This window comes from Cyprinodon variegatus, unplaced genomic scaffold (genome assembly GCF_000732505.1).
Source record: "Cyprinodon variegatus isolate N-32 unplaced genomic scaffold, C_variegatus-1.0 Scaffold229, whole genome shotgun sequence".
Lineage (NCBI taxonomy): Eukaryota > Metazoa > Chordata > Actinopteri > Cyprinodontiformes > Cyprinodontidae > Cyprinodon > Cyprinodon variegatus.
The window spans coordinates 591,661-662,782 of NW_015150682.1; the positions used below are offsets into that span (position 1 = coordinate 591,661).

The following is a 71,122-nucleotide window of genomic DNA, read 5'->3' on the forward strand; positions in this document are numbered from 1 at the left end:
TCTGGAAAAAAAGGCAGTAATATGGAAATATTTGCCAAGTCTCAATATATTAACTTTCTATTCGACTACGGAAAAAATTGTAGATATAGGCCTAATGCATTTCTATAACAAAGAGACGTTGTAAGTTCATGCCACGAACGGCACTGGGCATTTTTAAGCTTTGTTTGCATTTCCTATATTTTCTCCATAATGTTCCATTTATTTCATGGGTATTTAAGGGCATAGAACTACAAACTAATGCATAATTATGATGGAAATGAAAATTATTCATACCAAGGTCTTTTTAGGACAGAAGTATAACACATATTTGTATTCAGTCCCCATTACGTTAATAAACCTAGTTACTACTTTTCTCCGAATACATTTAATGATAACAACTCCTATCTGAAGGCCCCAGTGGACTGATTAGAGAAGCACCCAAGACGTTCATGGTCTCTCTGGAGGAGCTGCAAAGATCCCCAGTTTTAGTGTGAAAATGTATTAGTTACAAAAAAGGACCAAGAATGTTTTTATGGATGAGGGGCAAAAAGAAAAGATTTCTAAATCAAACTTTTTAGTAGAGCATTTTGCAGTTTGCTACAGAGAAAGCAACATACATTTTGAAGATACTGCTTTGGTAAGATGAAAACATGATTTCACTTTTTACTTTTTATGGAAAGGAAGAAAGTAAGACACACTGAAAGCATCATTCTCATAATGAAATACTTTGATGGAAGCATCATGGTGATACTTTTCTACAGGAGGCAGGTCAGATTTGACAAGAAGATAGATAGAGTGAAACACAGGACCAGTCCTGTAAGAACACTTATTTGAAGCTTTAAAAAATTTATTTTTAAGTAACTCGATTAAGTACATCAGTATGTATGTCACCTGGGGATCAACTAATCTTTGGCTGTATAATGTACTGATGAAGGTTCTCACTCATCCAGGTCATAGTCATTCCGTAAAAATTCAAAAAAATATCCACTGGACTTGGTTTCCAAGATTTGAAGATGTTTCGCCACCTCTCCAGGAAGCTTTCTCAAAAGCTGTATAATGTAGTGCTAATACCACTCATAATGCAGTGATAATCTGCATTATGGGTAGACGACTTTTTGATAAGAAGTACTGTTTCATAAATAGAATACAGTCCTCAGGGCACTGGTTTTTATCTCAATATCTGCAGCTCATGCTGCAATTGGTAAATTCACTTCAACAATTTGAGGAGAAGTAACTGCAATGATTTTGTGTTTGTTTGTTTTTCTGTAAATATATGCATTGTTCACACTGAGCATGATAAATGTCTGATATGTGAATAGAAGTTGCATGGATTAGCGGGTTTTAAATAAAACAGATGAAGAGAAATGTGTTTGGCTGTGAGCCATGTGATCCTGAGAGACAGATAGCCAATATGCGGCCTGGTTTCTGACCTTCACCGATCAATATGAGGTATTGATGTCTCCTTTGGGGCCTCACTGCTCTATGTTTTACATATGTGTATGCTTGTTGATTGAACTCTTCCTTCATCAGGCTGTTTACAGCAATCAAATACTTCAAACAGTTTGTAAATATGCATTAAGTCAAACTGTTTTGCTGAATAAAAAAGAGGAAACATGTCTATGTTTAATCATCTGATCTTTTTTTTAGATCAGTCCAGCTATTGAAAAACAATGATTTCTATGCCAAAAAAATATATAATCTGTCTCTATAACATCTTTATATGATCAGATTATCTTTAGTGAAACAGGACACCGGTTGCTATTGGAGAGATAGGAGAATGACAGGATAGAAATATAATCTGTGAAAGGGAATTGGGTTATCAAGGTATTAGATTAATCTAAGAATAACTGAAAGTAAAAAGTCAGAAAAATTCACCAGGACAAAAGCAACACAGAGAAACCAAAGAGAAAACAAGTAAAAACCCAAATAAACACTGAGGTTATAATATTATTTTCTTTAAAAAGTGAATTTCATGTGTTGATTGCCTTTTTCAAAGAATGCAGTCGCTCTCAAATGTTCAGGCTGCCATGTTTGAAGGTTTTTGAGACATAAAAAAAACTTTCCAATGTTGAATTCCTCTAAAATAAATAATACATTATTTTAGAGTGCTAGATGTGGGAGTATTAGAAGTGGTGCATATAACTGGTTACACATGTCCATGTCATGCTTTTCTGTTGATAATTTGTATTTACCGTTTTTATCTACTTTCCAGTTAGCTGTTTGCCATTTGCATCCACATTTGTCCAATCTACCTGTAAAAGTTCTGAAAACCAATAAAAAATGTGTAGATATCTGTAGTCCCAAGCAATCATCAGGAGTCTAACTTTTAGTTTTTAACTGGTCAGCCATTTTAAAACTTCCAATTTGTAACAGCCCATGAACTGATATCTATGTAAAATAACATTATATTGATGTGTTATGGCTTTCACCAAAAGGATTGAAATGTAAATTAGGAAACATTAGGAAAGTCCAACACAGATAGCTGAGCTTAAGATTTATTAGATCCTCTGGGTTAAATTAAAGTTATAGTGGAGGATGTTCTTTTTCTGGGTGGATCATCAAAATAAGTGGTCCTACTAATTGTCAATCATTGGAGACAGTGTAAAAAATGCAAATCTTCTTTTGGAAAGCAAGCTTGTATGTGCAATGCAAACAGCAACTTTTAAACAGCGTGCACAAGGAGAAATTGACTCGTGCACACTGTCGTATGCATTTAATAGGCATACCCTCTCGGGGGCGGGTACATGGTTTTGCTTTTTTTTAAGTGGAGAGGGCGGGTCTTTTCAAAAATTCCCAAAAATCCTCCATTATACCTTTAAGTTTAAAAACAGTAATGATGATCAATTAGGATTTTACCTACTCTGAATCCCAGAATTCAGAAAAGCGACTATTGATTAATGACTGATAAGCGCTCCGACTGTATGTATCACATTCATTGAATCAGCTCTTCCTTAATTCTCTTTCAAGAGAACATTAGCATAAAGTTATTTCAATGTTGATACCAATTTCTTATGTATTGAGATAAAGCAATTAAAACATCCTTGGCCACACTTAAAATGCAAAATGCCCTTTGTGCAGTTATATATTGAATAAAAGTTTGCCAAAGGGAAAAACTAGATAAACATATAATTCTTAAGCTGTAGTTTTATAACCTCGAGTTTCAGCATGCTGGCCTACAGTTCTAAGACTAACTTTAAAAACAAGAACAGATGAATATTTGGTTTTACATTTGGAGTTGAGTTCAGATGAGCAATAATAAGAAGGATGCAATTGAGAGGAAGAGTTTTGGAGTTGGATTTTAAAGTCTTAGAACCAGTTTTTTAACCATCAGCTTTCAGGACCAGAATGTAAAGGATAGAGAAGAGTTGTAACTGTGGGTGAAACAAGGTAGCCTACTAGTGTTTCTGCCCTGCTGTTCTGACACCTCTCTGTTCAGATCCTCCTTGGCTTCCAGCTTTCTTTGGATAAGTGCTGTTATGTTTACACCATAGAATGGGAATTAAAATGTGCAACGAGTGGTAGTCTGTCCAAGCACTAATCACCAAGAATTCTGATCTGGATGATACACCTAAACACAGGAGGAGGTGACGCTGAGCAGTCAAGTAGTGGGAAAAAATTGGAAAAAAGGAGAACATATCAAATAACACTGACACATATTTTAACTCCATGAGCCCACGCTTTAGGAAAACACATCAGGATTACAAACTCTTCTCTACTTTTGAAGATTCAGTCATCTGCAAAAGATGAAACATTGTCTATCATAACCAATTCAAAAGATCCATCAACGGCATTTTTAAAGAGACTTTCAAAGAAAACAGTTCTTGCATGCAAGAAGTAAGCAGTAGCAAGTAAGCAAATAACCATTTTCTTTGATTCAAATGTTTAATTGTTAAGATCAGGGGTGCACAAGTCCAGTCCTTGAGAGCTTAACCAGATAGATGACCTAGGTTTTTACAAAATCAGGTTTCATAAAATATTGTGATTGCATAAGTGAACAAGGTATAACTAATTTTAAACTATTTTTCATTACTGAAACTACTTAAAATTAAATACTTCAATGATTTAGAGCAAAAAATGCTTCTATACAGGGATTAATACATTTTCAGCCTTCTGTGTCTCAGTTTCTGATATTTGGGCTATATTTCTTTTAAAATGTAGCTCTGAATGTAGATACGCATAATTTCTTTTTTTTTATTACTTTGCTTTCACTCTTTCCTGGTTTATACTGTAAAGGTCAATTATAATGGTTGCTTAATTGTATTTTCTCTCATCTTCCTGTTTTTGCAGAGAGGCAAAGAGAAAAAAAAAAACTCTGTCCTATCCTTTTGTTTGATAAACCAGGAAAATAAAAATGCTTTGATTACATGTATCCCAATGCAATAGTCAGGGAAATCAACTGAGATTGATATACTTATATAAACAACAACAAGACTTTATGAATTGACTTGAACAGAATTACCTCAAGTGTGAATTAATGTAAAGAGAGGTGAAAATTTATCTCGTAGAATACTTCAGTCCTAAACACACAAACTTCTTCTGGTCATTCATAAATCAGATTTGGAGACTGTATTGTCTTCAGGCTTTCACAAATAATGCTTGCAGAGTGGGACAACAGGTCATTATCTCAAGTTGGAACAATGTTACCCTTCACTGAAAATGCCAATGTCATTCCTTAGGTGGCATAGTTCAATACGGTAATTATTATTTTAAAATGTACTTCTTTTTACAAAACTGATCAGCTAAAAACAAGCATTTATATAATTGAATATGTATAGATCAATAGTGTTGTTCCTTCTTCTATATCATCATAATAGTTAGACAAATGTAACATTAAATATGGTAAATGGAAAATACATTAATTGTCAACCTCTATATTAAAGCTAAGACTTGTTTTTTTTAAGGATCTTTAACCATTATTGATCCAACTCTCTCTTCTTTTCTCTCTATTTCTTTTTCTGTATCTCTCTCTCTCTATACAGCTCATTTTGGATGAACAGATCTACTTCACTTAAACAATTTTCCAACGTACCCTTCCATGGCTGTTCTTGTATCAAGGTTAGTTTGACATCTTTAACTACCTTGACACAATAGGGTGTTGAAACAGAACAAACTCATTGCGCCAATGTTGCACACAAAGGCATGATCGTCCCTCATCACCTCCTACAGCTACTTCTGATAGTTGTAAAGTGTCAGATTGCAGAACTGAGAGATTGTTGATTAGGCAGTTTCCTAGAGGTAAGGGTATTTTACACACCAAGGTCATGACAGTCTTTTTATACATTTACATTTTGTTTTTTTTTATCAAACCTGCCACAACATTGTACTTCTGTTGTGTAAAAGTTGATATTTGAAATATTTGGCAGTTCCTTTATTGTTTTAATTTGAAGACGGATTCACATTTTTCTAAACCATATGTAACTCTTTGTAAAATAACTGTTTAATGTCTTACTTTATAAAGCATTTTTGCTTTTATTTTAAAAAATATGTATTTTTAAAATTCCATTAATATGAATAAATAATGAAAAGGTGTAAATTAATTAGGACACTATTAAACATGAATTTTTTTTATATATACGGTATTGTATTCTGCAAGTTGGTTGATCACTGTAGTTAAAAAAAATCATAGAATCATTTTTCTTCTTATGTTTCTAATTCCTGTGTTTATTTTCCATATTTCTGTTTCTCATTTGTGACACACCAATAATACATGATTCTGTGCTTCTTCATGCCAAAGCTAGTGCAGGTCAATATTTACCATACTTAATGCATTCTTATGTTTTATTTAAGTATATGAGGAGTAGCAACCCTGTTATGAGCATTAGAGAAGTTAGGAGTGCAACTTTAATTCACCACACATCACCATACACACATCAACATCATTCATTTGCCCCATAATCAATCAAAAGAGATTGATAATCTGAAACTCAATTTCAGTCTTTTGCCAATAAATCATTTGACCATGTCTGTCAAACATTCATCATGTTCAAAATCCCTGTTTTCTTCTTCATAAACTGCCTCCCTCCACAGAGTGCCAGGGCAGATTTAGCTGCTATGATGAGAAAAAGTAGAGAGAACATAAAGTTAGGTGAACAAACTTGTAGTAGGATGAAGCAGAGAGATGAAAAATGGCCCCTATGTCCTCCAGCAGCTTAACCCTATAAGAGCAAAACTATGAAGATTGAAATGTTATTTTATGAAATCTAAAAACAAACAGATGAAACTTTTTAGATTTTTGTTCGTAAAACATCTGGAGGCTACATATCCCTGTCTGCTTTGTGTTGGTCTCTGACCAGAAATCCCATGAAAATGTATTAATACAAATAAACAGAGAGTTTTTGACCTTTCTTTTTTTTCTTTACAGTCTTTGAGTCCATCTGAGAAATTCTGATTCATCAGGTTAGGATTTTCTATTGAATAAAAAAAAAAAAACCCAAGGACCAAATGTGAAAAAAAACAGTGATGGACTACTGGTAAGTTTCGTCCATGTGATTAATATTATTATGCATTTTATTATGTCAAAAATCTAAAGAACTTATTGAAAACAACCTATGTTAACAGAATAAATGTCTGAGGGAACTTTGCTTTCTGTTTAGCAAATTTTGTTTCAACATTTTTTTTCTGGCAAAGATCATTTTAACTGATCTTTTCTCACATTTTTACTCAATTATTTGTTTGTCTAAATTTATTTTCAAGATTGGCAGCATGTTAGGAGCGCCAGACCTACACCAGAAGAGTGCATAGATTCTGGCATCTGATTAAAAGGAATGAGACAAACAGCAGACTGTCCAGTGATTCTTCCTTCCTTCGTCTTCAAGAAAACTCTTTGCATTCACTGATCATGTATAAAAAAGCAAGGTTAACACGCAAGCCAAGATGAACCCTTATATAATTTCTCACTTCAGGAAGAATCCATTCCCCTAGTTTTTATTTTCTATTAAAGTGTTTATTCCTTATTTGCACAATGATCTTTACCTGCTACCCTGTTGTTTTTTGTTTGTTTTTGCATTTGTGAAATTTGGTTATTTTTTCTGAGGAATTCTATCCAATGCTTTTAATTTTATATCAGCTGGTTAAGCAAGCTAATCCAACATCTTGGTGTTTTTGCACCACAGCTTCAGTTGTATACAAATATATAAATATTTGTATAAATTTATTATTGCTTTATGCTCAAGTATTTATTCAAGCGATCTTGCAATTTCTCTGTCTTTTCCTACAAACTGTATTACCAAAAACTATTAGTTTATCTATTGATAGATTTCAGTAATAATATTTCCCTGTTTATTTCTTCCCTCTTATCTTTTGTCAGGGTGTAAGAGATGTCACGGCCATAATGCAGTTTTGTAATGAGGTACATCTGCTCTACGGTGTCGTCGCCTATAGGTGTTCTTTAAAAGCAAAAACCTGAAAGTTAATACTTGCAATACAACAGCCAGTACCTTAAAGAACTTCAGAATGTCTACCAAACAGATCAGGAGCCTATTGGAAGGTAAATGTGTAATAGTTAAAGCATTTACATGATCCGTTGAGGAGTAATAAAAAAAAAAAAAAAAACGTTTGAGTTAGCAAAAACGTCTAGCTTTCATGACTTTTTTAACAATGACACATTTTACTGTAAAACAAAACTTTTATTTTATTATATCTTTTCTTGCCTCATGCTGATTCAATGTGAATGTGAATCTGGAAAGGTCATTTATTGTAAGATTTTGCATGTTTTTTACTTCTCCTTTTCTACATGTCGGTATCTCCTTAGTAGTTTGCAACAAACGTCAGTTAGACATTGCTTTGCACTTACTTGCCTTTCTCTGAAATGTATGCCATTAAGAGCTGGATAATCTTACGATGCTTCTATGTGCATTATCCAACTACAGTTCAGTTTCGGTTTATATTCCTCATCAAATGATGCCTGCTCAAGACCTCAAGACGTTGTTTTGTTTAATTGAACTAAGCATAACCGTCCTGCATGCTCTTGTGTTGCATGCTCAACTCAGTTCTGCCCCAAAAAATCCCTGAATGAGCTTTTGCATGTGGCGTAGTTGTGAAATATGAACTCTTTGTATTGCTTATGTCAACCACCACTTCAAATTACCTAACTTTAGAATGTGGGATTTCCGATGAAATATCTGATATCACAAAACAGACATTTTTTTTTTTTTATAACTAAGCAAATAAATACTCAGTTGGTCATGGATGACAAAACAAGAGCCTATTGTGGCTATTAGTCTTTGTTTGGACCTACAGTGAACTGATTTTATAAAAAAAGACTGAAGGACTTTGTTGGTAAAACCGTGAAGAGATTTGTTGACTGCATCAGTCCACTACAACAAAGATATTTTACACCTGGGGATGGGAGCAGCACGTATTAAACATCGCTTCAGTGCTGTGGTGGATGGGCCAGTGGAGGAGGAGGAGGTCATGAGGCTAGCACAAAGTGCAAGGGCAGGAGAGAGTCCAACAGGGTCCAGAGGCCTAAACAGCTCCTCTCCAATCCATGCCCTAAATGGCAAAGCTCTTCCTCTTCAGAGCAACACTAACAATGCATGGAACCAGAGCGCTATTGATGAGCCAGCTGGGAGAGATGCTGGAGGAGAAGTTAGAGTGAGAGCAGGAGGAATATGCTCAGGTCCAAGGAATACCAAAGGAGGTAGGGAAGGGGGGAGAGGGGAAGGATGTTCTTCATCAGACCAGGATTCCCTGTCTTCCCCCTCCACTACCAGCCGGCAACGCAGCAGGCGCTCAAACCGCCGGCCCCGACAACGCTTTGTGGGCAAGGACGGACGCTGCAACGTCACCTTCGTCAACATGAGTGAAAGGGGCCAGCGGTACCTCAGCGACCTTTTCACCACCTGTGTAGACATACGCTGGCGCTGGATGCTGGTCATCTTCACGCTCTCCTTTATTCTTTCCTGGCTTCTCTTTGGTTTTGCCTTCTGGCTCATTGCCTCTGTGCATGGAGACCTCTCCATTCAACTTACCCCCAGTTCTGGTTTTTCTCCTGGATCAGGAGAATCTGGGTCTGGAGGAGAGTCTGATAGAGACACTGGGGGAGAAGAGCCATGCTTCCTCCAAGTAAATAGCTTCATGGCAGCCTTCCTGTTCTCCTTGGAGACGCAGACATCCATCGGTTACGGATTCAGAAGCGTGACCGAAGAATGTCCCCTGGCGGTGCTGGCGGTCGTTTTGCAGTGCATCGTGGGCTGCATTATTGACGCCTTCATCATCGGGGCAGTCATGGCCAAGATTGCCAAGCCCAAGAAACGCAACGAGACTCTGGTGTTCTCTGACACTGCTGTGGTGGCCCTAAGAGATGGAAAACTCTGCATGATGTGGAGGGTGGGAAATCTACGGAAGAGCCACTTGGTTGAGGCGCATGTGAGAGCACAACTACTGAAGGTAAGCAGTGTTAAAATAAACACAACAAAAAACCTGAAAATTGAACATCAGGTTGACAAAGTGTTCCAAATTAAAAAGGTAGAGCTAATAAAACTTTGGTTAAATAAATTAAGGATGCAACTGAGAGTGAGGAGGAATGAGAGAGAGAGACTCAGACCATCTGGCTAGTATTCTGCCAGTCCCACTTAATGAGAGTTTTTTTTTTTTACTCTGGGGTTTGGAAGATTAATCATGGATTAACTTGCCTGCAATTCTTTCCCTGAGAACCATTGTCCTTCATCAGTCCATTTCCCCACTGTATCCCATGAATGCATGCTATGAACAACTGGGTTGGATATTGGTTTTGTATCTACAAATACAAAATTACCTTGTATTAAGGGTCAAAGTTAAAACTACTTTTCCTTTTTTTCAATCATAAATGCTTTTAGTGGTTGCATGTATGTCCACTCTATATATTCAAAATCTGTGGAGCACAGTCAGTATTTGATCTCCTTAGATAAAAGGCCCATATCAAGGTCCAAGCAGGGCAGAAAGGATCAGGGCTGCACGATAAAAAGAACAAAAAAAAACACCTCTCTCTATTAATAGAGTTTTCTATGACAAGAGGTAAATTCAGGTTAGCTTAATCGGACTCCAGGAGTTCTTGCAGCATAGAGAAGATTTACTGTCTGCTCCAGTTTTGATCAGCCTTGGCATGGGTATCAGTCTCATTTCTCCAAACAACTGGGTCACCAAAATACTCAGTCTCTCTATTCTCTACTTTTCCTGAAGTTTTAACTCCACTAAATACATTTAGTTGTCAAAAGGTTATTCCTTGAACATGCAGCTTATTCCTTTAAAAACAGTTTCTAGTGCAAATACAAGTTTTTTTTTCTAAAACATCAATGCAAACTAATGCAACACATGTGCTAGATTAAAGGATAAAATACTTTGACAAGCTCTGCAGTCAAATGTCTGTTTCATTTTGCTTATTTGACTCAAATGTTGAGAAAAACGGAAGAAGGAATGAAGAGGAAATATATGATTGATGCACAAAACAAATGTGTCTGACCAGTACATATTTTGACTTTACCTGTAGTTAGGCAGTTCCCCATATTTCCATCCATCTTATCCAACTTTTTCCCTCATTGTGACAGTGGGGCCCATGCTTATCTCCGGCAGTCTATGGGCGAGAGGCAGGGTACATCCTGGACAGGTCGCCACTCTGTCACAGGGCAACATGGAGACATACAACCATGCACATACACTCACACCAAAGGACAATTTAAAGAAGCCAATTAACCTAACAGTAATGTTATTGGTCTGTGGGAGGAAGCCAGAGTATCTGGAGAAAACCCAATCATACACAGGAAGAACATGCAAACTCCATGGGTGTCAATCCCGTACTTTCTTGATGCAAGGCAACAGTGCAAACAGTCCCACCGTGTATCTCTTCTCATATTTTCTTTCAAGTTTTTCACTGCAGTAAAGGAGCTAATTACCTCCTTTTCTATATGGGTATTTGACATATTCTAATACAGCTTTGATTTGTCTGAAAAATCCCGTTATTGGCTTTGAAAATTAAAGAAAAGGCTGTCCATGGCTTTTTACACACAAAATTTTTTTCTCATTCTAGCAAATGACAAAATTTGCGTCATATTAAAGAATTGTAAAGATCTTGTGGGTTAAAGGTATGTACTTTATGTGTACATTGTGTACATTACTGTATGTACTATTTTTCTCTATCTGCTTCCAGCCAAGGATGACACAAGAAGGGGAGTACCTGCCCCTTGACAACGCAGACATCAACGTGGGTTTTGATACTGGCACCGATCGCATCTTTTTGGTGTCTCCTGTGACAATAGTGCACGAAATCAATGAAGAATCACCTTTTTATGAGATAGACAAAAAAACCTTGAAGAGTGACTCTGAATTGGAGGTGGTGGTCATACTGGAGGGAATGGTGGAGGCCACATCGATGACAACACAGTGCCGCAGCTCCTATCTGGCTTCGGAAATACTCTGGGGACACCGTTTTGAACCGGTGCTATTTGAGAGGAAAAACGGCTACCAGGTAAGAAAGAGCAAACAAAGAGAGATTCATTGTTGCTCCTCACAATTTTCTGCATCCCTGGTAGAAAAATGTGCAAGGTTATTTCTATCTTATTTACAAGGTATTGAGAAGTTTTCTGAGGTATAACATCATAGTTTTTTTTTTTTAAACAGGAGAAGAATACTTAAAAAAAGACACAAATTGATTCAAAAATAAAATAATCATCTCCTGTTGTTCTAAGACTAAGAGAGAAATATATGAGCAACTATTTATGTCATCCAAGCAGTTTCGCAACAAGGTATTCTTATAGATACACGTCTCAGTACACTCCAACCTTTTACAGTTGTTTAGCAAAGGACAGGCCTTTATGACAAAAAAAATTGTTTTACAAGGTATGTAAAGCCATAGTACCAATGACTTTGGCACTAGCGGTTAGTAAAAATCTTTTGTGATATTTTATCTGAATATAATACATTTACTCCAATTATAGGTTTTAGTGCCAAACATTGTTAAAAGATAGAGTAGAATGGAATAAAATAGAATTATCCATTATTGCACACACATTGCCAGTGACAAAGCAACTTGACAATAAGCCAAAGAGGTAGACACAAGACTATTAAACATGAAAAATTACAAACCTTTAAAAAGGTAAGAATATACTACACAGCAAAGGGAAAACAAATATAAACAAGAACACTATAGCTACTTAAAACTGAATAGTTAGATTCAATTAAAACATTTTCAAGATAAAAGGAAAAACAATAAAACCGTTTAGACATCATGTTTAAAAAAAACTGCACATCACAGTGAGGATGTAAAAAAAACATTTATAGAGCAGGTAAATATGGGTAAATGGAAGGTAAAACAGCAAAAAAGGCATTTGTGTGCTACTGAGCAGATTAAACACGGCAGCTAAAAGCTTGGTTGTAAATGTGGCACCCTTACATAGAACATAGAACACACATCCCTCGTTATTAATTGGCAACCTTTATTAACAAAAAGGCTTCTATTTCAGAGACACATTCTTTTCCATTTCCAAACACCATTGTTCTTCTCTGTTTCCTCTCCTTCATCATCTACCTTCACCGATCTTCGGCATCTAACTTTATAAGTTGAAACATTACAGAAATAAACTAATCATAAAAAATAATGTATTTTAAATTAATAAAAACTTTATGAGATAATCAGAACACACTATTATATTACATATTGTGCCTGTGTGAAGATTATAAAGCCTTACAGCAGCTGAGAGGAGAATATGCAGTAGGGCTACTTTAAGCATCTAGGGTGTAGCTGATTATACTATAGCAGTAATATTGCTTTTCACACATCTCATCTACAATGGAACCGATTATTGTAAGGGGTGTTTTATTATTGAAAGGGGCGTATTGCCTCACCTGCATTATCTTGTGTTTTGCTTTAAAATATTCTTTTTTGGAATTTTATGCTGAATTCAACTAAAGACAATCTTATTTTTAGGTTGACTATTCGTTTTTCCATCGGACCTATGAAATCCCAAACACGCCATCATGCAGTGCTAGAGAGCTGGCCGAGCAGAGGTACACTGGAAGCTCAAGCTTGTCTTTTTGTTATGAGAATGAAGTTGCCCTGGAGCTCACCTCCCTGGATGAGGAACCAGATCGAGAGCAGGAGCCTTTCTCCACACCGACCCGAAGACCATCCTTTGAAGCGTAGGAGTATAAAGTTGTAAGAAAGACCGAAAGCTTCAATGGACAGCAAGAAAACATAAAGGATTTATTTGGGTAGATCAAGAGTGAAGTACAAGTCAAATATCTATGAATTTTCAAGGAAAGCCCGGGGTGATTGAACACTTGAAAGAGGAAAAGGTCAGATAGTTGTTCGGGGAGTTTGGTCCCAACCCTGACCGAGTTGTTTGATTGGCCCTGGCAGTCTTTCAGAATCATTGAAACTTGTTCACTAAGTCTCACATCTGGCCCATCACTACCACAGCATCTTCATCTCACTCCAACCCCCACAGAAGGATGTGCAGCAGCTCCACCTGCTGCACACATAGAGAAATGTTGGACTTCTCTTCAAGTTACTGTTGTGCATTATGATGGTGGTTACTCAGGAAGGTGTTTTTAAAACAATGCTGACTTATCACTTCAGTATTGTAATCTCTAACGGTAAGTATTGGTTATGCCCATTCAATACTGTTGGCAAATGGTTGCTTGAGAATTTGAAAATGATCTCCTCTTTGCAAAATAATGATAAGAAGAAACTGTTGGAAACTAGCAGCAGTTTTCAGCAGATTCTTCTTTCTGAATTCAGCGCATGCTTTCCTCTTTTTTGACTTATGTTTTTTTTTTCTCATAATGTGACTTTTTTTTGGTTATTTAATACATTTTGTGTTTAAAATACTTCTTTGTTTAAGGAGAATCTATTCTAAGGTTTGGATATGCAGCCATAGAGATGACATTGACTATTTCAGCTGTCCATTGCACTGTTCTTGCACTTATATCTTCAGTATCCTATTTAATGTTGTGTCATGAAAAGCATCTTTTTATGTAGTTGTATTTTATATTAGGAAAATGTGTGAAATGCGTGAAGGCATTATAATTTTGGAGTGTTTTAGCACCTGCTGGCAAGTCTGAATTTGACACTGTAAATGCATCACAGACCTAAGACTCAGAAAACTGGGATTAAGCTAACCTGGACTGATTCTATAATGATGCAAGGCTTTGGTGGTCTTCTGTTTCTGCATCTGTAAAAACAAACAAAAAATGTCTTCTATTTGCACAAGTACAGTAAAACACCATTGTAGAATATTAATCTAATTTAATGAATAATGATATAATTAATAAACTTAAATCTAATGTAATCTAACTTAAAAGCTTATTAAATTGCGAAATTACTTTGTTTTAAACACAGTAAAGATGGTTTCTCTGTTAAAACACGGTGCCTTGAGAACAGAGCAGAATTAATGACATGCCCTTAATTAACTGATTTTTAATTCCTGCATTATGCTTAAAAGAATAAACTTGTTGTGCACATTTTCTTTAAAATGGTTTACCATAGTTTCAGGTGGGAGCTGTTTCACACTTGCAATGTGATCTAAATGCAGAAAATGATATGCCCTCGTTTAATTATACAATTTCCAAGGCAAGACAAAAGCCATTTTCTGCAAAGTCCCATGACGATAGATCGGTAAATTAGTAATCCATAAATTTCTCAGCAATCCATAAAATCTTATTCTAACATGGCTACTAAGCATGCACGTTGAAGTTAAATAAATGCAGAAACAATCGGTTTGCGTTTCTAAAAGTTTTCTTACTTATTAAATTTGTCCCTCAAATAGTTCTGTATAAAATAGTTTTTTGGAATCATGATGCTTTTGTGCTGCATGTTCAAAGAATCGTAAGCAATACCACATTGCAGCATGCTTGCATCTTGTTGGGCCTCTCGTTGCACACTTGTGCCTCTTCCACAGTCCAAAAATAGGCATGTTGTGTTACTTGGTTACACTGTCTTGCCCCTAGGATTGATTGTGAGCTGTTTTCTTTGTGTCTCTGTTGCCCCTTGCACAGACTGGTGACCAGTTAATGGCCACATTATGACTCCAGTAAGGCCAGAAAACGGAATATAGCACTTTAATGGAAGGATGTTCCTTTATTGTTGAAATGTAGAAAAGGCTGATGTTTTATGAAACATTTTATGAAATGTTACTGACACACTATTCAGCTTCGGCTCATTGCACATTCCTTAAAACTGGAATTTATGAATGGGGAACTGCATAACACCTCAACTAAGCTTGTTTAATTTAAAATGGTTAACCAGATAAGTTGTTCTAATGCTTTTATGCTGATTATGATATTGTATTTCTTTCCATTGTATCTATTCAAACATAAAAAAACATAAATATTATTTTTATAATATTAATAAAACTATGCGGGCTATTGGTTTAATAACAACAAATCCAGCAATTTGCACTTTATGTTGAGTAGCCATATTGAATATGACATTTTACTGTTCAAGTCAGGGTTATGATTAAAGGGAGTCTTGTAGTTGGTATCTCTGACTTCTACCATTGTAATTCTGACTGCTGAGTACAAGTAAAGTTGGATGTTGGGTCATTCGAGGCCCCAACTTCAGAGGTAAATGGAGTGCAGCATGACTGCTAATCCATTCAGCAGCTAAGGGGTTACACCATGAGCACTTACTGAATGTACAAGAAGCTTTTTTCCCCCCTTATTAAACTGCACACTATATTAGGTGCACTTTTCTTGTTATTTTACAAAGCACTTTGAATATTTGTGTTTTATTTTTGTATGATTTAATGTGAATCCCACAGCTTAAGTTGTTTAAATGCTTGAAGTGTAAATCAGTTCAAAAGGAAGCAAACTATAAAGAGGTACCAAAATGTTCCTATCCAAGGCTTAACTTATAATTTTGTTGTTTGAGTTTTGCACAACAGTAAATTGTGAAGGCCTTTATGACAGACCAAGCTCTGCAATGGCCCAATATGTTTTACAGAATCATACTTGAAGCTTTGAAACATCAGGAGGAACTGTGTTATGATCTATTAACATTTTGGTTGTTAGAAGAAATGCTAATGCTTTTCCATGGTACTTTTCTTCTTCACTGCTTCCAAGTACTATTAATAGTCTCAGCGGTGGCTCATGTCATTCATCCTGCCTCCACCGCCACTAAATGTAACTTGAGCACAAAACACCCTCGCTTTAAGGGCATCTTTTGGACTTCAAAGACACAGTGTTTGCTTATGGTTTATAGCTAACAATAAAGAACATTGCATTTTAAAAGACTGTCAAACTGAATTATATGCTGTACTTTTAAAAACTGAATTAGAAAAAGGAATTAATCAAAAGCTTTAGTGACATTTTTCCATTTTAAGAATGAGAGTGTTCAATTTTACATTGTAATCTTAGATGGGTTTTGAGCAAGGCGCACACCTACCTGTTCTTGTGAACATAAATAAACTGTTACAACTGCAGTACTGTTGTTTTCCTTTATTTTTTGTTTGTATATTTTATATTACAGACTTTCATTTGCAATAGATTGAGTGCTGCTGTGTATTACTTGGCACAATTACTATTAAACTAACTATCCAACTGGGCAAATTCTCTCCTTGGTTTGCTCTGTTTTGTTGCAGCTGTTACATTACGGTATGTCTTGAAGGAACAAGACAGTTTGGAGAAAGTAAGAAGTAGACGGTACAGGTATTTGTGTTCAAATGTGAGTAAAAGCAAAAAGGTCCTAAGAAAAATAATTACTCAAATAAAATACAGATACTAAATAAAGCTATTTAAGTACAGTAGCTATTTATACTTGACACAGTTAAACAAAATCAGAGGTCAATTAACTAAAAATGTATGGATAGTTACTTGACCTGGTTTTGTTATCTATGTAAAAAAAGATAATAATTAAAATATTTGATGTATATGTATATCCAACTATGTTCCTACATTTTAAAAGAAACAAAAAATAAACTGAAGTTTAATGTTTAATTGGTTTTCATTGTCTTATTTGCAGCAGATTTCCAAAGCGACTATTTCATCTCAGGAATATATATTCAAAAAAGTGCCTCTGAATCTAAAGACTGCCTGTCAAAAGATATGGAAAATTTAAACTTTGTTTTGTTATAATTCATTATCAGTTAAACTGGTTACTAACAGTCTCGGACCATGTTACTACAGAAAGGCAGATCCAGCCAAATTTCCAAGGATGATCTGAATCACGTGTCTGAGGCGAGACACCAAAAACAAAACAAAAAATCGCAATCGTTTTTACTTTGGGAACATTTCAAATTCAGATCCAGGATCAGATCAGTGAAATGCGGACCTCTGTACCAAGGAATGGTAAACAAAAGGGGCGCAAATCCCTTCCTCCGTAGCGCGAGAGCGCCGCACGGCACCTGCTGCTCCGCCTGCTAAACTGCTCCGATTGGCTAACCTATACGTCAATCAAATTCAGCCAGCCCAAACTCAATTTACTATTGGCTATCGGTCGAGAAATCTCCGTTAACATCAACCTGATTGGTCAATACTCTAGTTAGCTGCCCAATTTAGGGCGGGAAGCTGCTGCCGCATTCATAAGGCCGGTCTACGGCCGGACCAAAGGTTTTCATTGGTGTCTTCTCTCTGTCAAACACATTTCCTCAAACCTAATTGGTCCACCACCAGGAAGCAGTTGTTCTGAAGCGAAGCCGTCGTTGTCGCCCTCAGTGCTCTCTGCTTTATTTCCACCGCGGAGAGTGTGCGGCTCCGCTCACACAGAGCAATGCGATGATAAAAAAACCGCATATGCGGTAAGGCTACACACCTACCAGGCAGGGAAATATCCACCAAACAGCCTCACTCTGTTTTCTCACACCGCAGCAACTACTCACATCGGAACCTGAAGGTAAGACATTTAATTACCTTTGCCTAATCCAAGTGTAAGTAGCCAGAGTAATATCCTTTTAAACGTCTCATATTTCAGTGGAGCTGGCTAACCTCGCTTGGTTGGTAAATGTGAGCTCAGAGCCCAAATATGAAACATTAAGGCGTCTGAAGGCGTCATGTCTTTTTTTTAATTATTAAATAAACGCTCATCGCTTAATCTTGGCAGCCTGACCTATAAATAGGCTGAATATATATATTGGTGCTATTTCTTAATGAAATATAGGTTAAATAATTGATGATAATTGATGATTTGATTCATTTCTACCTCTGTCTTCCTCCGAAGGTGTGGTTCTCTGCCTTAGTTTGGTGTTTCATTTCAGAATATTGGTTATTTTTAGGGTCCACGCCGCATCTTTGTGCCTCTGGAGCCCGGGGCCCCTGTAATTATCACAGCCGATGGCTTCTTGATGTCACCTTTTTTCTAAGTGATTAAAAAGAAAATATAAAATAAATCCTCCGCGATGCACTTCCACCCTCATCAGAGCTGACAGGGGGGAGAAAAGGCGTTTCCAGCTGCACCGCCGCCACCTTTTAAATACACCCCAGCCATATATTAATTATAAGAGAGAAACAGAGAGAGGAGGTGGACCCCTGCAGTGTCTGACCTCAGTTCAAACTCAGGGGTTATTGTCTGGGGTGTTGCTATGGAGGAGAGCAGACAGTTTTTTTGGCAACTCCAGCTGCTGCAGGAGTTTGCTGTTCAGTCCATGCTGTACTGCGACAGTCTCTCTGTCCTTTAATGAGGGCTATGATACTACATTGCAGCTATGTGACAGATAATGCAAAGTCCTTCACTGTGATTGCCAATAAAGCTGGGAGAGCATTGGCTTTTATGCAGTGACTCATTTTGGCTGTGCCTTTTCTATTATGATGTCACTGGTGGCTTTGTTTGATTGATTTATCATAAGGTTTCTAACAGGTGTGGGCTGGTGTGAAATTCTTACTGTATGACATAGTCTGAATAAGATTACTACAAAATGTACACAGAAAAATGGAAAATTAAAATGCACAATATGCACAATCTAGCTGCTTTTATTATATTTAAGAAAAAAAAAAGTTAGAGCTGTAAATTTAAAGTCATTTTTACTAAGATGAAATTGTCCAGTGAGCTGTTTCCAAACGAAATTTCTTTTTGTTTTACACTTGTGTAAACAAAATGACAAATAAAATCTAAGTCTAAGTTTTATCTATTTAAAGTTCTTGTAAGAGTATCACTATTTTTATTTGAGTAAAATGTCTGATTGCTCTACCCACTATAGACATTAAGTAAGTATTTTTTTTTACTCTTGAATAATTTCTAGGATGAAGTAAAAAAATAAGTTAAAGTAGTGCGGAGGTGTCAAGTAACCAAGTATACTTTTTAGGTATCTGTACTTTACTCCATTACTTATTTTTCTTCCTACTACTGACTTCTATTCATTACATTTTCACACAAGTATCTGTACTTTCTATTCCTTACATTTTTAAAACAAATGTTACTAGTTACTCTTGGCTGCTGTTTTATGTTTATAAATATTTATTTCACGCCATGTGCGCCATCCAATGCAGATGATTGGTGCAATCCACATCTAGTGAAAACTAGTGTAATTGGATGAGTCATATAACGCAAACACTCATTGGTTAGCTAAAGGAAATCATCAGCAGCAAGCAGGTGTTCTTCAAACTGCAAACGTGAATTGTCTATGCCATGCTACAATGTGGGATTCAGAAAAAGACGTTGAAATGTCTGAAAGGTCGGACACAGGCGAGAGCGTATCTGGAGGTGGAGACCAGCAAGACCTCCCTCATCCTTGGCCCTATCTCAAAAAATTGAGCTTTCAATTCATATAGTGGCATCTGGCTGTTTTTCTTTTTTAAAGGTTACTTTATACTTCTTTAAGCAGTTTGGAGAAACTTGAGTAAAGAGGTCAAGTTGATACTGTACTTCAACTTTTACCAGAGTGGTTTGAAACTGCAGTATCTATACTTCTACTTAAGTATCAAATGTGTGTACTTTTGACACCACTGAAGTGGTGCTACTATTATTCCAGAAAAAAATTCTGTTTCAGATATTTTTATCTTGATTGTATTATCCAGCCATGAGTAAAATAAGTAAACTAATATGATGCGATTTATTTTATTTAACTAAAGCATGACATGTTCAAGATGCTACAGTTATATAAAGAAATAAGGTATTTAATTTGTTATTGTTTACTGCTGCAGCAACATTTCCTTAGAATGTAGCTAATGAACTATTACGGTCAAAGTTAGGTTTATTATTTTGATAGATTGACTAAAACAAACATATGACTCTAAGAATTCTAAATTTAGGGTTGTTTTTTTTGATAGATTGACTAAAACAAACATATGACTCTAAGAATTCTAAATTTAGGGTTGTTTTTTTTGTTAAGAGCACCAAATATCATACCATACTATTGTTTTTCTCTTTCTAGAGTAATACAAGTGCAAAAAGCTAGCTGATACACTAGCTCGCTTTATCCTTTGATCAGTGATTAACAAAGATAATACAGAAAATTTAGCTTTTTGTTTCATATGCGTTAGCAGTATTAAAGTAGGATCTAAATATGAAGAAGTGTATTCCTTGATCTATTCTTCTAGTCTAAAAAAACTAAGGTAAAATAAGGACATGGAGCTTTGATCCATTCAAGGGAACATTTTTGTAATTCATAAAAACAAAGTCAAGCTGCAACTTTAAGCACATATTTTTGTTCAATTTTATTTGTAATAGAAATACATAGTTTTAAATCAAAATCAGCATGTCAGATGTCAGCGAAACGTATACAAGACTCTTTTGTGTTAAAGTTACTGAAGGAAAACTGAAAGTTAGCTACTTTTTCTGTCAGTGAGGTGTTACAAGAGGAAACTAGAGCAAACAATAGATGTAAGAGGCTTTTCCTGACCTTTTTGCCCATAATTGGCTGCTTATACAAATGTGTCCAGTATAATATATATCAATAGACGTTTTAATAAAAAATGCAATATCTTAGTTGGAGGTATGAGAGATTTATTCCCTTACTGTATTTGACTATTTTATGCAAAAATATATATTTTTTCTTGTAACCAAAGAAAGATTTAGTCACTCCTTTTAACCCTACCATCCTTCAGTGGGCAGCAGGAAGTGTAGGACTGTTCAGTAGGAGTTTCTATTAGTAATCGTGTTAAAAGGTTATAATAATATTTGAAATACATCATAAGAGAGCCCATTAACATACTGAGAGTTTTGTTATAATCCCACTTTGGGGCTGCATAGTTTCCATAGCTGGTATTTGGGTGGTGCCAGCTCTTTTGTGAGCGTGTCCACGCCCAGCGGTGAATCTGAGTAACAGGTAAGGGTTGGGAGCAGAAATCTAAAGACAGAGCGGAAAAGAGTCAGACCGAGGTTTAGGAATCAGGCCCGATGACATACCAGCAGAGGAACTGAGATGCCGTATTAGCTAGCACATTCTGTACAAATCTGGACTATAATCTGCCTGTTGGATCTTCGTTAAGGTTTGTCTCATTGCTGGTGACTTTTTATGTAGACCTCTTGTCCTTTTGTAAAGATCATATATTTACAGTTTATTCCTTGTGGAGCAGATTTTGCTGAACCAGATGAACCGCTCTCTAAGACAGTTTAAGGATTCAGACCCTTATTTGTAACTAATCTGTCATAATGACCTATAACAACGACTCCTGAATATTTCAGCTTCGCAGCCACACAACTAACTGGAGAAAATTTGCGATTTAGGCCAGGGGATGAGTATACTTTGTCAATAAATAGGGATACAATGGTAGTTGGTTTGACAGCATATAAATTGCTGCTATATATTTTTAAGTCCTGCTGCTTTATGATGGTGATTTCTGTTGTTTAATTTCCCAAGAAAATCCAAAAATCCTAAAGTTGTTTTGTGATCCCAGCTTTTGGAACTGAAGCCTTCTCTTTTTGAAATATTTGCATATTTACTGTTGGTAGAGATTCCTGACATCCTGTTGTGTTTTTTTTTTTTTTTTTTTGACTGCCATCAGTCTGACTCTGGATTGACTTCTGGTGTCGGAGCTGTAACCACTTTTAGCAACTGTCACCTCCTTTCTCACTGCACCACCAGGCCCTAAGGCAACTCAGTGTTCTGCTGCTTCCCTATACCCTTCCTGCATTTCGTTCTAAGGTTTCTTTTTATCTCTACTGGGTTCATTGGGTTGTAGTGGAAGGAAAAGCTTTAAACTGGGAGTTTGATTTGTTTTGAACTTTCCCCCAACCATCCCTCCCCCAGCTCTCCTGTCATGTCAGTGAGCTCTGTGGATTGATGTGTCTCGCTGTCTCTCCAAGCCTTCCTCCCCTCCTCTCCTCTCCTTTCCTCTTCATCCACATAATCTTCCAGTTTGTCTTCTATCCTCTTCGCTTCCCACATCTCCCATCTAGGCCATCCTCTGCCCAATCGGGTTTAAATGGGCTGCATGTTACTTGCATGCCATCAAGGCTCCTTTTGCACACGCTGGTGCTGAAGCGAATGACCTCTCAACAAGTGAAAGCATCATTTTCACTATCCACTGAGCAAAATATATATATATATATATATATATATATATATATGATCTTACTTCTCCTTTGTTTCGCAGTGCCAGCAGTACCATGTCCAAGCCAACGGGGGGCGTCCCCAACGATGTCACCCGCTTCCTGTCGTCGGGCGTGACCCCAAACTCTCCCTCCGCCAACTCCCCGATGTTCTCTGCCGCCAGCCAGGCCGACTGGGCGGCCAAGAGGCTGGTGTGGGTGCCGTCGGAGAAGCATGGCTTCGAGGTGAGCCATCATGGGAACACAGCGACTCCTCAGCATTTTCATTCAACCCGAATCTTTAACCTTAATCCCTGAGCATCCCTTAGACCCTGACACATGCGCTCTCACACGTTTCATCACCACTCTCCAGGTGTGACAATGAGCCATCATTTCTGGCCTTAGAGGCATTCCACTTATTTTACAACTTGTCCCAACGTTCTTTCTTTTCACTAAACTTTAATCATCTCGTAAATTATTTTCCCTAAGTGTGTTCCCTCAACCAAAAGGTGTGTCAGGTAGGTGACGCAAAGGACCACAGGGTGTGTGTGTGCTTTTGTCTTTATGCTAAGAAGCTTTTTAATCCCTGTGACACTACTTTAATTTCCGTTTTCTTTACCCAGTTTTTTATTCTTTACTGAAACCTTCACTCCCTGCAGCTCTAAACAGGCTCTTGATATAGAATAAATGTTTTTCGGCTCCATCTAAGCTTCAGCGTGATGTGCATTTCAGGATCTCAGTGGGCATATTTTAAGATGTGACTCATGAATTTAATGCCCTGTCTCTGTGTGTGTCTCTCTCTCTGTCTCTCTGCTGGACTGGTTTCATAAAAAGCTCTATGAATAGAACAATACGCTCCTTCAGCTTTGTGAAGTTAAGGAGGCCGTTACAGAGACACTGACTTCATTTTGATCTCATGATCTCATAGTGATTAAAAAAATAAATTACCACACACTTACAGGAAAACCCAGACCTAGTCTTAGCCAGTGTTTTTCTGTCTATCTGTGACTACCATACTGTAGGGATACTGAGTCATATTTATATATGTTGGGCATGTTAAGTAGTGATAGAGCAAAGCGCTGGTACTAAGAAAGTCACACTGCAGGGCTGGCAGGGAGAGATTCCACCAAACATTGGTTCAGATGTAGCTGCAGGGTTCACTCTGTGGCTACTTTATCAGCCAACACCGATCAGCTGCTGAATCAGCCTATCACTTGGCAGCGTCTCAATGCAATTAGGTATCTGGCTGAGGAATAGACAACTTGTGCGATTTCAACCAAGCGTCAGATTGCTCAGATTTTGAATGCTTTTGGATGGCGTATTTCCGAAACCGCTGATCTGCTGAGATGCTCAACCTTTCCTCTTGTTTATGAACTTTGGTATCAAAAGTGAAAACATTAATTTTATCTGGACAAAAAAAAAAAAAAGTCTTGTTCAAGCCAGAGGAAAATTGCCCAACTAGTTCAGGATGATGGAGGATTGAGGAAGAGCTAAAAGGACTGCCCGTTTCAGCCAAGTTAGTGGGAATAGGCTCTTAAAGCAGATGGGCTACAGCAGAAGAAAACCAGAATAGGTTGAAGCTTCTGTCAGCTATGAAAAAAATGGAAGCTAAAAAAATACAAATTTTTGAATCAATCAGTCTTGTTTTTATCAGCAACACATTATTTAGACAGTGAGGTCAGACCTGGGTCATGTAATGGTGTAGGGGATAGGTCCATGTGCTTAGTAGGGTTCTTTGAAATTTATTGGATTTATTGTGTTCCTCTTCTTGTACATCCCTTCATGATCACGGTCCATCCTCTGAGGACTAACTCCAGAAACACATTCCGCCAAGTCTTAAGGTTAATTCATCTAAAACTGGTTGAAATGCAGAAAATCAAAATATTCTAAATTCAATTCAATTCAGTTTATTTCTATAGCGCCAATCCAGAACACATGTCATCTCAAGGTACTCTACAATTCAACCAGATCATACAGTCAAATTGATTAAAAGTTTTCTATCAAAGGGAAAACAGTTGATTACATGGACTCATCGACTCGAAGGAAATCCCTCACACTAAGCATGCTTGTAGCGACAGTGGAGAGGAAAATCTCACTTTTAACAGGAAGAAACCTCCAGCCGACAAATCAAAATCTAGAATATTCTAAGAGTGTTGCTCTGTTTCTGATCTGATATTTTACCTTGTTGGATGAAGTCTATTTGATCATCATACCTGACACAGATCACGGTGCTAAAGCTAACAGCAGGGATTTGAAGCACAGATGAGGAAGAAATCAGTGAGAAAAATGTTGATTTAATGACTAATATGAGCTCACTGTTTGATTTAAGTCTGCAATAACTTCATGATGCTTTCACGCCAATCTCCTGTTAGAACCCACAGAATAATGCAGACTTATAGGGGGTTAAAAGAAGGGTCTTCGCATCAGATTATTGTCCCTTATATCAGAAATTTAAACTAGTTTTGCTTTAAACAACCAAAATTGCACTGAAACAGACATCAGTTGGAAATTTAGGGGAAGTTGATTGGGAAACGTCATGCTGATAATCAAACCAGGGTTATTAAATGTCAGTAATGTAGTTAAATCTTGTTTTTTTTTAACACCAACAAACATAGGGTCCCATACTACAGTTATTGGCAGTTATTGTCCCCATCTAATATTAGCCAAAAATCTAATATCCAATTTTATCTGCCGGCATCTAAAATTTCCGATATTTTCATGCTTTTGTAAAGAGTTTCTTTAACTAATTGGTTTATTTAACACGGGTCAGTTGATTTCATACCTTATGTTAGTGACTTTAGTTCCCTGTTTTAATGCCTTTTCTACACTTCTATAGTATAAAATAAGTAATAAAAGGGGTATGATTCCTACTAATATCTTAATAATGTCAATAAACGTATCAGCCAATTCTCAAAGCTGCAATATCGGTATCGTATCAGAAATAAAATAGTTATATTGGGAAACCCTTAGTGATTGTACTTCCTTTTTTTATTACGTTTGTCTTAATATTCTAGGTTATATATATTTTAGCTTATATTTAGTCCAAAGCTGAGTGAAATGCAGCTTTATACGTTCATCTTTCTTTAGATAAACAGTCTTGTATGACATTGTTTTGGTTTTAAATAAGAATAGTAGCTGGCATTACCACACTACATCTAAAATAGGCTAAAACCTGGAAAGCATGAAATATTACTGTTAAATATTGCAGTCATTATACCAGCTGTTTGTGATACCGCTGTACCTCTGATTCAAGATATGTTGTTGCTTTAATACAAAAGCGATGCTGTTGTATGTAATAATGTTTACAAGTCTTTTCCGAAGAGATAAACAATTATTTATATTTTCTCTCTTTTAATCCTATTCTAGAGTTTTAAATCAAACATTTAATAATTTTTCAATCATTTTCAATCATTTTCTTTACATGAAAAAGCTTTAAACTCAAGCGATCTCAATCTCTTTATTATGTATTATTTTCTACCTCCCTGCCTTTAAAAACATTCTAGTAAACATGAGCTGTTTTTAAATGTGTCTCTGTTAAGTCATTAAAACAGCAACAAGGATAGAACAGTTTGTCAGAAACAGAAAAGGTTTTTAAGCTCAAGCAAAGATGTTTCTCACTGCAAAAACGATCTAGAAATAAGTAAAAATTTCTTAAATTAAGTGTATTCACCCTTAATTTGAGTAGGTAAATGAGATGGTTTGCCAATGGAATGAGTAATTTTACTCTTAAAATAGGATAATTAGATAAATATGCACTTGAAATAAGACAATGCAATTGTGTTTTCTTATTTTAAGTGTAAATTGTCTTGTACTATTGGCAAAATGTCTCTTTTACCTCCTCAATTCAAGAACAAATGAACTTATTTTAAGAAAAAATGACTTATCTAGATTCAGATTTTGGGTAACTCATAGTAGAAGGTCAACTGAAGGATCCTGCTGCTCTTTGGTCCTGTATATCAGGCCTTTTTCTAGATTAATTAAAGTTAGCTTTATTCCCCTTAACTGTTATCATAATCAAATGAAGAGGCTGGAAGGAGCAAAAATTATCTGAAGTCACAAAAAGAAACATTGAAAAGCCTCCAGAGAGGCTGATGAACTACTGATAAGGATAACTAACAGAATATAAGAAACATGGTGGATTCAAATCCTTCCACAGTGCTGTTCAGTTATACAAAGTTTAAGCAATATGGCCCTACTTTCTAAATATTGGTTGGAAATGATATTCCAAATGAACTTGGAAATAAGTTCATCTTTGCTGTAAATTTTCTCCTTTTCTCAGTCGGCCAGCATTCGGGAAGAGCGTGGCGATGAGGTGGAGGTGGAGCTCACAGACAGCCAGCGGAAGCTGACCCTGTCCAGGGAGGAGGTGCAGCGGATGAACCCTCCACGCTTCAGCAAGGTGGAGGACATGGCCGACCTCACCTGCCTCAATGAGGCCTCTGTGCTGCACAACATCAGAGAGCGATACTACTCAGGCCTGATCTATGTGAGTAGAAGAAATGCTGGGCTTAACACTGGGTGATAGTCTGCATCTTAAGTAAATGATAAGATATGCACTTAGGCAGCATGTGGAGTTACAGTAGGATAATATGAGACAAAATTTAATTCTAATGGAACAAACCATTAGAATTAAGCTGAGAGAACTAGTTCAGAAATTATGATGATGCACATTAGAGAGCAATTTAACAGTATAAGATAAGATTGAGTTGTGTGAATCCGTCATTTATGACTTTCACTGCAACTGGAATGCATTAGGAAAACATTACTGGCATTGATTAATCACAAAATGTGCTCACAGGTGGCATTTACTTCCTTATTCGGTAGGAATCGTCTCGTTGAATTATTGAACTCAGCCATTCATGGATCTCCCTGTAAGAGTGTTTATACTCCCTGAACTTTATCACATTTTTTCACGTTGTAAACAAGGACTTTAACGTTTCACTGGGGAGATATGTGAAAGATCAACTTCCCCCATCTCGTGATCAACTCGGAACAGCTTCCCTGTTCCTGGAGAACCAACCTGTCTTTGCAGCATGATGCTGCCCCCGCCATGTTTACCAGTGGGGATACTGGGTTTAGGGCGGAGCGTCATGCTCATTATCTGCAGACAGCCTTAGACGTTCAGTTTTGGTCTAATTTGTTTTGATTTTTCTGCATGTTTGCATGATACAAGCATCTTATTACAAACAAGTGGACTCAAAACTAAATATTTAACGATGACATTTGTCCTCTCCTTCAGTGGGGGTTAGATTTTATTTAATCTCATAACTATGCAATACTTTATGTTGGCCTATCACTTAGATTTCCAATTACGCACATGCAAGTTCGTGGGAAAAGTCCGTTGGCAAGACTACTTTTGCAAGGCACTGCATGTTGGGCCAGGTGTATCACAGATTAGAAAAACTTGCTTTGACACAACAGTTTTGCTTTTGAAAGAGGGGCCAAACTGGTAATAGAATTTAGAGATCTAAGCAGCCTCTTATGTTCTGGTGTTGATGACAGTTAAAATGTTTAAATTGAAAGGATTAAGCCAAATAATGTCTGTTAGGTGAAACAGTACATTTTCGATATGTTGTATATTTTGTTTAAATGGCCTGCAGAAATACCGCCTGGCAGAAACGTGGCCTGTGACCTTGTCAAGCTTTCCTTGTGTTCTTTCTTTTTTTGGTATTTGAGATAAAGTTGTCTTGATCTGATTTGTGTTTTCTGCTGAGACAAACTGAAAATTTTTCTGTGATTGGCATCTGAAAAGTCTAATTTAATCCACTCTGTGTCGTTTTCAGACTTATTCGGGGCTGTTCTGTGTTGTGGTGAACCCATACAAACACCTGCCTATCTACACAGAGTCCATTGTGGAGATGTATCGTGGAAAAAAGCGCCACGAAATGCCCCCACACATCTACGCCATATCAGAGGCGGCCTATCGCAGCATGCTGCAAGGTAATCAACACGTTGTGTGACCTGTGACTCTCTGAGCACCGTTTGCTGTACGATATCCTCAGTGATCTTTGATCTTTTTGCCTCAGCATGAATGCTATTTAGAGGCGTGGTTGATTTCTGACTCATGGTTTGTTATCACGTCCTTTGAAAATGTAAAAGATAGAAAGTGAGAAGTATTTTTTTTTTAACCACAGAAATGTGCATAACACCTCCAATAAAACCTAGAGCTAGTGATTCAATTGTACGTTTGATGTGCTGAGCCAAGGTTTTCTAACACTACATGACAGGCTTCTTTTTTTTTTCCCTGCCTGTCATGTTGACTTTACAAAACGAGACAGAAAGAATTCCCAGCAACCGCTCAAAAGCAGTTAAGGGTTTATTGTGCAATGCCTCTGCCACTGTCTCTGCATGTCTACCTGAAATAATAGGACAGGACTGATGAGGCTCTGTGGCTTCAGTTGCCCTCCCTCAGGGGGCTCAGAGGTGGCAACAGCTGTAGGTGTGTTACTACAGAGATTAAACCTGTAGGACCAGTAGGAATTCCTCCTAACTGAACGCGTGAGAATCTGAGAAAACAAATAGCACCGCCATAGAAAGCGGCGTCCACCCAATAAGAACCAGCGCTAAATGTGAGTCGGCTGCCTGGAGAGACCAGTTAAGCTGGTGGCCGGCTTTTCTCTCCCAGTGCCACTTTGTAAATGAGTGATAGGAGTCTGAGTGTTAAATCATCTGATTTAAAACCCGAATATTAAAGATGTATTAAAATGTTGTTTATTTATCTAAAACTGATGCAGTGTATTATGATCTACATATCCTTAAACTTTGTTTCTCTGTCACAGATCGAGAAGATCAGTCAATCCTTTGCACGTGAGTAACCTTCACTGAGTCCCCGGCTTGTCTCTGGGGTTTAACTCTCCTTAGCCATTAGAAGCATGCCTCTAGGCCTCACACTGTGCATGGCAGTGTGTGACCATTATTCACTCTGATGTCATTTCAGTGGGCTCTATTAGGGTCTGGATCCATTTATAAATTCAGATTTCCTCCAAATTGTGGATCATTCTATTTCTTTTTTCATTCAAGCTGCAGCACATCATATTAAAACTTTGTTTTATTTGAAACAGCTGCATTTTGTCATCAGATAGTTACTTGTGTTGGGCATAATCTCTGTCACAATTCAAAAAGAATTGAGAAATGAATGGGGGAAAAAGTGAAAGCCTAACACAAAGCTTTTTGTGGGAATTTAGCGTGCTGCCTGTCTGAACTTCTCTCGTCTGTCTTCATTCCTGCCGTCCATGTCTTACTGCTATAATCTTCCTCTCATTGCCAAGAATCCTACTTTAGATGGCTCATTCTATAGCAGTCTGCTTCTTTAGATATTTCTTTTATTTTCTGCATCTACTTCCTTCAGTCTTCTCCTAAAGAAATAGAAACACTGTTTCCTCCAACTGCTTTCTGTTGGGAAATAAAAGTGTTGTGTTAAGCTGCTTGTTCCTGTTTGCTTTGTTCCTTTGAATTTGTACACCAGTCCTAATTCCAGCTGTATGCTTTACATATTAGCATACAGACTGACGCTGGAATTTACTGTGCATGTGCCTCATATATCTGTGTGTGTTTGTGTCACAGAGGTGAATCTGGAGCTGGGAAAACAGAAAACACCAAGAAAGTCATCCAGTATTTGGCTCACGTTGCCTCGTCTCATAAAGGAAGCACTTTGGGTAGAAACAAGGAACCTGTGCAGGTATGTTACCATAGAAACAGCTCACACAAAGGGTCGTCCTAAAAAAACAAAAAAACAGTATTTGGGGAAAGTTTGGATGGAATATTTTAAAGTGATTGAAACAGAAAGAAAATAAAAGAAGTTACTTTTCAACCTCTGACTCTGGCTGTTTTTATCCATAGAAGTCATCAGAAAAGACTTATATTCAGTAGCTTCCATTGCCTGTTAATCTGTGAAGAGCTTTAAAGGGAATCCTTCTAAAGCGAGACAGATTTTTCTCACCTGAAAAAAATTTAATGCAGTTGCCCGTGTTTTCCAAGTACAGGATTTAACTACAATTAAAAAAAAATTGATTTGCACAGATTAAAAATTGAGAGATATTTGCATGGCGCTGTGTTGATGCCAATGCTTATCAACAGGGGTATTTCTAGTAACTGTAGGGCACAGTAGTTGCAGGGTTATGATTTGGCCTAAAAAGTGCTAAGCTTTACTTCTTACCTCATGCTGAGCACTTCGCTAGGCTAACAGTAACATGTTAGTTCTCTGTTTTGATATGACTTGCTGAGAGTACAGCTCCAGACATATTTCAATTTACTTTAGTTAATTTTGTAGCAAAAATAACACACTGAAAGATATGTGCATCTCTACCATTTTAATCTATATTAAATGATTAGTGTTTCAGCCGCTTTCTGTTTACCTTTCTCCACACTAACAGCAGTCTGGAGATGTACACTCTCAAAAATATTTCACCAGAAATTTTAAGATTAAATAAAATTATTACGTAACAATTTCCCATTTAGTTTTTAAAAATTAATTTTAAGACAAACCTATTAAATAAACACTAGATCAGGTTCCTCTGTAGATCTCTCAGAGTGGGGTTTCTCCTTTTTCTGTCTCCGCTTCATTATTTCCTTCCCTCATTCCTTCTGCTTCTTCTCCCTGCTCTTTCCTCTTGTCTTGCCTCCATGTTCAGATGGATGGTTCTCGGTCCCTAACAAGAGGCAGCACGTTGGTGAACAGGGTGAGTTAACTGTGTCCTGCTGCCATTTTATCCTCCTTTGCTTCTTTCTGTCCTATTTTCTGCTTAATGAGCCCCACAATGAGTCTAACTAACTCAGCAGGGTAACATGTTAACGTCACTCCCGACATAGATCCTTATTAACAGTGTAGCATTGTGATGTTTATGTGATTTTTACCCTTTTTGTTGTTTTGATTGTTGTCTTATTTGTCTTCTTTTTGTTTGTTTATCCCATCCAAAATTTCACCCATCCATGAACCTTCTCTCCTTACACCTCATTTGTTTCCACTATTCACCAGAGTTTACAATATGTGAGTATGAAACTATTCAGCTAATTGTATCTTGTGGAAAATCATATTCTGTGCCTGATATGATTCCCTCTAAAAATGAAAATCCTACTTTTGCGGATTTTCTTTTTCTTTTCCGGACTATTAATCCTAAAAACCTAAAGGTTTTCTGGGGTTCTGGTTCTCTGCATCTTTCTCAAAAGTTATTTTCATCCAATGGGGTTCATGTTCTGTTTTCAGATTTGCTTCCTAAATCCATTCGTGTACGTTTAGCTAAGCTTTTTCTGCTGAAGATGTGACTTTAAAATTGCACAGGATGGGTGAAAGAGTGCAGATTTGGGTGTGTGAATGGGTGGGGATGAGATGCAAATGCTTTACTATTCTGTTTGCTCTGTGCTTTGACAGTATTTTTCTGCCTTTGATGTTGATTGGTCTACATATTCTGAATGTCTGTAGAGCATAAGCCTCCTGCGCAGCAAGGCTTCTTCAATTCTCAGCTTTTGCTGCTGCATTGGTAACACAACAGCTGCAGTCATGCTTTTGCAGCTTGCTTAAATCATCAAGAATGCAACTTGTGTGTCGAAGCTACAGCCCAATAGTGCTTTTCGATTGTTTCATAGACTTTCCAGCTCACATGTGTTAAACTTAATTCCTTCAGGGCTACTTCAGCACACCTGAATTAGATAATCATGTATTTAGCTAAGCAGTGTAGAATGTATTTTAATGTTTTGGAAGCAATGCAGCCATTTGATTCAGACGTTTTGGCCAGAGGCCCATCCAAAACGTTCAGGACACTGGCCCTCAAGGAATTTAAGCTTCACCGCGATCTCTTTTCATGAGAGCTGTTATTCTGGATTGCTGATTAAGTTAAGTGCAGTGCCTGTGCTAATGTGGAGAATAATTTGTGTGACATTGATTTGGAGTTGATGTCATTTTCTTTGCAAAATGCATCAGTTTGCCCTTGCTGTTCGGCTCTTTTCATGCAAACATCAAAGATCAGCACTGTTTTGTATACTTTTTCATGTTAGAATTCAAATATTTTGTGCATTTCAGTAAAATTTCATGAAATGGGCCAATATTAAAGTCGTAGGGAAGTCATATTTAAAATTTAAATAATTCTGGCTTAAACATGTATATACATGTACACTTTATTAGACCATATCATTCCAAAAAGTTAGAAAATGTCTATTTTTTTTTTAAATCCTGTCTTAAAATCTGTATTTTCTTTTTTTTTTTGCGTTATCTTATGCAGGCCAGTTAGTTATACCGCACTGTCCTCTAAATGAAAAATATATGACGGAGGAGACTCATCCATGACCTCCGACATAAAACTCTCCTCTTCTAGCATGTTTCCATTGTCCAAAGCGTTCCTTGACAGTGTTGTTGCTAAGTGCTACTTGGTCCCATTGCGAACCTACTAGCACTAAGTTGCTAACTGGTTAGCAAGATGCTTCAGAGAAACCGGCCACAATTAAACTTGCTTGCGAACCTTCCGCAACAACAATCCCGCCCCCTTGATAATCGACCAATCACATTCACTTTATTCACTCATGTAAAGTCCGGCAACACTCGGGAGAATTCGGAAATGCAACCGTTGGAACAGCCGATTCCCTACGACTTTAAGTAGTGAGTATTAGTGGAAGGAGAATTTCAATCATTTAAGCCTTTTAAAAATAAAAATCCAAACTATTGCATGCATTTGTATGCAGCCAACTTATTTTTATCCCCTTAAATAAAATTTGTCTTTTTTCTTCTTTTTAAACAATGTCCAAAGATTTGAAACTCTCATACAGCACTGTTTAATCCATGATCCAGAAATGTAAGGAAAGCACAACTGCAAAATTACCAAAGCATGACTGTAGAGTTACTCTGCAGAAGATGCAAAGATGCATGGCTAAGGTGGGGGAATCTGTTAGCCGTACCTTCCTCTAATGACCTCTGTGGAGGAGTAAGACCTAATATGTTTTGTTTGTATTTTTCGACGTGGAGGAATGTTTTCAAGAAGGAAACTCTGTGAACACCAAAGAGTGTGCCCTGGTCAGATTAGACTAAAATGAAACCTTTTGCTAAATCCTCTAACAGAGGTGGGCAGAAACTAGGGCTGGCGATAGGGTTAAAAAAATCTAATCTTTGATTTTTTTTTTTCCTGCCTTAAATCCGATTATTAAAGTTTTTTTTCCTCTGCTAAGTTTCATAATAACAATGGCAAATGACATGACTTTCAAAAACTAGCTTTTATTTCAGTCATTCCCTGTGGCAGGTGACCTTATTTAAAAGAGCAACAAAATTCAAGTTGTGAAAATGCTTGTAAAACAATAAAAGTATAACTAACCAAACGGTTGCAGCTAGTGGTGGTGTCACATATTTAATTTGTTAATCATTTATAAGTAAACATCCTAAAACAAAACAGATGGACTGATGTCTTTCTGTGCTATGGAAGCCCAAGAAGTACGTTGGTGGAAAAATGTACTTTTTTGTAAACAGAATTTATCGCTCAGCCCTCGTAGTAACTTACATTTATTCAGTTATTTTTACTTGATTCCTTTTTTTTATTAGAAAAAAGTACTTTTAATAAAACATTGTACTTTCTTTGTAAAATGAAAATATGATGAATTATCACTACATAAGTAAAATTTCTGGTTACTCCACCCTTCATTGGGAACTCAATTAGTGAAGTAAAAGTATGTTTCTAACAAAAATACACCAGAGAGACACACCTAGAGTCTTTGTTTAAGTGAGACATTTTTTGAACCTATTCCTCACTGGTTTAATTTTAGTTTCTAACTGCCGTGTCATTTGAAGGTCAAGTCAAAAATCAGTAACCAGTTTATTGTATCCTGTCACTGGAAGTAACTTACCTTATTCTAGCAACATACTCATAACATACTTGTTTCTATATGCTATATAACTGAAAGATGTATAACAAAGATACATAAAAAGCATCAAATTGTTATTGTTTATATATTTGATTCTATATGCTAATTTTTTTTCTTATTCGTTGAAACATCATTTTATAAAACTTCAGAAATTGAGTGGCAACTGTGAGCAGTAAGTACTGTAGACCAATTACTCAGTAATTGAGTGCAATTTCTGCGTACTTTAGCCACCTCTGCTCTCTAATATGGATTGAGCTAAACACAGAGGCTGCAGAAGCCTAGACTGGGATGGAGGTTCACTTTCAGCTACAGTGAAATGGTTTTACAAGCTACCCAGTCAAAGTCAAACCTGAGTTCTGCTGCAATGCCTGAAGGTTAATATTCAGAGAGGCCAATCTGTTATGCTTCAAAGAGGACTGGATCTGATTTTTGTTGTCTGTAGATCTGTGTAGCTGATAGAAGCTCTATCATTATCAAATATCATTATCCTTCTCCTTCACTGCTATGTTCTACTATGTGTTGGTTTATTACATGAAGCCCTTCTAAAATTTAAAAATGTTGTAGCACAATAAAAACAAAGCAAGAGATGCACTTTTAAAAGCCATTCTTTAGGTTTTCCTTCCTTATCCTCATAACCTGTATCACATTTGCTGCTTTGAGGCTGATTATATGTTTCCGGTGTTTCTCAGGGTGAGCTGGAGAGACAGCTGCTGCAGGCTAACCCCATACTGGAAGCTTTTGGAAACGCCAAGACTGTTAAGAACGACAACTCCTCTAGATTTGTAAGATCTGTCTTTTATGTCTCACAGGCCTGTCACAATAATATTTTTTTTGGAGAATAAATTGACCCTGAAACTATTATTACAAAAAATAATATTGTTGGGAGACCATTTGAAACTAATTTAGTGATAATGGTGTTGATTATGTAGTGCTGCCTTTTGGGTATTTTGTTGGGCAAATAAACACTCAATGAAGTGACGACTGTTGGGATCAAATAATTGCTTTTGTTTTTTTACAGCCTTCAGTTGCTAATGTTTTGTAACAGATGCATCATAATCATATTACTCAAGTTAAATGGTTAGTCATGTTGATTGATTTCAATCCAATGTGCTCCCCAACTGCAGATGTCGAGTTTGGCTCCTAAACCAATTCAATATCTGTTTTTCAAAAGCTCTCATGTTACATTCTGAGGTGCATAACAAAAACACAGTCCTTGGAATTACCTGATGCATAAGTTTACTACTTTAAGGAAAGGGCAGGGGTGAGCAAAGATTTATGTACCGAGTGAAACTTTTCTGTCTCTTTAGTAAAGGAGAAGACGCAAGGAAAAAAACAAACAAGAAAACAAATGATTGATCCTTTGAATTTGTCATGTGATTAATTGATTATTGTGACAGGCCTTATCTCTGAGGCAAAGTTTAACTTAAAACCGCTCTGACCTGCAGCTCCTTTTCATTTCAGGGCAAATTCATCCGCATTAATTTTGACGTTGCGGGGTACATAGTCGGCGCCAACATTGAGACCTGTATCCTGACCTGTTTTGGATTATCTTATGTCTTTGTAGATTTGTAGTTCTCTCTGTTTTTATTAACATTTTATGTGATATGTGATTTTTTTTAATTTATTTTTTTATTTTGTTTTATATTGTTTTGTATGAAGCAGATTCTATCCCAGCCTAAGAAATCCCCAAATTAGACTGAGGCTGCTAAGAAATAAATCCCACCTATTATGGCTTGTTCGTGTCCCTAACCATAAAAATCTAGACCTTCTTGAAAAGTCTCGGGCTACCCGTCAGGCCAAGGATGAGAGGACCTTTCATATCTTTTACCAGTTGTTGTGCGGAGCTTCAGAGGAAACTAGAGGTGAGGAAAAAGTACAAAACTGTTAAATATAAACCAGTGTATTTTTTTTTTTATTTAAAGGATTTTATTTTTGTGTATTAATCTGTTGTTTGAAATTTCTCAGCGGAATTGCTCCTTGGAAGTGCGGATGAATATCGTTTCCTCAGCGGGGGCTCCATCCCTGTTCCTGGTCAGAGCGATTCAGATAATTTCACTCAGACCATGGACTCTGTGGCGATAATGGGCTTCACCCCCGAGGAGTCCGTGTGTAAGAAAGAGGCTAGTGCAGAGTGTGGTTAGAATTAGAAAATGCTGTTTGATCGCTGTTAATCCTCTCTTCCTTCTCTCCTCTGTCACTTCACCCCCTCCAGCCATGCTAAAGGTGATCTCTGCTGTGCTGCAGTTTGGAAACATATCCTTCACAAAGGAAAAGAACCATGATCAGGCCTCCATGCCCGACAACACGGCCGCTCAGAAGCTCTGCCATTTGCTGGGCATCAATGTGCTCGAGTTCACCCGGGCCATTCTCACTCCGAGGATCAAAGTCGGGAGAGAATACGTGCAAAAAGCCCAGACAAAAGAACAGGTGAGATTACATACCACTGAAAGGAAGGAAAATGATGCAAGATTTTTTTAAATATAATATCTTCTGTTGGTCTGCAACTTATAGGCATTTATGTTTTTTCTCCTAGGCTGACTTTGCCATAGAGGCGCTGGCAAAGGCAACATATGAGCGCCTGTTCAGGTGGCTGGTCCACAGGATAAACAGAGCCCTGGACCGCAGGCAGAGACAAGGAGCTTCCTTCATCGGCATCCTTGATATAGCTGGATTTGAGATCTTCCAGGTCAGTTTATACCATCATGCCGAAACCATAGAGAGTGTTCGATTTCCATAGCAATGTTTCTGATTGTAATTGTACTGTAGATCTTTGTATCTGAAAGACTTTTAATGGACCATTTTCATTATTTCTAATCTTTGATGGAGAGTTTGTACATGCACTTTTTTGAATCCTTGTTTTTTGTTTCCTCTACAGCTGAACTCCTTTGAGCAGCTTTGCATCAACTACACTAACGAGAAGTTGCAGCAGCTCTTCAACCACACCATGTTCATCCTGGAGCAGGAGGAGTATCAGAGAGAGGGCATCGAATGGAACTTCATCGACTTCGGCCTTGACCTGCAACCCTGCATCGACCTTATTGAGAGACCGGTAATACCCCATTTGATTTTAAGACGGGCGCATTTCAACTCATGCCAGGTGGTCATATTTACGCTTGAATTGTTCAGGCTCACCCACCAGGTGTTCTGGCCCTGCTGGATGAAGAGTGCTGGTTCCCTCGGGCGACTGACCGTACATTTGTGGAGAAGCTCTGCTCCGAACAAGGCAGCCATTCAAAGTTCTACAAATCAAAGCAGCCACGCGGGGAAGCCGACTTCTCCATAATTCACTATGCCGGAAAGGTACCGTTTCTTTACACCCTCACCTCTTGTCGTTAGCACGGCTCCCTCTCACCCTGTATGGCTCTGTGTAATATCCTGATCCGCAGGTGGACTACAAAGCAAACGATTGGTTGATAAAGAACATGGATCCCTTAAACGACAATGTTGCATCTCTTCTCCATCAGTCGTCTGATCATTTTGTGTCTGAACTGTGGAAAGAGGGTGAGAATAATGACTCTATAGAGCTTCTTGTATTTTTTTTTATATAACAGAAAAAATATTTTCATCCCAAGTCAGCCAATTAAAATTCTTTATTATTTTTCTTGTGCAAAATGTATTAACTTTGCTCCACATCTCTTTACTCTTTATTTTTTGTTTCTTCCTCCTCCTTGTCTTCTACCTGTTTGGCCTCTTCCTCCTCCTCTCTTCCCTTCCTCACTAATTGGGTGCTTACTTGGGCTCCTTCTTCCCATCCCACTGGTCTTGCCTCCGATACTGTCCTGCTTCCTGCATCAGACATTCAAACTCTTCCTCGTGTTTACTTCTTTGACTCCTATGCCACTCTACAGACTAATGGCTCCGACAGTAGGTTTCATTTTTACCTCTTCTTTCGCAGTTTTGTTTTATTTAGTTTGTCACTTTCCAGCTTGTGATTGTGCCGTGATTTTTGTCTTTTTATTTTTGCCCTTTTGTTATCAGCATTAGTTGTGTGTTATGTTGTGCAGTGGCTCCTTAAAAACCAACTCACTCCTGATAAAATGACAGGTTTTTCACATTTTCAAAAAACTGAACGTGAGTTTTGATTTGATATATCCCGTTAATTCCCACTGAAAGAAGATAAAACCTGTTTGAAGGAAGAATATTAAAAAAAAATCATAAGCTGCAGCGACCTGTACCCCTATTTGTTAATCATCTTTCAAGAGATTAAAAAACAGTTAAATCAGTATCAGCTAGGACTGAGTGATATGAAGAAAATCTAATATGCTGTATTTGGGCTATATTGTAATACATGATATATATCACACTATATTTAAATTACCTTCAAAACAATAAAGTGCATAAAATTGCACTGATATACTCATCCAAACTTTTGGTTTCAAATTTGAAACATTTTACTTTAACCAGCTCATAGCTTTTCACAAATAATACTGCCACATTATCTCCTTCGGTGCCCGTATTGAACCTTTAGCAAGATCCCAGCAACCAAAACACAAAACAAAGCAAAAACACAAAAGGCAAATAAAAAAATGTATATTTAAAAAAAAATCCAGAATGAAAAAAGAAATTGACCTAAAATTACAAAAAACAAAAGTGGAAATATTGCCCCAAAACTAGAGCATTATCAGATCATCTCTGGGCTGGGCTCAGTGGAACAGTGGTTAGCACAGCAAGAAGGTTCAGAGCTCAGTTCGCGGTCCAGGGGCTTTTGCATGGAGTTTGCATGTTCTCCCTTTTCATGCGTGGGTTCTCACCGGGTACTCTGGCTTCCTCCCACAGCCCAAAAACATGACTGTTAGGTTAATTAGCTTCTCTAATTTCTCATTAGGTGTGAGTGTGTGCGTGAATTGTTGGTTGTCTCTGTGTTGCCCTGCAATGCACTTGCAACCTGTCCAGGGTGTACCTCTCGCCCGTAGACCACTGGAGATAGGCACCAGCACCCCTCGTGACCCCACTTGGGATAAGTGTGATAGAAAATGTATGGATATGACCTTGACGTGCTGGGAATTTTAAAGAAGTTGTACAAAAAATTTTACACAAAAAGTTGTAAAATTGAGAACATTACCAAGTTTAGAGAAGGCCTGCAAAACCTCTGAACATTACCACAGCACAGGCATTAGAGCTATTAAAAAACATTTACGATAAGTTACGGAATAAATGGCGTCTGTGATTTCCCTCCATCTCTAACCTTTACTCATATGGGATAGCTTTATCAAATGACGACGTCATCGGCTCCACGGCTGATTAATTTAATGTTTTAATTGGTGTGCGGGGAGACGCTGACATGCAGAGTTTACAACAGCCTTCATTTTGCAGCCGATGGCATTTTAGGTGGTGGAATAGAATAGAATTTGCACTGCTACCTTTTGCAGCAATGATTGTTCCGGCACGTCTTACGAATTACTGTCTTTTTTCAACGCCCTGAGCGTGAAATCCAAACCACTGCCATATATTGCTTAACTGAATTACCTGCTGTCGTCATATTTCGTTTGCCGGTTGCAAATAAAAGGGAGGAGGGTTTTTTGATGCATTTAAAAAGTGTGCGAAAAGTAGAACTCTCAGTGAAATTGATGGAGATGGCTTAATGTCGTCATGGGAGTTTGTACGATAGAGTCATTTTAACTATCGTGCGTGGGAAAACTCAAGATACATAGAGTATACTCAATATATCGCCCACCCTTAGTATCAACTTTAAGAAATAATTTATCTGCATCTCTTAAAAATCTTAATTTTACAAGCAACCAGTCCATTTAAATAGTTAGTGATCCACTTTCTGCTTGTTTCTACTGATATATTGATGGTTTATCTTTGAGGTCGGAGGGCCACCTTTCAATCACCCTAATATTTAGCTTTTTCTACAGATTCTCTACCAAATTCAAGCTGCTCCAGATCAGCATTATTACTTCTAGGCAAATGAAATTTTAGCTTAAACCTAAAACCTGGTCAGGGGGTCATTTTCATCAGAAATGTTTACAGTTATTGATTATTCGCTTTTTATCCTATTTTTTGCTGCCAATTGTGTTCTGGTTTAAAAAAGCTTTATGACAAGTAAATCATTTTTCTCATGAGTTTTTACCTTCTCTATACCTCCATGGAAACCATGGTGAATCCGGCCACGGAAACTGAACTTAATTTCAGGTTCGTCCCTTCCACTTTAACTGATGGCAGGTGTGAACCGAGGACCGAAGCTGATAATAAAAAGTCTGAACATTTATCAAACCAGGTTCTAGCAGCTTTTTGACTTATTCATTTTTCTCGTTCATGTTAAGATCCTTTTAGAGTAACACTGATGTTTGCCTTGCTGTCATGTTGTAGAAGTAGGACTGCTTCTCAAGATGGCTTTGACTAAGGTTTTAATCCACAAGTTCATTGTTCATGCAGCCCGACACCGAGTGGCTCGTGCTCCTTATAGTCATGATTTTATTTCTGTTTCTTAACTTTTAAATCAGTGGTTCCCTAAACCTGTTGGTTTTGAATCCAGTTAGTCTTGTAGAAATATGGGAGCAAATGGAACTGGTAATTTAAGTGTGAATTCACCTGTCCAGTTCTCAAAATCACTGATTTAAAAGGCTTTTGACATTCTGAAATGATCCAAATGAAACAAAGTTAGACATTTTCTTTTAATGTTTGTGTGTTTGCTGCTAATTTGCTGTGTGTGTTTGGGAGACCTTCTAATAAATAATGAGGATTGTTATTCCTGAGATTTTCTTACTTATCTCCTGAATTACTGGAATCTGTTTGATAAGTATCAAAGAAAAAACACAAATTAGTTGCTAGGTATAAAGAGTTTCCAGACGCCTCAGGGTCAAATACAGAATTAATCATTTAGTGCAAATGTGTCGTGCGTGTCTCAGCAAGTCCAGGGCTAACAGGTTAGGCATGACAGGCTGTCCTGGGCTTTATTTCACTTGTTGCTGTTGATACTGGCTTTGGATCAATTTCAGCTACAAATCCACATCATCTCACTAATTGTCTCAACTGAAGCCTATACTGGTTTTTATACAAATATGTATGAAGTCAAGTAACAGACCATATATAATTCCCTCCAAGTCTGTTTGCATCCTCCTGGTAAAGATGTGTAAAAAGCTTTCACACAAATCAGTATTTATCACAACAACATAAATTCACCATATATGTTTGTTTATTTAGATCCAACCTTTAATTTGTTTGAATTTTTTCGCTGCTTTATAAGGAAATGGTAGGAAATGGATATTTTAGAAAAATCAGTTTGTAGTTTTTCTTTGTCTAGTAATTAATCTCAAACGACATGGCCATTTGTTTTTGGTCATTACTCCCTGAATTAAACTTCTTCTTAATAGGAGATTCTATTACTTTCCTTTATGAAAGGTTCTGATATTCAAACAGTCTATGCTGCAACATGGTTTGTAGGTCCTGTGGAGCAGGGCCCATCAGGGGCCGTTTTATTTTTGCTTTGTTTCACTCTCAGCCTACATAGAGGAGTGTTAGTTTCTATAAGAGTCAGTCTTTTATCTGTTATTAGTGACACAAGAGAAGCTTTTCCTTGCCTGCCTCTTAAACAGCCAGTATATAAATGATAATAAATGATATTCCAGTGGTTGTGCTGGAGACTTGGTGCCTCCAAAATGTCACTCTTAACATCTACGGCTCTCTGCAAAGACCTTTTTTGACCGATGTATAAATGGTTGCCCTCTTCCAGTTTTATTAGGTTCACAGTAAAGGATGTTCTATTTTTTTGTTGCCTTTTCTTATTATTTAATTTTCTTTCCTATTTTGAAGAGTGGCGAAGGATAATGGGGACTGTTTCCCACCATATTTACTCTCCAGGGTAAAGTGAAGCCATGGTTCCTATCTAAACATGAATAGCTACTCTACATTAACTTGGTAATTAGCATGTAGTTAATAAATCTAACTTAAAAAAACTTTTAAATGTTGGATCAAACCCACTGATTAAATCTACTCAAACTGCGAATCAGTTATTTCTAAGATTTTTTTAATACATTTTTTTGCTGAGTCAGAAGCCTTTTACACATTGCTACCAGAAGTTTTGATGGCGCTGTATCACCTCAGATTACATAATGATTTCAATCAAACTGAGACCCAGCTCTCTGCTCCCGTCCAGTCGACAGGATAATAGGTCTGGACCAGGTGTCCACAGGAGAGAGCAGCGGGACGGTCCCATTTGGAGCCGCTGGGCTGAAGACGAAGAAGGGAATGTTTCGGACTGTAGGTCAGCTCTACAAGGAGTCCCTCACGAAGCTGATGGCCACGCTCAGGAATACCAACCCCAACTTCCTGCGGTGCATCATCCCCAACCACGAGAAGAGGGTGAGACCTCCTGTTCTAGAGCAGACAAAAGATAAGGGCAGATAAAACTGATCAAATATCTCATCATTTTCTTTCTGGCTGCTGTTTTGCTCAACAGGCTGGTAAACTAGCACCGCACCTTGTTTTGGACCAGCTGAGGTGTAACGGTGTTCTGGAGGGAATCCGTATCTGCAGGCAGGGATTCCCTAACCGTATCCCATTCCAGGAGTTCAGACAGAGGTGTGGATTTACACAAAGCCTTTGGTCGACAAATGAAAATCCTTTCATCTCTTTCTCTCTCACTCATCCTAGAATCCCTTACTCAAACAAATCTGTTCTTACATTTGTCTCCAGATACGAGATTCTAACACCCAACGCTATCCCTCGCACCTTTATGGATGGCAAACAGGCCTCAGAGCTCATGGTAGGGAAATGTTCTAAACACACAGGCAGATGTGGGACCAGCTGACTGATCTTAGCTGTCGTCATTTAGATCAACGCCTTGGAGCTGGACCCCAACCTGTACCGGGTGGGTCAGAGCAAAGTCTTCTTCAGAGCCGGAGTCCTGGGTCACCTGGAAGAGGAGAGAGACCTGAAGATCACAGACACCATCATACGCTTCCAGAGCGCCGCCAGAGGTTTTCTTGCACGCAAGTAAGGCTTCGTCCAAATGCACAGAAAGCAGGGGATGATTTTAAAGGAGAATTCCGGTTTTTAACACTTTTAGCCCATTTTCTGTAATGTCCAGGATGAAATCGAATGATCGACACCAAAATTTTGACAATTGGTCCTGTCTCTGCTATTTGGCTCATGCAGAATCCCCCCCTGGCTGCTTCAGAATGGCTTCCATTGTGCATGTCCGATAATGTCCTTAAAACAACCTTAAACGTTCTTTTTTTAAAATATGCTACTCACCGGGTCGTCAGCGCTGTTCAATGACGTTCCAAAAAAAGTTTCGTGAAGAAAAACCGTTCCTGTCTTGTTTTATTTAGCATTTTGTAAATCCCAGAACTATTTTTTCCGATACATCACAACCGCTTATAAACTTCCGCTTCCTGTTCGAATCTGAAGCGTTGCACACTCCAGACCACTAGTTGGCGACGGTATCCTCTACCGTCAAACTCAAAGTCCAATATGTCCTCCTCAAGAATCCACCTTTCGTATTCCATTTTCAGAGTTTTTTAAAGTGTTTAACAGAGACGTTAGCACCTCAACGTCGGAGTACACAGAGTGAAGCAGAAACACTTGGGCCTTGCGAAAAGACTACAACTAAGCGTAAACAGGCCCCGTTTCCGGTGGCGGAGGGATATTGACTATTCCAACAGAACTCAATGGGATTTACAAAATGCTAAATAAAACACTACAGGAACGTTTTTTCTTTACGAAACTTTTTTTGGAACGTCATTGAACAGCGCTGACGACCCGGTGAGTAGCATATTTAAAAAAAAGAACGTTTAAGGTTGTTTTAAGGACATTATCGGACATGCACTATGGAAGCCATTCTGAAGCAGCCAGGGGGGGATTCTGCATGAGCCAAAAAGCAGAGACAGGACCAATTGTCAAAATTTTGGTGTCGATCATTCGATTTCATCCTGGACACTACAGAAAATGGGCTAAAAGTGTTAAAAACCGGAATTCTCCTTTAAAAGAGAGGCTTTGAAATCTGGATCCTTTTGGCTCAAAGTTCTTTTAAATCATTATCTGATCAACACTGCAATACTGGCCGTTTAAATGGTGATTGATGACTGATTTCATGTGGATATTTATACATTTTATTTTCTACAATACAGAGATTTTACTTAACTTTTATAATTGAATTCTGCAGACATCAGATTCATGCAGAAATACAAAGTCTGCTTCTTTTTTTCTTTCGTTAATACTTGAATGAGGGCAGCAGTGTGGTGAGGTTTTGAGCACTTTAGCCTTCTAGCAAGAACGTTTTGGGTTTGAATCCTGGAGTTTTTCCGCAATGAATTTGCATATTTTCCTGTGGATAGATGTCCTCCCTCTTGGTATTCCAGCTTTCTCCTACAGGTTAAGATTACCAAGAATTGGTCTTTCTTATCCTATTTAGTGACATATTTATCCATTTTAAAAACAATAACTGTTGATATAAGGTAGATAAAATGAAAGTGTTGGAACAGAGATTGACACTGGTTGTTTTTTTTCTGGTTTCAGGGCCTTTATGAAGAAGCAGCAGCAGCTGAGTGCGCTGAGAGTGATGCAGAGAAACTGTGCTGCTTACCTTAAACTCAGGAACTGGCAGTGGTGGCGACTGTTTACAAAGGTGCACACAAATGACATGAAGCATTCAGTGCATACCTGCTTTTACTCTAATAATATTTAATTTAATACAAAATCGAATGGTGATGAGTAGCAGTTGCATTTCTTTGGGATTCGATTTAAGTTCTGTTTCCTTTTTGCGGCCCCCAGGTGAAGCCTTTGCTGCAGGTGACCCGACAGGATGAGGAGATCCAGGTCAGGGAGACGGAGCTCCACAAGGCCAAAGAAAACCTCAGCAGAGTGGAGCAGGAATACTCTGAGCTGGACAAAAGGCACGCTCAGGTACAAACCCTCTTCCTTTTTCTTCTTCTCCTGCCTCTGTTCTCAAACTTTAGTGTTTATGAATCATGCCCACACTCACCTACCATCATCCCACTCCCTTCCCTCACACTCCAGCTACTAGAAGAAAAGGCGGTGCTGGCCGATCAGCTGCAGGCGGAAGCAGAGCTGTTTGCAGAGGCGGAGGAGTTGAGGGCCAGGTTAGCCAGTCGGAAGGAGGAGCTGGAGGAGGTCCTGTGCGAGATGGAGAGTCGACTGGTGGAGGAGGAGGAGAGAGGCGTTCAGCTGGCCAATGAGAAGAAGAGGATGCAGCAGAATATACAGGTGATTGGAAGAGGCGAGATGCAGTCTGCAAAGTTTTAAAACATGCATAAAAACAATTATAGGATGCTGGGCAGGATGTTTGAATAGACATCGTGTTTTTCAGGACCTGGAGGAGCAGCTAGAGGAGGAGGAAGGTGCTAAACAGCGCCTCCTGCTGGAGAAGGTTTCCCTGGAAACCAAAGTGAAGAGTCTGGAGACGGACCTCCTAACTGCAGTGGAGCAGAGAGACAGACTTAGCAAGGTCAGTGTCACATTAAATACCCCTAATCCCTTTAACAAAAAGCTCAAAGTTATAAAGACATATTTTAATAAAGCATAGCATGTGTGAAGAAAAGGGAATTAGACCAAAGAAGCTGAAAACCTTGGTGTTGTGTGTTTGGCTGGACAAAATTTTAATATAAATATATCACAATATGATTTAATCTATTGTCAGTGATGTGGTTTCAAACACATTTTTGATATTTCAATGTACATAACAGTTTATGAATTCAACATTTGTCTCTGACCAACGTTCTGCGTTTAATGTAGATGTAGGTGTGTTTTTTTTTTTTTCGTTTTTTTTTTTTTAAAGCAAAGGAGTTTAAAAAGATGGCAAAATAATTGTCAGAGGTCTGTATAGGATTCTGTGATCGTGTTCTTTAGGATTTATTTCGTTTTATATGGATATAAAAGTTTCATCATATCGACTGAAATTAATAAATGTTTTGTGATAGAAGTTTTAGCTGTATGATCCAGCTATGTGTGTTTTTCATGAACCTTTCCTGCTTCTGGTTGAGCAGGAGAAAAAGCTGCTGGAAGAACATCTGAGTGAAGTGACTGACCAACTCACCGAGGAGGAAGAGAAAACCAAAAGCCTCAACAAACTTAAGAACAAGCAGGAGGCCGTCATTGCTGATCTAGAAGGTATATATCACCTAGTCAGACAGCTGTTGTTTTATCAGACTTTCACTTTTGCTGTTACTTTATTTATTTGTACTTTATGTCGAAAAGAAGAGTCTATGGTGTCTTTTAAGCACAAAAATATTTAATATAAGCGTTTTATAATGGCCGTTTGTGATTCTGTTCAGAGAAGAATATATCTTTGTTGAAGTGTGATTGAAAAGTTGATCATGCTTTATCCCCTTGACTGTTACCAAGCTAGGTTACCCAGCCCAGTGTAGGAAGTCAGTTTTTACAAACCTTGGTGTCAAAGTGGATGCTGATCTTAAATTCGACAGCCAAATAAAGGCAACTGTGAAGAAGTTTCTTTTAGTTAAGGCAGATGGCCAAAATAAAGCCCATTCTCTCCAGAGATCCTTTAGAGACAGTAATCAATGCCTTTATCACTACCCGGCTGGATTACTGTAACGCACTTTATTTGGGGGGTTAGTGCCTCTAAGATTGCTCAACTCCAGAGAGTGCAAAACGCTGCAGCACGTCTTTTATCTTGCACCTATAAATATAAGCATTTTACCCCAATTTTAGCCTCATTGCACTGAGTCCCTGTACATTTTAGGATTCATTTAAAAGTTCTTTTATTTGTTTTAAAGTCTCTCCGTGGTCTTGCTCCATCTTATCTTTCTTAGTTGCTGCACCTCCATGCACCCTCGCGTTCACTCAGGTCAGCCGATCAGCTGCTTCTTGAGGTGCCAAAAGCTAAAAGGAAGCTTAGGGGCGATCGTTCTTCCTCTGTGGCAGCTCCAAAAATGGAGATCGACCTTCCATTGCAAATTAAATTGCCTACTTCCTGTCTGATTTTAAATCTTAAAAACTCATCTCTTTGCCTTGGCTTTCTAAACTGTGTGAGATGTTGATTTTAGTCTGCAATACATTATTTTAAATGATTTTCATTTTTATTTTATTATAGATTGTACAGTTCTGATTTTAAATTTGTCTTTTTTGCTTGTATCATTTTTTGAGTCCGTGTAATGATGTTATGTTGTTTCACTGTACAGAACTTTGGTCTTTTGAGAAATTTTAAAGTGCTTCACAAAGTTGGATTGAATTGGATTGTTTGCAGAACGTCTAAAACGTGAGGAGCAGGGTCGCTTAGAGCAGGAGAAGTGGAAAAGGAGGATAGAGAGCGACTCTCTAGAGGCCCAGGAGCAGTTGTCGGATCTTGGCATGGTGGTCGCTGAGCTCAGAGGGACTCTGACACAGAAAGAGAAGGAGATAACCACCTTACAGGGCCGGTGAGTTTCAGCACAGCAGCATTAATATTAAAATTGTAAGGATTTTGACTGATTCCCCTTTTTTTAATTTGTCAGGTTGGAGGAAGAAGGCGCACGGCGTGCTGAAGCTCAGAGAGCTTTGAGGGAGGCCTCGTCCCAAGTTTCCGAGCTGAAAGAGGAGGTGGAGAATGAACGAGTGATGAGAGAGAGAGCAGAGAAACAGAGAAGAGACCTGGGGGAGGAGCTGGAAGCTCTGAGGACTGAGCTGGAGGACTCTCTGGACACAACAGCTGCACAGCAAGAGCTTAGGCAAATAAAACCCTTTCATTGTCTGAGTCTTTGCTGATAGTGTAGCATGCAGAGGATATTTATTAAAAAAAAAAGGAAAAATAGGAAAAACATCATGCATAAAGCATCATGAACAGTGTAACAGGCATGCAGAGGAACATTGGAGTTCTGTCATTATATATATGCCGTTTATGATGATGCCACACTGTACAGAAACCAGAAATGTCCATAATGATTGCTTTCAGATCAGGATGAAGAGGCTCATCATAGCAATTTCCTTTTTACTGCTTTACTCCACAGGTCCCGGAGGGAGATGGAGCTAAATGATCTTCAGCGAGGTATTGAAGAGGAAACCCGTCGTCACGAAGCCCAGCTGTCAGAAGTCAGAATCAAACACAACGCTGCCATAGAAAGCCTGCAGGAGCAGCTGGACAACAGCAAGAGGGTAGAAGAGCTGCAAACACCTCCATATGTTAGCAAACATATATTTATACATGCTCAGTCACTCACTGTGGCATTTCCTTCAGGCGCGTCAGTCCCTGGAAAAGGCCAAATCCGTGCTTGAGGAAGAGAGGCTGCATTTGACAGAAGAAATCAAGAACCTTCAGGCAAGCCGCTTAGAGAGTGAAAGAGGCCGAAAGAGGGCTGACAGTCAGCTGCAGGAGCTCACCGCCCGTCTTACTCAGGCCGACAGGGAGAGGGAAGACAGGGAGGAGCGGCTGCACAAGCTGCAGGTACCAAAGCACAAAGGGACTGATGTGTTCATCCAATGTTTCCTTTCTATTCAATCACTGTTTGGCTTTACTACCTTAAATAAAGAAAAAACATTTAAGCACCATTAAACTCAATCCTGTCTGTTTTTTTGTTTTGTTTTTTAGTGTGAGATTGAAGGGCTGTCAAGCAATTTGACCTCTTCTGACTCCAAATCTCTTCGACTAGCTAAAGAAGTTAGCAGCCTGGAGAGTCAGCTGCATGATGCAAAGGTAACGTACCTTTCCAGTTGTAATCTCTGGTTGTGATGTTAAAAGGTTTAAACATTTTTCTTCTGTGTTCAGGAGCTTCTGCAGGATGAGACTCGTCAGAAGATGGCCCTTTCTTCCAGGGTGAGAGCTCTGGAGGAGGAGAAGAACGGACTGATGGAAAGACTCGAGGAAGAGGAAGAAAAAGCCAAAGAGCTGAGCCGTCAGATACAAACACACACCCAACAGGTACAACAGAGGCTCACTCCTCAGCTTATTTTCTGCAGTTACCAATAAACAAACACCCATTTGTTCCAGATATTTCTATCCCCATAATAAAGTAGTTTTAAAAATACTAGAAAAACACAGTTGATTTCATATTTAGAAAATCTTCCATTTTCTCAATCTTAGATATAAAGCCTAGTCTTTAAAATGATCAGTTACATGAATGGCACCGATGTGTACCCCTGTGCAGCTTGCAGAGCTCCGTAAGCAGTCTGAGGAGGTGAGCACTGCCGTGGAAACCGGAGAGGAGACACGCAGGAAGCTCCAGAGAGAGCTGGATAGTGCTGTGCAAAAAGAGCGGCAAAAGGAGGAGGAGAAAGAGCGAGTTGAGAGGCAAAGGGAACGACTGAGGGAAGAACTGGAGGACATGACCATCGCCCTTCAAAGAGAGAGACAGAACTGCACTGCCCTGGAAAAGAGACAGAAGAAATTTGATCAGGTCAGAGAAGTAACACAGATAGAAACATCTAAACAGAGGTCATTTTTATTTGCTGTATGGCCTTGTCAACAACATTGTGTCTGTCCCCCGCAGTGCCTGGCTGAGGAGAAGGCAGTGAGTGCTCGTCTGGCAGAGGAGAGGGACAAGGCAGAAGCAGACAGTCGAGAGAGGGAAACAAAATGTCTCTTCCTGTCCAGATCCCTTCAGGTAACAACAGGAAAGATGCACAGTCTTCCAGACATTTTATTAAAGTTCTGTTTGTTTTAGAGACCAATACACACTGCAGCATAGAATAACAATTAAAACCTACTTTTTAAAACTTTTTAAACAGATATAAACCTAAAAGCCTCTATAAGCATTTTTACTAAGTTCCATTTAATCCAATTAACCTAAATAAAACATAGTAAAAAAAAAAAGAAGTCACAAAAATTAGCAAATAAATTCTATCTGTGCAATTTATTTTTGGTATAAAGAATATTTATGAACAAAAACAAGCAGAGCAGTGATGGATACAAACACCAGGCAACAGAAACATGGTGGTGGCTGCATCATGCTTTTCTACAGGACGAACTGAGAGGCTGCTGTGTAGTGATGGGAAGATGGGGATGAATGATACATAAACCTGAAACAAAAACTGTCAGAGGCTTCAAATAGCCAACAAGGGAACTGGGATGTTTTGATCGAATGGATTCCTCTTCATCAGAGAGAGTGGTATAGATCAAAGGGGCATGGTCAAGATAAAAGGGAGTGGCCTAATGGTCGGGTAAAGTTTAGATCACAGGGAGTCGATGGATAATGTTAAGTTCACACAGCACGTGATTGAAGCAGCAAAAGCAGCTGGTTTACATGCAACATCACTGGATGACATGCATGAAGGCGCATCAAAAGGTCCTGCAGCGAGTTTTGAGCAGCCGAAGTAGTGGCTCATAAGCTTCTGAGCATCTGACGCGCCCAACGTGCTTCACAAACAGTAGCTGCTGGAGTTGGATAAATTCAACTTATGCTGCTCGAGGCGCCACATCCACCAATCAGAGAAGCTGATCTGGGAGCTGGCAGGGTGATGGAGACATTACTGCTGATGCAGAGACCAATGGTCACTCCTCTGAAACTGTCTATTAACGCCTAAATTAATTTCAAATGACGAAATAGGTTTGATTTTATTATTCTGGTTTCTGCAGTTTGTACCACATACCTGAAAAACATCTACTTCCAGCGACGAACAGTATTAAAAAAAAAAACCAGCTGCTGCTGGGAATTCCAAGGGACATAGCACCGCCGGTATGTGGGGGTCTGAGCGGCTCCGACAGCGAAATAATATTTGAAGGCAGGATCGAAATCTTGATGAACTGACTGCACAGGCGATGTTTTGAGGTGGACTTTCTCACTTCTCTCTGCCATTGAGCACAGGAGCAGTAGAAGCATCAGGCACATCTTTACACACTTTACTGGAAGCGCCTCAGGAGCATCAAAGATGCACTTGAGGCGCCTCTCTCCTTCATGTTTACAATCATCCAAAATGAAGCAGCAGGAGCTTTTTTGCTGTCCACAGCACGGCCGGTGTTAAAGTAGCATAAGTTTAGCTGAGTTATAGTCAAGAGCTTATTGAGAATCTATAGCAAAAAGTGAAAAATGCAGTTTACAGGGCGTGCAGGTGGCGCAGTGGTTGGCGCGAATCACACATGTACAGAGGCCTTAGTCCTTTACCACATGTCTCACCCCCTCTCTCGTACCCCCTTTCCTGTCAGCCTACTGTCAAAAAAAATGAGCCACTAGTGCCGTAAAAACACAAACAAAAAAACGTAGTAGTTTACAGAAACTCTTCATCCAATCTGACTGAGCTTCAGCTATTTCTCAGTACACTGCAAAAAATGTAAATCTAAGTAAGATGTTTTTTTCTTAAAATAAGTGAGACACTTTCCCAATGGAATAAGACAATTTACATTTAAAATAAGACAAAATAGTCTATTATTTCAAGTGCATGATATCTAATTTTCTTATTATATGGGTAAAAATGCTAATTCCTCTTGCAGATCATCCTATTTACTTAGAAATGCTTAGAATTGCTGATTTTTAGATTTTTTTAATAGGCTACATATGCCTTTGAATGTATTGATTGTAATGATTGTCCTTTACTCTGTTTTTAATGTTATGGTCTTTTAACCTTTGTTTTGATTTTCCCTTTTTGAACTGTAGCACTTTGAGATGTGAATTCAAATGTAAAGTGCTGGTAGATAAAACCATGAAAAGCTTCAATATAAAATAAACCCTCAAAAATATATTGTGTCAAGTTTGTGTGTTTTTATCAGTCATTCCTCTGGTTCTCTGCATTTAGGAGGTACAGGACCAAAGAGACGAGCTGGAGAGGGCCAACAAGCAGCTCCGCCAGGAAATGGAGCAGCTCGTAAACCAGCAGGATGACGTCGGCAAAAATGTATGGATCAACCTGATGGAGCTGTGTTTTTTTTTAGTTTGGCTCCCAGTTAGTCACAGGGCTCTTTAATCTCACTGTAGGTTCACGAGCTCGAGAGGACCAAGAGGAGTTTGGAAACAGAAGTTCAGAACCTGCGGGCACAAACCCAGGAGCTGGAGGAGGAGCTGAACGAGGCAGAGAACTTGAGGCTGAGGCTGGAGGTTAACATGCAGGCCCTCAAGGCTCAGTTTGAGAGGGAGATAAGCAACAACGAGGAGAAGGGAGAGGAGAAGAGGAGGGCGCTCAGCAAGCAGGTGGAGAGGAGCACAAGCTAAAGCACTCGTATCTCTTTTGATTTTTGTTTAAATCACTCTTTCATTTAATCTCCCTTTTCTGGAACCAGGTAAAAGAGCTGGAGATCCACTTGGAAGAGGAGAGGACTCAGCGCTCTCAGGCTGTGGCAGCCAAGAAGCAGCTGGAGGCAGAGCTACAAGAAGCCGAGGCCCAGTTAGAGGCAGTAGGTCGTGGCAAAGAGGATTCTGTCAAACAGCTCCGCAGGCTGCAGGTACAAATCCATCATTACATCCTTAAAATCCCTGTACTCATCAACATGACTTTAAATTAACATTTTAATTTTGTGTCAGGGTCAAATGAAGGAGATTCTTCGCGAGCTAGATGAGACGAAGTTATCTCGAGACGACGTGATCGCACAGTCGAAAGACAGTGAAAAGAAAATACAAACACTGGAAGCAGAGGTCCTGCACCTCACAGAGGTACGTTTATTTGGATGGAAGAAAAGAGGCAGATTTTTAGGATCACAGCTGGAAAAAGGCCCTTGATCATACATAACTTTCCACTTTCGTCGTGGACAGATCTTTAGGCTTCTTTAGACTTTAGGGCAGATAAAATGTTTTTTAAAAAACCTCAGAAAGTCTGTATGAAATATATGAACAACAGCACTTTAAAAGGTTCATTGACTGTCTTGAAGCGAAATCACTGCAGAATGCCATGTTGTGAAGTCAGCCTATGTTAGAGTTTGATGTTTACATCCATGTGTTTGTGCAGGAACTGGCTGTATCTGACAAACAAAAGAGACAGGCGCAGCAGGAGAGGGACGAGCTTTCTGAAGAGATGGTCAACAACACCTCTGGAAAGTAAGTACCTCACACCTTCTACATCATTTCCTCTCAGTTCAACCATTTGGAATCATGAGATTTTGCGTTCTTCAAGGAGCGCACTGTTTGACGAAAAGAGGAGGTTAGAGGCTCGAGTCAGTCAACTGGAGGAGGAGCTGGAAGAGGAGCAGACAAATGCAGAGCTACTGGCAGAAAGGCAGAGGAAGACAGCCCTGCAGGTATGATAATACAAACCTGAAGGCATAAATCTCTCAAAAAGGGGCTTTCAACACCCACCCATTCACTGCTGCTGTGCCACAGGTGGAGACGCTGACGGTGCAGCTTCAAGGGGAGAGGACTCTGGCTCAGAAGGCCGAAGCTTCCAGAGAGCAGCTGGAGAGGCAGAACAAGGAGCTGAGGACCCGTGTGGAGGAGCTGGAGGGAGCGGTGAGGGGCAAAAACAAACTCAGCGTCGCCGCCCTGGAGGCTAAGATCGATTCTATGGAGGAGCAGCTGGAACAAGAGAGACAGTAAGTAAAAGAAGGGTTATCATTAAATCTTGTAAAATCTTTCTTGAAATACTGTTACATCCGTACAAGTTTGTTTTTATATTGGTACGTATAAAGAGCCATACAGACTCCCTCTGAAAACTGGGTTTAAAATATGCCTTAAAAGCCTGTCGTTGGGGTTTATATAAATAGGAACTGCAATGCTTTGGTCTGACTTCCTGCTCACCCTAACCCTGTTCTGGGACTCCTAAAAGGCAAATCTAGCTCTTTGCACTCTGAATCCATCCAGGTTACAAAGCCTGCCGCTGCATCCTGTTTGACCATTTTTTATGTTTAATATCAGATTAATCTGGTGTTAAAGGAACTTCTTATACCTAAATTTATTGATACATGCCAGCAACAGGAGACTGGTCCATACAGCCTTAGATATTGATTGATTGATTGATTGATTGATTGATTGATTGATTGATTGATTGATTGATTCATTCATTCATTCATTCATTCATTCATTCATTCATTCAGTCAGTCATTCATTGATCTCAGCGGAGAATTGACTCCCAAGTGTGACCCAGAGTGAGAGAAGAATGAAGACAAAATACCATTTCATAGCAATTGTGTGTTACAAAAGTATTTGCAATGCAAAAAAAATGACTTAAGCTGATAGTTTAAATAGTTTAGCTGTAAGGATATGTTTGTCTTTTTTAGCTATTCTGCAGCCAATTTCTGTGACCTTAATGTTCAAAAATGTAATAGAGAATGGAAAGAACTATATGCAGTGAACCATACCATCTAAATGGTATCTATGTAGCCGTCAGAGAGCCTAGATATTCCCGGCATGAGAAAATTTATTGTTTTTTTTATGAAAAGTTACAAAAATTGCTGAATGAAAATGAATAAATTTAGTAGGTACAATAATCCTTTTTTAATGCATTTATTTACTAAATCACCAGTGTAACAATTATTACAAACCATTATTCAATTCAATTTAAAGGAAAATATTTTCTTTTACTCAATAGGTATGTTTGGAACCGAGTTAATTGCTTATGGGGTTCGTTCCTAGCTCTAGAAGGTAGATTTTTAACATGACAGTTGTAGGTAACCTTAAAACCTTGAATTAATTGCCAATTTCCAACCCCACAGGGAGAGAGCCATCACAAGCAAAATGGCGCGGAAGACGGAGAAGAAGCTGAAAGAGGCGCTGATGCAAGCAGAGGATGAGAGGAGACATGCAGACCGGTACAAAGAGCAGGTACGGCTGTTAAAAGGCAAACACTGACATCTTAAAGGTATTATAGAAAATGTTTATTTTGAACTCAGTCAACTTACCGTTCCGACAGATGATTACTTTCCCGTTACTCCACTGCGTGGTGCCTGCTCCATCTTTGTTATTAGTCACCACTGTCAGGTAGCTACAGCCTATGGCGACAGCAAGCCGCTGTGACAGCAAATAAAGTTTTGCGAGGAGAGCTCTCCGTGCAAAGCATTCTGGGATATATCTGCCTCTTCAGAGGCCTTTCTTTTCTTCTCATACAGTTCGTAGACACTTTTTCTCTTACGACCTTAAGCCATTTTCAAAGAACCGCGGTGAGAAAGGTGAGCTTCAATGACATCACACATATGCGGCTGAAAGTAAAGATAGCTAACGGTATAAGCATGTAGGAGAGCCTTATATGAACATATTACCAGGATAACCACTTATTTAGATGATCCTCCCAGAAATAAAAGATCGTCCTCTATACCTTTGAATCAGGTCTTCTTCTGGCTTAATTAGGTCAGCTTAGTGCTGTGATGAAAAGACATCATCCTCATACAGAAAAGATTTATCCGTCTCAATCCAAACTAATCCTAATTCTGTCCTGGCATCTTTGTCCCCTGTGGAGTCTCCTCCCAAAACATCACCAGGGAGTGATCCTCCAGGTTTAATCAGCATTAGTCCTGCCATTCTCAGACTAATCTGCCGTCTTTGGAAAACCTTTTTTTTTTTCTTTGTTCCCCATTAATCTTGATTCTCACCTCAACCTTTGAACCCTCCTGCTCGTCTTTCCCCTCTTCCTCCCCCCCACCACAGCTGGATAAGTCAATGATCCGACTGAAGCAGCTGAAGAGGCAGCTGGAGGAGGTGGAGGAGGAGAACTCTCGCTCCAACGCTCAGAAGAGGAAGCTGCAGAGGGAGCTGGAGGAGCTCACAGACAGCAGTCAGACCATGACGCGGGAGATCTCATCACTGCGCACCCAGCTCAGGTAAGCAGCATCATTCTCCATCTTCCTCCCAGAGCTAACCCCATCATCATCATCATCATCATCATCATCATCATTTTTGTTTTGCTATGTTTTTCTTTTTCTTTAACATCCCATTAACTCCATATGGTTTCTTTTGCTTTGCTCTTTTGTTGCATCCGTGTGTGTCCACCTCACATTGACACATTACCCATCTGTGTGCCTCCCAACACTCAGCGTCACTGACTGGAGACCAGACAACTAGGTCAATGTGTGTGGTACGTTTTGGTAGTAACGTCTGTTTCTTTACTGACATCTGAGCCCGTAAAGTTGCAGTGTGTTGGATTTAGGCGGCTCTGCATCAGGCACTCTTGAAGCTTTCATTAAGGTTCATATCAGCCATTCAAGCAGGGAGCCATCCCTAGAAAGAGATGCCTTAAAATCGAACACACTGCTTTTGTGTTTCTTGTGTCCATCTCATTAACTGTTTATTTATGTATTTAAAATCATTTATAACTGATGAACCTTTCTTTTGAAGATCTTCTTTGGACTTTGGCTGTTTTATTCTATTTATCTACTTAGTCCTTGTAACATCATGTTTTTGCAGCATGTGTATCATAGAAAAAAAGCAGATCATATGCAGGAGATTACCTCTGTCCTAATGTTATGTCCTTACAATTTAAAAATGAAACAAATTGCATCTTTTGGTGCATTTTTCCCTTCAGGAACCTTTTATAGCATTAAAGATAGATTTCTGTTTGCATCCATAAATTTTAGTGTTGCCTGATACCGATACCAGTATCAGGCAGGGCCCCAATCCAGCACTAAAATGGTGGTATTGGTATCAGCGAGTACCAACAAATAGGGCACCAATACTATTTTGAGAGCCAAAAGTTTATCCAACTATTGTCACCTATTCCAGGTAGGCAATAAAAAAGTTCTACTGAATTCACTTTGTATTAATGTTTTTCCTGCTTCACAAAGTTAGGCAGCAGCTTGACAAAGCCATGATGGCAATTATTTTAAATCCAAGTAGCATTTCTTAGTATTTCAAGTAGTAGCAACTCTTCATATATACACACACACACATCAATTTCAACCAGATGGTATCTGTATGGTTTTGGTTGACGGCTTTTGGAACAAATTGGCCTTAGTAAAGTTCCTTAACTTCTAGTTTTAGTTCTTTCTTTGCCGGAGTGTTCTGTAAATCTAGATCTGGCCTCACTCATCGCTTAATCTTCAAACAAGGGCAAAGACATTTTTCCTAAATCGTAGAAAAACAACCAAAGTCCAAAGAAAATTGCTGAAAGTTCAAAAATCATAATTCCTTTTTTCACAGCTCTGATTATAAATTAACAACATGCTCATACCCTCAGTATGCAACATTTATTTGTTTTTGCTGCACCTATGGAGCTGTTTAAAGGCAGGGCATGTTGTGAGTGTCTCCCATGTCTTCCAGGCGTGCTCCTTTGCCGCTGTCGATGCGAGGACGCAGAGCGTTGATGGACGACCTCTCTCTAGAGAACTCTGACTCAGAGGAGCTCCCCGCTTCCCCTACCCCCTCCTCTGGACTCCCACAGAGCCTGACTCCCTCCTCAGAGCAAAGCCTGGACCCGCCTCCACCATACAGCGTCAATAACACAGAGTGACGCACGCAGTGACTCAGACGCAGCCTCGAACACTCAGGGGTGGAGGAGTGACACGCACATAACAGCTCTAGTTTTAAATAAGTCATGCAGGATGGATGCAAATAGGTGCTACAACGTTGTGCCCACGCTCTGATTACCTTCTCAGCTTATTAACAGGAAAATAGAATTTTTTGATGTAAAATAACACAGAATGGCGATTTATATATTATACTTCTCCTTCATGCTTACGAAGAAACTAAACAAGCTCCAGATTTTAAAGCCAAATTAAGTTTTAATCAGCTTATTACATAGTGGTTTCAGTATAAAGAGAACCGGCTGAAGTAAGTGATCATGTCTTTTCCATAACGAGGTGTTTCCAAGCCATGAAGGGATTAAATATGTGGATCTGACTTGAAGACAATCTAGAACAAGATAAACTACAGACCTGAGATAGGCAGGAAAAAATTCAAATGTCAGCCATGAGGAGAGCAATATTGGATCATCAGTGTTTGATTCGTAAAATGTGACGCATCACAGTTTTCACATCCGGCATGAATGGGTGATTTTTAGATTAGAAAGGTTCTGTTGCTGGACGTGGCAGAGGGTCGGGGTAGTCTCTTTAACTTAAGTCTTAACATATTCCTTCAGAAACATCTCTAATTTATTTCCAGCGTGAATCTGTGCTGCTCGGGGCTCCGTCTTCTGCAAATCAGTTTTATTTCAATGCCTGCAGGATCTCAGAGGTGAATGTGCATGGGAGGAAATGTATGTCTGCAGTTGAAAATAAAAAAAAAAGAAAAAGACAGAAACCGAAGATTCATGTTAATTCATCTTTTTTCTATCCGAAGCGGCAAACTCATTTTCTTATCTTACTCTGAAACAGACACTGTGTTGATTTGACTGCACTGATGATGAGCCGTATAAATTATTGATCAAAGCAAAGCTTTTGTGTTTAACCAAACAGTGGGCGTATGGATGAGAGAAGGGATGTGAATTAGTAGTATGCATAGTGTAGCAGCATAATTCAGTAGATTTGGGGGCGGGGGTTGGGGTGGGCAGCTTGCTGGGGTTTTTATAATGAATAAATAAGTCTCTGCTCACAGGTAGATCGACAGTAGAGTTTTCATACGCTAGTAGTGATAGGTTTAAAGAAAAGGACAATGGTGGGGCACTGACAGATGAATTTTTCTTTTTTTTTTTTTTTACATTAGCTACTGAGATCAAAATGATCAAACCTGTGTGGTTTCAGACAAACAGACACTCTTGTGAAACCTGACTTTAAACATGTGTCTCTTGGGATTGTATTTTTACTTTTGCTTTCTAACTAAACAAGGCTCCATGTTGTTTTGACCTTGTCGTGCACTTGTTCACCTGATAGAGGTTTCAGCCTGTAAAAGCTCTTTGAAATAAGTTGAATTTGTTAACTGGCAGATTTCCTTTCTTAAGGATAGATAGACTTTAACATTACATGGGTCAATTCCCCCCTTTGCCAATTTGTTCCTCGCTTGTTAACCTCCTCATAGATTTATTCGTTTTCACACTTAAAATTTGCAGATCATCAGCCTAATATTAATGTTAGGTTAACCTAAATAAAAATAATTCTATTTATAACATAAAAATAGCAGTATTAAGCTGGCCCCATATGATGAAAAAGGAATGAGCTCCATTTATTGCACTGATAAGCAGATCATATCAGTGTGTGCAATTTTTCTATAGCAAAGGACTGCAGAGATGCAAAATTTAGCAGGATTTTATACATTCATGGCTGCATATCGTTTATATATTTGGTCAGTTGGGTAGACTTTAACCCTGCTTAATGTCCAGGAGATCAAAGTGGTCAGACCTCATGGAAATAAGTGAGGAATCTGTAATAATAAAAAAAAACGTGTTAATATTTAATATAATCATTACTGTTTTCCTAAGTTGTAGCGGTAGTATTGCTATTAAATAATTCTTAAAATCATGCACCTCTACCCCATTTGTCATTGAGGTACATGTGATTTAACCCCACACTCAGCGCTGCTAAATGCCAGGTCTGATAAAGTCAAGAAATCCGTCTGACAACACAAAGTGTGCTGAAAGACGCCAAAAACTTCTGTGAGAAAGTAAAAATATTTTTACAGAAACACTGGTATCAGTTTATTTATCTTGGTAATTAGATATTTTAATCAACTATTAGGAAGGTAGATTTGTTTCTTTATTATTCAGTTAATAAAAGGTTGCTTCAATCAAAAAATATATTTCCAATTAAAAACATCTTCACTTCACAATAAAAAAAAAACTTTTCAATCAAAGAAAAAAATATAGTTGAGAATCAAAAAAAGAAATTTTAACACAGTTTTTTTGGTATTAAAGAAATTTTTTTATTAAAGTAACATTGTTTTTTAATTAGACCATATAACAGGGAGGACATTTGTTTCTTTATCAATAAAAAGAAGTTGCTTCAAACAAACAAACAGCAAAATCCATAAAATCTCACTTCAATGAGAAGCTAAATGTTGTCAATTATACAAACAGTTTTTGAATGCAAATAAAATAATAATATAAAATTTGCATTATAGAATTTTTTTTTTCTCTTTGATCAAAATAATTTTTTTGTGTTTGGGATTTACAGGTAATTATGCAGAAATTATTAGAACAAAATGTTGAATGATGTAATGGCATAAATTCATTTAATTTGCTAATGCATAAAATGGTGAAGGGGCAAATTGACCCAGAAGTTGCTTTACTAATTAAAAAACGAATCAACTGACCTGCATACTCGGTTTCAGGTGAGAGAAGCAGAATGGTAAAAGGCTGAAATTTGCCTTTTGAAATCCTTGTCAACACTGCATATCTTAATGCATATGTTAAACCTTTAGACTTATCTGCAAACTGCGATTCAAACATGTTTTGAACAGACAAAGTTGGCAAAGACTCCTTAAATTTACTGCTTTTAGGATAAAATGACTAGAAAAAAAGTGTTTTGTTTAATGGGAACCAATGCAAACTAAAGACTGTGTTTCTGAAATGTTGCTCTGACTGTTTGATTTTTTTGGTTTTATGTTCGACGTTTACCAGTGAGACATCACATGGCCTCTGCGGTTGCTATGGTAATCAGGGATGATTCTGTTTAAGCTCATTTAGCCGAAGTATGTTTATCCACATTTTTACTCCGATTTACAGCAGCGGGTAAAATTTAAATGAACTACTGATTACATGTATGGAACAGCCCATTGCAATGGTAATTCCTTTTCTTTCTTTTTTTTACTTTATTTTTGTGTAAAAGCTGCACTTTACACCCTCCCAGATGAGATAAAAATCAGCTTTTCAGATTTGCTCTGTCAGGCTGTTTGTCTCTAAAAAGGCCGACTAAGCATGCAGCCAAACAGGCAGAGATTACGTGTTACAGTGATGAAGCCTTTTCAAACTCTTATGACCTAAACATGTCATATAAACGGCCTAAACGTTGCAACCTTGCTTCAAACAGAAAATCTCTTAGTGAGTGGAGCGCTAAAATGAGATGAGATGAGTCCTGGTCAACTGTAGCAAGAAATAAGGCCGGAGCTTCTCTGAGGTGTTTGTTTGTTTTTGTTTCCTGAATGTTTGTTTATGGGTACTGTGGAACTTGAAACATTTTTGAAACATGTTTTTATTGTTTTAGCCTTTTTTTGTTAATGATATTGTAATTATTAAACATCTGACTGGGGTTAACTTTGATATATGTGGCCGTTTTTTTATTTGTGTGTCCCGAGGTTTATTTTTTTATATGGGGCGTCTATTTATACAGTGTTAATGTACTTTTATTGATATTACAGCTTCTTCGATGAACTTTTATTTAAGAAAATTATAATCAATTAAACATATAAATGCTAATTTTAGGAGTATTTCTGAAGTAGTATTATTTAAAGAAAAGTATTTTCCCCAGATACATCCATCTTTCCCGTCCTTTATTGCTCCCAATCCAATAAGAAACAAGATACTCAGACTTATTATTTGTTATGCTGGTGTTGTTTCTGCTTTTATATGCATAGAAAATGCTCATCGGTGAATGACAAACATTTATTTTCCCAAGGAACAAATAGCCACGTAAAAAGGAACATTTACAGGTGTTTTAGGTAATTACATCTGATGTTCAACACAGAATAAGGCCACAGCATCCATTCAGAACAGGAAAAATTCATTAATTCAAACTTTATTTATTACAAACACCCATTTATCAGAAACTGTTAGCAATCTGAGAGTCACATGCTAAGAACCAAACAACCATACATAATTGTGAAAGCAGAAGGATCAGGCTAACCTTCAAAGGAAATATATTAAAACTTTGAAAAGCTAATGAGGGCCCTGCGCCTGGTGCTCCTCTGCTAGTTTACTGGTTACTGCAGGCAGCAGAGACCAATGGTTGGGAAATAAAATAGGAGTTGTCTCACATGCTTCCCAACATTACATTGGATATCTATCTATGCTCCTGGATGGAAAGTGCACTATGCATGTCGGAAAGGGATTCAACCCAAACGTAAATTTTTATTCCAGCAGGTTGTTGATTGTTTTACTTTTATAACATTAAGGGGAAACCCACTAAATGATAAATCTATAACAAAATATTATCTCTATAAAGGTATATGTTACATCTATTTCAACATCCTTTATCTATAAATCTAAATCCTATATATAAATCCTAACTAATTACTGATATAACTTTAGACTCAGGGAATCACTTCAAACCTGCTTTGCAACATGAAGAAGGCTAAAAGATCTCCAAAAGCCCTGCTCTAAACAAGCATATTAACTGATGATAAACTTTTTATAAGTTTATTTATTTTCATCCACCCATCTTCTCCTGCTTAGTCCTGTCAGGGTCGAGGTGGGGCTGGTGCCTATCTCCGGCAGTCTATGGGCGAGAGGCGGGGTCCACCCTGGACAGGTCGCCAGTTTGTCGCAGGGCATCACAAAGACACACACCAATGCACACACTCTCAAACCTAAAGACAATTTAGAGAAGCCAATTAACCTAACAGTCCTTTTTTTGGACTCTGGGAGGAAGCCAGAGTACCCAGAGAAAACCCATGCAAGCCCAGGGAGAACATGCAAACTCCATGCAGAAAGACCCCAGACCAGGAATCAAACCCAGAACCTTCTTGCTGCAAGGCACTGCAGCGCTATGTAGCGCACATTTATTAATCTGAAAAAGGTTAAACAAAAATGTTTGAAATCCAGTGAAACACAAGAGAGAGACATCCACAAATGGACAACACAAGATTAGGGAACCTGTTTTGGAGGGGCTCACCAGCTAAAACTACTCCAGATGTGCCAAAAAAACTCATCCAGGAATTTAATAAGAAAAAAAAAATTTAAAAATCACTGCAGACTGATGGGACATGCTGAGTTATGAAAAGTGATTATCCTGGTTAATCAGGTGAAGAATTATTCCTCACTATTGGAAAAGACTCATTCTTATCTCAAAGAATCGAAGGTGGCACAACCAGTAATTGGCTTATTGGGACTATTTAGTACATGTATTCAAAGGTTGGTTTTGACATTTTCCCCTTCAAATGTGAATCCTTACTTGAGAAATTTACATTTTATTTACCCGGATTGATTCTTTCTTATATAAGAAAAAAACATCTAAAATATTTAAGGGTAGCCAAAAATAAAAACAAGAAAAAGGGATGTGAGCACCTTTTCACAGCCCTTTTCTGTCCTGAATGGCACTGAAGTGACATGTCTAAAAAATATTAGAATAATGACACGATGGCCTTTTTTTCTTTGATTTACATATTAATGTGATCAACAATAAGTCTTGACCAATTAAAAACTGTTTCTTTTTTTGGCACTCTACAGCCTGCACCATATGTGAAACTCAGAGAAACACATATAGAATGTAAATCTACCTGATGCTAAATGCTGAGAAATCTGGAAAAGAAAAAACAACACTGTCACAGCATCTCTATTAATTTGACTTTTTATTGTAAGAAATTGAGGCTTTAACGACTTTCAAAGCTTCAAGGGACAGAAAACAGAGAGAAAACAACATTAAAACCAACCTATATACTTACTGACAAAGAAAACTTAAGCTACTGTAAATTAAGGGTCAGTTTGAATGTGGATGACATACCTGTAACCATTACATTACCTAGTAAAAGTATTTGTACCCCCTGTACTTTGATACCTGTAAATCAACCAACTTCTTTAAGAAGGTAGCAAATTAATAAGAGAGATTATTAAAATTAAAAAGAGAGATCTAATTTCTTCAATTTTAGCTTCCCTTCATTGGCTACCTTAGGGGGGTGTGAATACTTTTATGATGAACTACTCATCCTGTGGGTTGAGAAAACAGTGTGAAAAATATCTATGCAATCCATGTTTTACAATCTCCAAAACATTATTTTGTTTTAAAGACAGTAAACAGTAATGGATTTAATTTAGCTATTTATAACTTGTTCTCAAAGTTTCCTCTTAAATATTGGCTTAGCCGTGGATTTATATCTCCATGCCAGTGTGGCTTTAGTAGTAAGGGTAGTAAGGGTCTCTATCCTTCATGATATCAGGAAACAGCCAGTCATCCTCATGAGGAGGTGTTAGTATGGGGCGATGCTCATGATGAGGAGGAACAGGGAAAGATTGAGCCACTCCCTCAAACGGTGTAAGGTTCAGGCTGTTTACCAGCATGCAGGAGTTCCCCTCCTGCGTCTGGAGCTCTGTGATGCTGTACTCCTGGCTGATGGGGGTTCCCTCCATGCCGTGATATGCCTGCTTGGTGTCAGGGTATTCGCTTTGTCCTGGTAGTTGTGAACTCCTCAGGTGACTTTGGAAATAATCGGCTGTTGCTCCTCGATCTTCTTCACAGCTGTTCTCATGGCTACATATACACTCCCCTTCATGCACGTTCTCCGACCCAGTAAAGTCGTTTGTCAGGTTTCCAACCGTGGTATCCTCATTCGGACAGACCTCCGACCCAGCCTCCACCTGGCATGAACACATACGTTCAAAGTAGGATTCTACGTCCATATAGCCCACTGAGTCCTGGTTACTAACCCTGTAGAGCTCGGTTATGTCAGTCAGACCATCTGTGATGGTTTCCTGTGTGCATCCAGAGAGGTCGCTCAACATCTGAGCAGAGAAATCACAAGAGTCAAGAGACAACGGAGAGAGCTCAGGGGAGAAAGGAGGAGAACTGTACTCGTTTGGGGCAAAAAGGATGAAACTGGGATGTTTGGGGAGTCTTTGATTGTTTTCAGAAATGTTGTTCACAGGATTCATTTGGATTTGGTTGTTGTTGGGATTTTCAGACAGAAGTAGCTCTACTTCTTCAGAGCTGTCTTTATCATTCTGGTCATTCATATAAGAGGATGGAGTTACTTTTTTCCCTCTTTTTTCCTTAGTTTGTCTCATTTTGTTATGGTTGTTCATCTTAGCCGTGCAGGTGGATTTTTGAGGACGTGTTGTCCAGAGATGTTTATCATCCAACTGCTTCTCTTCCCTCTCCTCAGAGGCGCCGCTCCTTGACTCTGAAATCCCCTCTAAATCAGTGTAAACACTGTATTGATCCGTCTCCTGCTGAGAGCCTCTTTCTGAAGGGGGACTTTCTGGCTCCGAAAGAGCTGGTGTGCTTTTTTCTTCATCCTTATCATAAAGGGCCGATGATAGCCGGTGGTTCGCTGCTTCTATGTCTGCGAATTTCCTGTTGAGAGACAGACAAGGTCCTAATGTAAGACATGGTGAGATTTCCTTTTTAACTAAGCTGATCTTAAAAAAAAACCATCAGATCCTCTGTGTGTATTGATGTATCTGTCAGACAAACCTTTTAAGCTTAACACTGCTTTCTTTACTTCTCTCAATCTTAGCTAAAATATTAAATGACTTGAGCATCATTTGGCTAAGGGATGTGATAGATATGGTCCATATGTGGAGGATATACTGCTGGAAAAAGCTGCCCTGGATTCACACCCTGACCTTGGGATGTTTTCTGCATATTGTCACTTTCTCTTTCCACCTTTCGTCCTGGTAGAAAAAAGAGCAGTAACACCACAAGAATATCTAAAAACAAACATGAAAAAGTCTTGAAACACCAGGGAAAAAAAATAAGTTTTGACCAAAAATACATTATATTATATATATATTATATTCTTAGAAACCAGTTAAAAAATTGTTAGATTCATTTTTTTTACCTGAAAAGGATTAGCAAAGAAACAAATTCAAATCTGACCCTTTTTTTCAATTCCAGTTTGTTACAAGGAAACCAAATGTTTTATTTTTGTTCAGTAATGGCCATGTTCACTGTTGTTTTAAAAACATCAAAATAATATCTAAATGGTCAATAGCTGTCTTAAAGCTTTCATTTATGGACCAATTCTCTACATTTAATAATAATATAAATGAAGTTTACTGATCTCACACTGAAGAAATTTACCCCTGCATTTAAACCATCCCTTTGGGGATCAGTGGGCTGCCATCGTGGGATGCACAGGGAGCAGTGTGGGGTTACGGGTTTTGGTCAGAGACCCAGAGTGGCAGTCTGTGGGAGTGGGACTCGAACCCAGAACCTCAAGATTCCAAGCTCTATGCCCAAACAACTAGACTCCCATTTCCCTATAAAATGTAGATTATTCCATTTAATTATTCCATTTAAATGTAGAACCGGCTTTATACCAAAACTGATAACAAGAATCAAATTGATCCAACTTAATTTATAAAGTTTATATGTTGAAAACTTAAATAAATCAAGTTGGACAAACTTAAATTAATTACTTGTTAATAATTGAGGCTATTTATTTAAATTGGATCTTAAGTTGGAACATAATAAATCACATGTATGAAGAATGATTTGGTTAAATAAGAGTAATAATAAAAAATAAAAATTTTTCCTCGGGTATTGGTTTTTATTTTCAAACAATCTGAGCCTCGTCTAAGGTGATATTAAAGTAGCATCTTTGTTGTCAGTGTAGATCCTTTCCTATAGTATGAATGCTTATTAGAGGTAAATGCATTCAGTTTGCATCCACTGATACATTACAAATGTGGAAACATACTATGTTTGCCAAAATCCTTAGAGTTTATAGCTGTCATTTAAAACAATAAAAATAAAAATTCTTTTTTTGTCTTTCACCTTTTTATCCACAAATCTGCTGTCTGTAATTTGAAGAAATGTAATTATTTTTGTATGTTCCCTTTACCTTATTTTTAGAGACTTGAAGAGGAAATCCAAGGTTTTGTTTTAAACTACGAAAAGAGAACAAACTGTTTTTTTTTTTTTAAGTACTAATTCCATTTTTGCTTTTTGTTTTTTAAACCAAATATTATTTTTGGTACCTTTGAAAACAAGCAGCTACAAGAAACGATTTCCTCCATGGTTTAACTGACAGCAAGACAAACCTCTGAATCATGTTGTGCAGGAAGCGGCGATGGTTGACCTGCCGTTTGGACGGACGGCTCTTTCGTGGTTTTTCAAGGGTTCGCATCATGTGACCTGCCGCTGAAGTCACAAAGGTGAAAAGGTCACGACCCCAAGGGATGCCTCTCTCCAAACCGGGCTCAAGGCTCACAGAGAAAGAAGGTCGCATGGCTGAGAAATATAAATAGGATTTTTATACAGTACTTTATGCGTTTCAGTTAGGGAAAACTTTACCTGCATCAGAAAACTGAACCTTTTAACTAAGTTTTCTCAGTTAGTTAAAAGGTTCTAGACAGATCCAATATCTTCCTTTATAAGGTTTTGTAATCAAAGCATTTAAAACCTGACAATGTTTTCTAAAACTGCAGCCGGCAAGCAGCCAAAATCCTGCTTTGTACACCTGTCTCTGCAGTTACATGAGGGGTACATACCTGCAAAATAATTAAACCATGCTGTACTATAATAATCATTCAAAGGGAATTTTTTTAACTCTAAAAAATATCTGTGACCTTAAAAATAATTAAGTGAATAGAAAAGTAGTTTCTGTAATTAAGATGTTCCTCTCTCGCCCTTCTTTTGCTTGACTTGTTGATTATTTCCAAAATCCCCTGAAAGAACAAAAAAATTATTTGGACAAAAATGATCCCATCTCCTCCTGTGTTCCATGACATCCGAAGGTTACGATCCTTAAAAACCGGTTTGCAGAATTTAGTTTATGAAAGACTGAAGAGGGTGCTGATCATTTTAATTTACAGCTATGATTATGTTTTAATCCCCTGTGTGGTGTTTTGCTTAGAATAAAAACCTACAACAAAAAACATTTTAGACCAAAGCTAAAATAAGAATATTTTTTCTTCATTACCAGATCTTAATCAGTGTTGTGTAAAGATAAGTAAAGACAGTAAGTGAGAAATTAGATTAAAGAGGGCAGAACCTAAATTAACAGTAGCTGAAAATAATTGTTTATTGCTCCTAATGTAAATTTAGAGCGATTACAAAAATGTACATACTCTTTCTAATGATAAAATATTTGAAATGAGTTTTACATTGCTAATCATAACAAAAAAGCAATGCATCCAATTACTATTTCTACTTAAACTCTGTTACCTTTAAGCAAAGTTTCTAAATATCTTTGCTTATGTTTTATTTAAAAAAAAAAGTAATAATTACACATTCCTCTTACCTTTTTTGCCTGAATGATGCTGTGTTTGTCAGTCTCTGCAAGCAGCACTGAAGCCAGAAGAGGTGGACATCTCCAGAGAGGTGTGGTTTGTGAACAGCTTATGAATGTGTTTGTCAGTGAGTGCAGCTATTGCAGCTGTTTGTGCACAGATTGAGTCAAAGTATCATCAGTGCTTATTGCAGAGGCACAAATTCCTCTTTCTCTGGCAGCATGAATGCCATTCACGCTGACAAATTGGAAGAGAAAGTGAGACAAGATGAGAAGCGAGAGCAGCAATTATCTGAAAAGTCAATTGCTTATGGAAGTGTGTGGGCAGATGCCTTAATTGTGTCCTTTAATAATAAAAAAGTGCCTGTTAAGGACCGGGAAGCAGAAACACAGCATTTGTGGTTGTTAACAAGGCCTTAATTGATTCGTTTAAACTCTGACCTCCCCCCCATCCCCCCTATTATCACATTCTCAGATGGAGGAGCTCAAATGGTTGCTACCGGCTTTAATTGACCTTTTCATTTCAAAACACCTTCCAAGTGCAGAGTTTTACATATCTATGGCAGCAGGTGGGGGCTTTCTGTCTAAACAGAAGGAAACCAATAAGTATTACGATTTAGACACAATAAGTTAACTTCATTTGCTATTTTTAACGAATTGTATCCTTTTATGAAAAATACAGTATTTACCAAAACAACAAGGTTATATATGAGTTTTATTTAGTTTTGATAACCATACTGGTGGCCCAGTTTTTTTTTCCCTTTTATTTTTGATCTAGTTTCTTTTGTGTTTTTCTTTCCAAAGTTAAAGTCATATTGTTTAAGGCAAAGACATTTTTTCACAAACTGTATTTCTACCAATTCACAGACATGGAGTAAAAAAAAAAATTACTTTCAGGTTCCTTACACGGACTTAAAAAAAACAACAACAACAGCAAATCATTTATTTTGATTATTTTCCAAGTCTGGACAGGAACAAAACATATTATTTCATTGTATGTGTGGGCTTACTAATATATAAAACTCAAAACCTAGTCCAGTTCCCTCTGCTCTCTCTGTTTAGGTTTGAGCTTATCTGGATGCCAAAGAAAGTTACAGGTAGAGTGGAGGATTTTTGCAAATTTTTGAAAAGACCTGCCCTCTATACTCGCAACAAAATGCACATGCTTAACCCTGTACCAGCTACTTAGAGGGAACGACTATTAAACGCGCGTGAGAGTGTGCACAAGCCCATTTCTCATCGTGCATGCTTTGTTTAAAAGTTGCGGTTTGAATCACTTATAGAAGCTTACTTTCCAAAAGAAGATTTGCAATTTTCCCACTATGTCAGCCTCACCACCTGTAAGTGAAAATGGGGATGAGCACGTAGGAGGCCTTACTCCACCTTTAAATGCCCCCCGGCCACTTTTTATGCTGTTTTAACATTTGAAGGAATACGTTTAAAAAAAAAATCAACCATGCAATTGTTATGCAAGTAAATGCTTACCATGTCATAAAAATCTCTGAGAAAAATAGGAAATTTTGAAGGTAAATGTGCACAATGAGAAGTTTCTGCCTGGTTCACCTAATGTCATCAATAAAACATTTTGACCACCTTCATAGCAACAAATTTTGAAACATTTTGTAAAAAAAAATAAAATGAAACATAAAAAGAAAAGCAACAGCGTTTCATGTCAGAGGGAGGAACGGCTGCTGCAGGAGCTTCATCTATTTATAGAAACGCCACATGTGCTTCCAACCAGAAGGCTGCAGAGTTTACAAGCCTTAACTTTAACACAGCAACCTTATAACGCTAAACACTGTGAAGTCATGGCGAGGAGTCTAACATAGAGGTTGGACAGTGTGAGCTTCTCCTGTCTGCTGCAGGGGATTGCTCAGTCATCTCTACATCTGCTGTTTTCCCACATTCCTCAGAATGGACTGATAAAAGCTTTTATCACACACTCATTTCAACAGAGACTAAACTTTGACCATGAAAAAAAACTGTTCTTTCTTTCTTTCTATGATCAGGAGAGCCAACAGGAGAGGAGATTGTTTTAGTGGCATTGGGGGATTTAGGAAAAACTAACAGGTAAGTAAATGTATTTTCAAATACTAAGGTTATTTTCTGGTGTTGTTTTATACTCTCCTTTATTTTCTCTCTACTGAGGGGGAAAAGAACTTATTCTGGTAGAAATCCTCTTTAGAAACTAAGGAGGGAGACAGTGCTATTATATCACCATGTACCCCTATAGGGCGGAGCTTTGAGGAATGAGGGAGCGAGGCAATCCTAATTGGTTGAATATTATCTATATCTAATATGAGTCACATCAGTGTAGACTCAAAGATATATATATATAATTTTTTTGTCAAACTGAGCTGTAATAGATTTTAAATCATAATTTTTTATTTTTTTGGCAATTACAACACAGAGACAAGCAAGGAAAACATCAGTGGTTGTAAGAATAGCACTTCTTCAGTTAGTAAAAAGGTTACTGAATTACTGAGTAACTCATAACATCTGTTTTACTATTTAAATTATGTAACAAACAGAACAGAATGTGAAAATATTTTCAAATTCTGGTATTTAAAGGTAAATAATTGTGGCGTGCCTTGGTGATGTAGTGGTTAGTGTGCTCAATCCATGTGCGGAGGTCTTATTCCTCGACTTGGCAAACCTGGGTTCAAAACCCACCTGTGTTTCTTTGCTGCATGTCTCTCTCCCTCTCTCATACCCCCCTTTCCTGTCTGCCCCCTTTACAATAAACAAGCCACTAGTGTCGTAAAAACCTAAAAATAAAAAAAAAATTAAGCAAATTAATAATAACATCAATTAAAAAACAAGAAATAAAAAAAAAACAAGAAATAAATAAATAAATAATAATAAAAACATAAAAAATAAAATAAAATAAATAAAAAATAAATAAATAAAATAAAAAAATAAAATAAAAAAATATTTAAAAAAAATAAATAAATAAGTAAATAATAAAAAAAAAAAACAAGGAAAAAAAAAAAAAAAAAAAAAAAAAGAAATCCAGGCAGAAAAGGCAATTTTAAGATCTGATTATCCTTTTGATATAAAACATATAAACCCAGTACCTCCAATGACGACATCTACTACTACTGAATAAAGGTTTGACCTTCAGGTAACACTGTAGGTTCACCAGATATTTTTTGTAAATAAAAAAAGAAAACTGAATTTGACAAAAACATTTACTGTGCATCTTTGTCTGGAGATC

The 71,122-nt window shown here is 38.1% G+C and overlaps 4 protein-coding genes across 14 annotated transcripts in view; 3 read left to right on the forward strand and 1 right to left on the reverse strand.

Annotated features, from left to right (window-relative positions):
- The first annotated feature begins 8,322 nt into the window (after positions 1-8,322).
- LOC107088792 (inward rectifier potassium channel 2-like) lies at positions 8,323-13,096 on the forward strand. The gene is made up of 3 exons (XM_015381178.1): positions 8,323-9,369; positions 11,105-11,422; positions 12,881-13,096. Exons 1-3 carry the CDS (start codon positions 8,323-8,325, stop codon positions 13,094-13,096), a joined length of 1,581 nt encoding a protein of 526 aa, XP_015236664.1.
- A 4,521-nt stretch (positions 13,097-17,617) lies between these two features.
- Positions 17,618-58,424, forward strand: LOC107088806 (myosin-10-like). Of its 9 annotated transcripts, none has more exons than XM_015381203.1 (45): positions 17,618-17,782; positions 22,420-22,600; positions 26,634-26,840; positions 28,138-28,294; positions 29,134-29,161; positions 29,918-30,032; positions 30,985-31,032; positions 31,329-31,340; positions 34,882-34,974; positions 35,654-35,717; positions 35,956-36,054; positions 36,158-36,301; positions 36,405-36,619; positions 36,726-36,878; positions 37,068-37,241; positions 37,319-37,492; positions 37,579-37,693; positions 37,988-38,056; positions 42,291-42,496; positions 42,594-42,715; positions 42,830-42,899; positions 42,969-43,129; positions 44,654-44,762; positions 44,909-45,040; positions 45,155-45,361; positions 45,465-45,602; positions 46,141-46,264; positions 47,361-47,532; positions 47,608-47,820; positions 48,100-48,244; positions 48,327-48,533; positions 48,678-48,782; positions 48,855-49,007; positions 49,234-49,482; positions 49,576-49,689; positions 51,815-51,913; positions 51,994-52,206; positions 52,296-52,457; positions 52,537-52,665; positions 52,958-53,046; positions 53,123-53,246; positions 53,329-53,537; positions 54,657-54,765; positions 55,585-55,757; positions 57,193-57,382. In XM_015381203.1, exons 2-45 carry the CDS (start codon positions 22,433-22,435, stop codon positions 57,380-57,382), a joined length of 6,159 nt encoding a protein of 2,052 aa, XP_015236689.1. In that variant the 5' UTR covers positions 17,618-17,782; positions 22,420-22,432. The 9 variants fall into 9 exon arrangements, with proteins under 9 accessions (XP_015236689.1, XP_015236696.1, XP_015236693.1 ...); XM_015381204.1 differs by lacking the exon at positions 17,618-17,782 and adding an exon at positions 21,180-21,312; XM_015381212.1 differs by lacking the exon at positions 17,618-17,782 and adding an exon at positions 55,971-56,011 and having other exon boundaries at positions 22,433-22,600; positions 57,193-57,331.
- A 5,077-nt stretch (positions 58,425-63,501) lies between these two features.
- Positions 63,502-68,010, reverse strand: LOC107088798. Its single transcript, XM_015381186.1, has 3 exons — positions 67,918-68,010; positions 66,716-66,905; positions 63,502-65,024 (listed from the first exon to the last, which is right to left on the reverse strand). The coding sequence occupies exons 2-3, from the start codon at positions 66,901-66,903 to the stop codon at positions 63,848-63,850; spliced, it is 1,365 nt and encodes a 454-aa protein (XP_015236672.1). The 5' UTR covers positions 66,904-66,905; positions 67,918-68,010; the 3' UTR covers positions 63,502-63,847.
- Positions 68,011-69,667: 1,657 nt separating this feature from the next.
- Positions 69,668-71,122, forward strand: part of rpl18 (ribosomal protein L18) — a 12,909-nt gene continuing 11,454 nt past the window's right edge. Inside the window, exons 1-2 of one of the 3 annotated variants that reach the window (XM_015381193.1) lie at positions 69,668-69,736; positions 69,915-69,975. The gene's annotated coding sequence lies outside the window, so the exon portion shown is untranslated. Of the gene's footprint in view, positions 69,976-71,122 lie in introns of all 3 variants that reach the window. The other 2 variants (XM_015381192.1, XM_015381194.1) reach the window with 2 other exon arrangements.

Excerpts from the sequence above, each read along its gene's own strand:
- LOC107088798 (XM_015381186.1), bottom strand. The coding sequence starts at position 66,903 with ATGCGACCTTCTTTCTCTGTGAGCCTTGAGCCCGGTTTGGAGAGAGGC. Across the intron at positions 65,025-66,715 it reads CTGCACAACATGATTCAGAG|GAAATTCGCAGACATAGAAG; the intron begins GTTTGTCTTGCT and ends GTCTCTCAACAG.
- LOC107088792 (XM_015381178.1), top strand. The coding sequence starts at position 8,323 with ATGGGAGCAGCACGTATTAAACATCGCTTCAGTGCTGTGGTGGATGGG. Across the intron at positions 9,370-11,104 it reads TGAGAGCACAACTACTGAAG|CCAAGGATGACACAAGAAGG; the intron begins GTAAGCAGTGTT and ends ATCTGCTTCCAG. Across the intron at positions 11,423-12,880 it reads AGAGGAAAAACGGCTACCAG|GTTGACTATTCGTTTTTCCA; the intron begins GTAAGAAAGAGC and ends TCTTATTTTTAG.
- LOC107088806 (XM_015381203.1), top strand. The coding sequence starts at position 22,433 with ATGTCCAAGCCAACGGGGGGCGTCCCCAACGATGTCACCCGCTTCCTG. Across the intron at positions 26,841-28,137 it reads ACTACTCAGGCCTGATCTAT|ACTTATTCGGGGCTGTTCTG; the intron begins GTGAGTAGAAGA and ends TGTCGTTTTCAG. Across the intron at positions 45,362-45,464 it reads GGATGCAGCAGAATATACAG|GACCTGGAGGAGCAGCTAGA; the intron begins GTGATTGGAAGA and ends CGTGTTTTTCAG.